The sequence below is a fragment of the Diadema antillarum genome, unplaced genomic scaffold, assembly GCF_040938485.1.
Source record: "Diadema antillarum isolate AM-2024a unplaced genomic scaffold, OU_Dant_1.0 seq00001013_RagTag, whole genome shotgun sequence".
In the NCBI taxonomy this organism is placed as follows: domain Eukaryota; kingdom Metazoa; phylum Echinodermata; class Echinoidea; order Diadematoida; family Diadematidae; genus Diadema; species Diadema antillarum.
The window spans coordinates 381,312-453,400 of record NW_027271849.1 but is presented as its reverse complement, the minus strand read 5'-3'; the positions used below and the strand labels follow the sequence as shown (position 1 = coordinate 453,400).

Here is a 72,089-nt window from a genome sequence, read left to right as displayed (position 1 = left end):
ATGTGGACATTTGTTTAAAGACTTTGGAGGGAATAGACCCTATATTTGTCATGGCAAAGGGCTTAACTGCAGAATTATACCCCGTCAGTCACTTTCTGAATGTGTGAGTGTTTGTGCATTGGTTTGTAGTATGCTAACAAGGGTAGGGTAGTGAAGAGTGGTAATTAGGTATGATAATTGGTATTGTGACCTGCACAAATGTGTGCAATGATGTGATGGGGTATTCTGCATTTGTTCCTGGAAAAGTCTGCAATTTGCTGTTGAAAATAAGCAATTTTCTGTTACAAAAATTATTCTGCATCATGTAAAAAGATGATTATGAAGAAACCTATGCAGCTATGGTAAAGTGTAACAAAACGGGTGTATAATTGGAGACTTCTGTCCTGTCAAGATGAACCAGAAATCTCTTTAGAAGTAAAAGTGTAGCCAATATGAAGTTGATTCTATGTAAAGTAAGTCCCTCGTAGGCAACTTATAAATTGTACTGGTGTACACTGCTGTATTTTATTTTTTCTTTCAGGAGACTGAACCTGTTTGTTTTTTGAATGGGCGGAACCTGGTCCTGCCAATGAGCGTATCCCTGGGAGACCTACCAGATGTGGGTGGAGCCTTCAACCACATAGCAACCATCAGCGTGGACATCACCAAACCCAGGCACATCTTGGACAAGGATGAAAGTGACCGTCTGGACATGCTTCTGAGATGTCCACTCGAAGAGGTCATTCAATCAGAGGAGAAACATCACATCATCCACAATGGTCAGTCTTGTGCATACAGTCTCTTCATTTTCATGGTCTATAGGGCCCATTGCAAAATGGTTTATGTCAAGAAGAATGCTGTTTTGAGTTAAAATAGGAAAATTAATCTAAAAAGGAATGGTGCACTGATGATTTAATTGTAAAGACAAATGATTTGAATATTAGATATGTACTTTTAAAAATCAATAGCAAATGCATTCTTTCTACTCCTTATTATTTTTAGTAGATGCTGATATCACATGATTGAAAGGTTGTTTCTGTGATGATCCTTGTTTATTTTGTTTGAGGATGTTGCTGATTTTCCGTTTTATTGAAAAAAAAAAAATCTGTCGATCTACTTTGAAACGTGTGTTGGTACCTTATTCTTGCACATATCCAAGATTCTGCTGACAATGATTTTTTTTTTTTTGTGGCTAGAAGTATTAAGGGGGACCATACCACCAGGCAAAGAAAGGCTTTTATTTATGAACTCAATTTTTGCTCTGAAGACTCATGCCAAAGGGCACTGCTATGAGATATCTGTGAATAAAAACCAAACTGGTTATGAGATATCAAGTGTGTACATTCAGTAATGTGTGACTTTCATCTGTGTGTATGTTCAGTGTTTATACAAGTATTGATAGCATCTAAAGCATCCGCAGCATGCATATAGAGTAGGCATACAGTAGGTATAGACTAACTACAACGAGTACATTTTGTTATCATGCATGCACCATAATGGCTGCGACTGGGTGTATGCAAGGCCGGCAATATATCAATAATATATATCGGTCTACATTACATTGATTGCATCAACCATGATCAGTTTAATAGAGAGAGTCAATCAAACAAAAGATTGCACAAATTTTGCCCATTCATGGAGTCAGTAGGAATTTTTTAAATAAAGATAGTTGTGATATACATGGATGTGTATGAGTTTTTAATATTTTAAAGCTTTTCTATGCCCGAAGATGTTAAGTACTTGATATTGATAGTATTGATATTTTCAGGAGGTATGTTACAAGATTGCTGTTGCTACAAGGAATGAACAATGACATTTAACAAACTTTTCTTATTTGCTTATTTTCAGTTTCAGCAGATTTCCCTGTGCTTCCACCACCTCAGGTTACTTGTCAACATTTCAGTGTATCTGGAAAACATTACCTAGTAACAAAAGGTGAGAATTGTTGTTTTAAGTGCCATATGCCGTGGAATAAAATGTGCATGTGGCTGTCCAAGCTATTGTATTGACCTTTAAAGTCTAGTTACAATTATCCAGGAAAATTGACCAAGAATGCTGTTTTTATTGATTTGTCATTCAGATGCAATTAAAATGACTGATACTTGCATTGATGGTATGGAAAGGTTAAGGCATTATAAATTTATATGAATGATTAAGCAATCAGATGATTGAATATTATCATGTCAGACCAGTATTTAGGTACTATAGATAACTTTTAGGGAACAGGACATATGCAGTGTTTTGTATGAAAGCTCATTCTTCTACCAAAAATTCTTTTTGTATGTCAAATGGAAATTCATGCTATTACTAATATTGTGTATTCAGCAAGTTATTGTCAGGGTGCCACAGACTCGTAAACCTGAATCTTCACTAAGTCACTGAAATTGTATTTGATTGTTAAGACTATGCATATATAAAATGTCATGCCAAAACTTTGTTGAGTGCAATTCTCAAGGAAAGTCTGCTCTGTTACAACCCCACCAGTGTGCAATACTTACCCAGAAGAGCTGCTGATTTGCAACATCCAAGTGTTTGTCAACAAAAATAGCAACCTTGAGGCAACATGCCCATCATCAGTATTATCAAGGTAAGTAAGCTTTCCACTTGGTCATGAGATGATTCAGTAAACCTCCCTTTGATATGAAACGATATGAAAATGATATGACTACCTATGTTTGATTTGTGGATGCAGCATACTGTAAAGCAAGAACGACTTGCAGCATAAAACTTTCGCGAATTTGAGTCGTCGGCCTTTTTCGCAGCATGAAATTTTGCAAATTGCCAGTGGCATTCAATGCATATACCGGGTAATGTAAACAAGAACTTTTGCACTTATGTTGATTTTGCGAAATGAAATTTGTGAAATTAAAATGCATGTGAACATTTCTCGTTTTACAGAACAGAAACTTCCAATCAACAAAAATTGTATCCTGCATTTTGAATTCATGAATATCATAGTATTTTAATATAACTTGGAGATATGGAAAATCACATCAATGATAGTCAGCTAAATTCAAAATAATCCTGATATGCACAGCACCTTTCACTTAACTCTTAACGTGCCATGGTCGCCGAACGGCGACCTTAGTGCTGACGTGCCATGGTCGCCGATCGGCGACAAAGAAGAGCGCGAAAAACATTGATTATTTAAGTTCTTATGGTACCATAATGTGTTACACCAAGAAACTGACAATGATATGTACTGGTAGCTGACTAGCATAGCCATCGTTTTCACCAAAAATATGAGTATGCTTACATTGGAAAATTTTGAGTAAATACGTGATTTTTCGGCTAGATGTATTTTTTTCGCGTCGGGAAAATCCGCAGCGAGCGCACCCTCTGCGAGATGTGTATAGATCAAAAGTCTCATTGGTAAACCACGCGTGTGTATGCTATTTAATCTGCGTGTATTGCCTATGCGGTTCCAGTTGTATTGTTCCGCTTGGATGCTGTCCGGCGGGAAGCTGCTTTGATTTTGTCCCTCAAAGACGGTAAGCTTGCGTTCGTCGGTCAAGTCTTTCATCCTTTTATTTTGGTGAACTTCACTAATCGTCCCCACGCTAGCATACAAAAGAAGAAGACGCTTTTGTTCTTGTCTTATGCACGTGTGCAGTGAACGGAAAGTAGACCTGTAAACTATGCCGCTTGGTACCACACGTAGTTCGTAGTTTGTTTTGGCGTGATTACTTTCTCCTAGTTCGAAGCGAAATGAAATTCAAAGTAGAAATCTAGTGTTTCGGAATTTCAGACAAAATATAGATCGCAAAAGATGAACATTATTTTGCTTAGTTCAGTTTAAAAATTGTAGGCAGCGTTCGCAAAGAGCGAATAGAGCTGTTGTTTTGAGCGACGACATGCAAATAGTACAAATACTAATCAACACTGGTTTTGACCCAAAACCGATTTTTTTTTTCTCAAACTTACGAAAGTGACTGGAACTGTAATTTTAGCGCAAACTGGCTGTATTGGTTTTACTCCACCGATATGAAAGTACATTATAGAGCCTGATTTTCTATATGTATGTGACGATGTGCACATGAAAATCAGTCAAACTATGTTGTTTTCCATGTACTGGTTTTTGTTTTTGTGCTTGCGTCCACGGTTGCATTTTTTTTTTCTTTGAGGGTTTCTCTTCAATTGGTCTTCATACTGTACCTCTTTCGGCATGCCTTCTCTCTTATTATGTTGCTTCTTCTTTTCTCTATACATTTTGAAGAAAACTAGTTTTCACGCATTGAGCGTATCTCCGTATCCGTAAAATTTGTCATTGTCCTGCCGTATTTTGGAGGATGTTTTGGTTCTTGTAGCTTTCCGGCTATAAATAGCGTGTAAATAACATTGGCTATGGGAACAGTAAATGTCTCTAACTACGTACTCTCGAATTAGCGACCAGAATCGTTGCGAACGTCAAGAATATTTATCTTATTTCTTTTGGCCAAAAACAAAAACAAAATCAAAACAAACAAAAAAGAACCATCGACAGTCGATTGGTGTATTATAGAAATTGTTTACTCAACCACGCAAAATGATCAATAATTATTTATCATTTCATGATAACAAAAATCGAAGCTGTATCGTTTATCGCCAAGCAATGATGCAGACACAATCCCTACAGCACAGTCTCGATAAAGTAGAACAGAATTCGATCAGTAATTCGTAGACAGCCAATATCAAATTCGCAAACGGGTTTTCTTGTTTGATTTTGATTTCAACTGTTTAGGAAGCTCGAAACCTATAATTTGATAGGTTTCCAAATATTCATCGCTCAGTGAGACACAGAATTAAAGTATATTTACGCATTTATGTTATTTGTTGAGCTTTGCTTATCGTTTATCCTACCTCTTATAGAAACGTGTTATTTTCCCCGAGTCGCAGGTGAAGAGGAAAATGTTCAAACTCAAGCAAATCCATCAAAGTTATTATTACGTAGGACTTTAGATAAGAGAGAGAGGGAGAGAGAGAGAGAGAGAGAGGATGCAAAGTAACATCAAACTATTTGTTAGCATGCAGATTTTGAAAACTTCAAACTCAGATCCCGCTGTTCAGTCCTTGGAGTAAAACAGTGTTGGAGATCACACAAAAAAAGAAAGAAAGAAATGTCGGATGATGCTGCTTCATGAAAACTGTGTCACAACGCAATGAAGGTACGAATTCAAGTACGGAACTAACATCCATCGGCTATTATAAACCAATGAAGGAACTTCAACAGTAGAGTGATCGATGTTATGATTTCCATGAACGTTCAAAATAATTCTGATGGTTACAAATCGCTCGGTATGAAACCTATATTGGCAGGCGCTATAGAGAATTCTGACGCCATGTGAAAGTATGGAATGTGCCGTTGAATAATGTCATATTCAGATAATCAAATGTTTCACGGCGAATGAGACTAAAGACAATCAAAGACAGCAAACATTGAAAAAGCATACCAGCAATGTAAAACGTGATTTTATACTTGTCGGCACCTACAGTTTTGTCTTCTTGTCACCAATTTTGCTATGCAGATCAGGCCTACTGTCAGGGGGCTTTTGATTCTTTTTAAGTGTTATTTGTACCGTAATGATTTTGTTGAATGTAATTGCATTGTTCGCTCCTTCATCATGATATGTGTAAAGCTGCCTTTCCTTTCACTGTTTATCTGTGTCATGTTTTAGTGTCTTGTCTCAATTCGTTGTTATTTTCGCTGTTCTGATCGGGCTTTTGGAAATTTCAAATCTGACTGAATTCATTCGTTTGCAAGATTCAATTACTTCACAACTCTGGCCGCATAGTTCACAAGTACAGCGCTATTGAACTTTACTATTTCAAAGTGAGATGATCGTTTCGAGAATGAGAGGGCTCCTCCCAACGTAGCGCTATTTTACCGAATCATGAAATGAATGGTGAGCTTTTCAGTTGCACGCACATGGCTTCAAACACCAGCGCTGGGCTTACAAGCACGTGGTGTGCTGCTCCGAGCGACTGACCTCGTGGTGCTGAGATTGAACTGGTTTTCTAGCCAAACCCACTTTACTTTGATTTCTCTGGATTGGCAATAAACACAAAAGTGGTATACTACCGTGAATTAACTTTGTTATAACATTTTGGTAATGTTGTGATCGGATGGACAGTGGCTGGCAATAGGTTGATCGGATCAACATTCTTGATTGATACAGCGTTAGACAAATAAAAACCGGAAGGCGTGTGCACTTTTATCGGTCAGATCACGGCAGCATCTTCGCTTTCGATCAGGAGTCATGTTCATCCTTCAAGCTGCCCCTAGCAACCGCTAGTGTGTATTGTACTCAATCAGTACTCGGATGATCTCCGCCGTTACCAAGGAATTGCGCGCGCACAAATCCTCGCTGACAAAGGCCTGCCGATTTCAATAGAGTGCGCCCGCCCGTAGTCCGCATAGACAAAAGAAGGATTAGAGGGTGCTTCCTTCTCAAGTGGACAAAAGACACTTTCCAGGGCCCGGGACAATTAGTTTAGTTTCAAATACAGGATCTGGGACTAAAGGACTCAGATTTGGGAATGAATTACTGAGGCAGAAAGAGAAATTGCTAAGACAAAATAAACCGCTTGTATCTTTGGAATCATACAATTCTAGAAGACAATTTTGCTATCATTTGAAACGGGAGATGTAGCTCTAAAACTTTCTCACAGAGTCAAGGGAGCGTTCTATTGAAGAAAAACCACGACTGACTCTTTCTTTTCATACTACACAAAAAATTCCAATAATTTTTTGATGATATTATTCATTTCTGCAATATTTCAAGTTCAGATAGATATTACGGAAAACTGACTACATGGCACGAAAGAACAATCATTTCTTGATATTTGTTGTGTAGAACTCAATTCAAAACAGTCGATAGTTTGAAAGATATGGCAGTTTTAAATTACATTGTCAGTCCAGTTTCGATACATTCTGGCCTTAAGTAAAAACCTCTGGCACGTTAGGGGTTTTGGGCCTGGCACATTAAGAGTTAACTAGTACATGGGATTAAGTTTCTTTTAAGTTTTAAAGCAGAAAGGTAAATGCAACTTGCATGTCTCTAGATGTGATATTGCAGGTCCGACATGTGTCAATTATATTTGTGATGAGAAAAACGATTTCCCCTATTTGTAAAATTGTGTTAAGTCCAAGAACAATTTGCCAGATATTGTAGTTATCTATCATGTTCAAATAGTAATTGAGATGTGGTTATTTCAACAATTGTACAGTTTGTCCCAAAAAAAATTACAAACGGATTTTCGCATTGATAACACCCAACATGATTAAACTGTCCAAATGCTACTTCATGGTCTTAAAATATAACATCTTAGCTCTATTTTGCAGAAAACCCCATTCGGTTTGGTTTTGCAGTTACAGAGAAATGTGAATTATTGTAAAGCATGTCATGAGTCTGATTCTTCCAAGTTTAACACTTGGACCCCGTTTACAGTGCGGGGCTGGGTCGAGCCCAGCCTCAATTGCGGGGCCGAGCCCTGCAATTTTGTCCGTTTACGCTGCCGGGCTCGGCCGCGTTTTTAATTCAAACCTTTCAATATTTTGTCGTAGTGGCACTCTGCTTGTAAACAAACGCAATTTGGTATAGTCTGGTTTTCAGACCCTTTGCCAACTGGATTCCGTGGCGACGAAGTCGCCGTTCGGGCAAAGGCCTTTGCCCAAGGAAAAATCCTTTGCAGGACAAAACCACCTTAAACTATACTAGTTTTCGACGTTGAGGGGGTTAATATCCTGAATAGCGAAATAGTACGGGCAGAGGGTTTGGAAGCCAGACTAAATTTGGCCGCGCATTTGGCCCAGTTTGCGTTTACACTGAGAAAAGGCCGGGCTCGGCCGCGGCTCCGCCGCAGCCGAGACCACCTCCAGAGCGTGGCCAAATGCGCGGCCAATTTTTGCCCCGCATTTGGCCTTTTGCGTGTATACACTGAAATGAAGGCGGGCTCGGCAGCGGCTCGGCCGCGGCTTGGCCGTGGCCGAGCCTCGCACTGTAAACGGGGTCTTGGATGCTCTTGGAACTGCATATCAATGTGCAAACACAATAGACAGAGCTTGGAGGGAAGAGATTCCTGACATGCTCTACAAAATTCCTCATTTCTCTTTGACCACTGAAGCAAATCGAACGGGGTTTTCTGTGGGATGTGGGCAATGAGTTATAGTTTCATACCCTGAAATTGTATTTTGATTGATTCACTATTTTAAAAGTTATTGCAGAGGGTCCCATTGTAATTTTTGGGGGGACATACTGTACGGTTTACCCACCACCTTTCACTTGCCATCATTTCCAGTGGAGATCTGCAAATATTTTTAGCATTGACAGTGATGCATTAAAGATTAAAGGATTGTACTGTTTAATGTATTTATTAAAATCTACCTTGCACCCAACAAACCTATTCATGATCATGTAGAGCATTCTGGAGAAAGAGCATGTAACCAACCTCAAAAGGAATATTTGATTTGGATCTAGACCTGCTAGAGGCAGACAGAGCCCTGTTTCAGCAACTTTTTGATTTCAATTATCTTTTGGAGACAGTTGCATTCCCTTCTATCACCACACTCAGTTGAAGGTGATATTGTAAACGGCATACACATTTCATAGTGAATCTAATTTTATGTGAATAAGTACTTTTTAACAATTTCATGAGTGGTATGAAATTTGTGATTGTGGAGTACAGCAATGAAAGGGAGAAATGTGCATGAATTTTTGTCTGGATCAGAGTAAATATCTTTTTGTGTTATATTCGTGAGGGGGAGCTTCTCTCAAGAGATTCGTGAAATATAAGATGAATACAGTTCACAATGCCTTGTAAAGTAAAGCATTTACCACAATGAGGAGAATGTGAAGAGAATGCATTGTCGATTTCTTCTCATTGCAGTGATGGAGGAGATTGGTCGTCATTTCTCGCCATCGAGCTCATACCAAGCCAGCGAGACCAGCTGTCCACCAGTCTCCACCCCGAAGAACAGCATACGTTTGTCTTCCAGGTCACCTGGGACTGCTCGCTGCCGTCAAACAGACCGGACGAGGTACACTCTCGATGTAGCGCTGGATTATTTGGATTGAAATTTGAGTAGGAATGTCTCGAGGCCTTTCCAAACCCGGTTTTAAGAAGCTTCTTTTCTGCAGCAGCTGCATCTCCCAGGACACAAATAGAAACGGCTATGACGGAAAGAAGCTTAGAGCATGTTACTATTTAACGGGGGTATTTAAATGGTATCTGTATGCTGAGGAATGGCTGTGGCCTCTATTGACAAATGTCATCAATGAACAGGTTTTGGTTTGAACAAGTTTGCTCTTTGTTTAAATGTGAATTTTTCTACAAAGAAAAGGAACATTTTTACAGGATAAGTATTTATTATGCCATATCTTTTGCACTTTGCACAAAGTATTGTTGTCCATCCAAAATTTATCTAGGTAAATGTATAAAGTGTTAATGTTTGAGTTTTCAAACGTGTCCATCCATATTTCATTTCTTCACAAGTGGAGAAATAGGTTTCAAAGTATTGTATTTTAGAGTATTTGGTGTATAAGAGAAATCATGCATGCACATGGTGTGTCCCCTTCTGAGGTGAATGGGTAAATTTCAGTTCTTGATCACAGAACAGAAAATAATCAGATATTCAGTTGATACCAGATTATATGATTTTCATGATTGAATGTTGCATATATGTAATGCATTGTTACTTGATAGATCACAGCATTTTACATTTATAATACATGTAAGCTTTGATATATCCCCTTATTGTTACCTCTATTACTTTGTACAGCCTGTTCAGTTCCCTCTTTTCCTCGTCATCAAATGGCACACCCCTTCAATGGCAGTGGAACAGTCCATCCAAACGCACTACCATCTCCCAACAGTCACCATGGACTTCCCAGCATTCATTGTGCTCGCACAGTGCCAGTCGCCTGTCAGCACAGGTCAAAGGTCAGTTCATGTAAATCTTTATTTTCTAAAATTTGGTGTGAAAGCAGTAGCCTTTTGATGCTGTTAAGTTGTGCAAGTAGTTATTCTGTGAAAGGATGAAGTGTATGTCGTACCTTTTCCATTTAATATTGGTGCACTTATCTGCATTTGGGCAGGGGAGGTACGGGGAGGGGTATTTGGGGAAAGTAACTTTAATGAATTGTACGTGACATCACATTTCAACTTTGAAACAGTAATGTCCAATGTATCTTTAATCTTAGATAAGAGCTTTTGAGATATTGTTTGGACCAAACAGTTTGCTCTCAATTTACTTAACCTTTAGATTCAAAGATTTATGTTTTACTGCATCAGCGCATTTGAATCTTTGGAGTGAAATCATTAGGGTTGAAACAAAGGAATGCTGAAACAGTGACTGCGTTACACCTTGATAATTTGCTCCAGGCACCAAAGAAACTGTAATGTCAAAAAATTGGTGAGCTTTTTCGTTGCTCACAGAATAAACTTGAAAACAGTGTATTTGTGTCTTTCAAAAATGAAGACAAAGATACGGTATTAGCATTTACCCGACATCTTTATGCTGACCATATCAGTTCAGAAATGACGGCACTGGAAGTTCATGTGATGTCATATGCAGATAATTGCGCGTCTTTGTCTAAAAATCATACCTCTAACATTAATGCTGCATCTCATGCAAATTGCCCTAGTTTTAGGTACAGATGATAGGCCAGTAGAATGCTTCATGCCTTCATTTCATTTTCCATGCTGACCATTGTAATTGGCAGTAGTGTAGAGACATTTGATTGTATGCCGCTTTCGTACAGATGTAGTTTGAGGTCATCCATCCTACAGTAGGTCATTGGATGTAGTTGCCTTTGGTACTGTCAAATTGGTTCACCTCAGTTGGGTGCAGAAAACAGTGTATGAACAAGGCAAGTAATACAGTCAATTCTTATAGATTCTATTTGCCAAAAGTGAACATGACAGGCCATTTAAAAATGTATATCAGGGTAACATTTGTCGTTTTTTAGATTTTTTTTTAATAGTGCAAACCCTTGTTTATGTGCATTTCATTTCACGTGCAATATTGTCTTGATGCCAAAATCTGGAAGCAGAATTTTGCTACAAACTTGTGTTAATGTGTAGTGGGTATGTTGTTGAATTCTACGTACTGCCTCCACGCCTTTTTATAGTTCATACAAGTTTGTAGATGTTGGTTGTGAATATATATATTTTCTTTATAGATCTATACAGTATTGAGGCTGGAGTTATACTCAGTAATATCTGGAAAGAGAAGGGCAGAAATATCATTTTTTCCCCCCAAAGTATGTGCTTGTACATCAGTAATTTACAAGGCAAGTCTGTTACTGACATTGTAATTTTCAGATTCAATTATTGGTCTAAAAGAGAAAATTTGCTGTGGATACTGTAGTCATCAAACTGCATACTTCAGTCATCAAACTGCATACTTCAGTGTGTGTATGACTGATGCATTGCTAATATCTTTCATTTACTTCCCAAATGAAAACATGATGAAGAGTTTGCCAGGCATATCAATATGCTCATGAGATTTGTGATTTGTGTGAACACCATTCCTAGCACACTCTTACCACCACTAAAAATGACGTGTACCTGCTAGGGTGGATCTAGGGCTAGACTTACTGCATGCCTTCACCGGCCAATAATACCCTATTCAGTCTCTTTTGTTTGTAGTTGAATTTCACTGAAAGATGAAATACGTGTGATAATGAAGTTTAAAGTCAGTGTATATGATCAGCATTTTATATTCAAGACATGTTCTACCGTGTTTTGAAAATTATAGTCATTGAATACCTGAAAACTATATTGAAGTATTAGTTATAAAACATCAATCAGATGTGGCAAAATGCGTCAGTGCAGTTGTCTCACTTTTGAAGTTTTACTACATGTTTGTCTTCCTGTGAAATCAAACTGTGTCACATTGTATATATAACCCAAGCATACATAGAAATATGGAAATATGTAAAATTCATGGAATATAAAAACTCTTGAATATACAATTGCTTCACCTAATTGATCAGTGGAAAACAGTAACACAGAATGATTGGCAGAGGATGGATATAACACACATACTGTACAAAGAAAAGTATTCAAAAAGTAAAAACTGGTTTATTATTTTTGGGAATCATCTTGAACCAGTCACATTACAGTCATTGCCTTTCTTTAGTTTTAGTAGTGGCTGTCAATATGAATTATAATCCCATGTGAGCATTTTCCCCTGTGTTGTTTTATTCTGTTGCTTATGTGACCCTGTGTTTATGTGATATATTATGTAAAACTTAAATTTGCTGTAGATATATGTTCTTTTAGTGTGTATACATCATGTAAAGCCTACAACTGTATGGCAGATCAATATTTATTGCAATGTAACTGCCTGTGGTGGCTGAGGTGTGGCTTTGTGTAAGAATTTTATTATTTTTACAATCATTTTTTTTTCTCCTTGGTGTTTAATGTCCGTGCTGTGTGACATGTCTTTTGGCCCTCCCATCGTTTCTGGCTTTAGTTTTACCGTCACCTACACTCTCCTGAACAACCTGCAAGATTTCCTGGGGGTAACCCTAATTTGGCTGCCCGACAAGGACCGTAAAGGTATATTAACCCGAAGGCTGCCAAAAAAAAATTGCATGAAATGTGTCATTGATTGGGATTGCTCAGCAAAGCATGCATGCTTGGATGTTAAATGACACGGTGCTGAATGGGTTAAACTTGTGTAGCTCACCAGATCCATTTACTCTCCTGCATGTCAGTCACACAAGAAATTCAATAACTTATTCACAGCCTTCATGATGGTGATGGTATTTTCACTGGCTAATTGTGAGAGGGGGGTAATGACCCAATCTGTCTATTATATTTCCATAGCTTTACTATGCAACCATCCTTTATTCATGAGACCCCACCCCATTCTCCGCAGGATGCTACACACAATGTAATTACACATTCTGACCTGATTTGATAAAATGGAAATATATCACAGTCTTACCATGTGATTTGTCACAACCTAATTAAGTTCTAGTTCCATCTCCAGTTTTTCACAACAAGCTAGATTTAATTATCCCCTCATTTGCACAATTTCTATGCTTTATACTACAAATTGCTGCCTGATTCACCAGTTTATTGCAGTGGCGGATCCAGAGGGGGGCACACCGGGTGCGGGCCCCTCTTCATTTTTTGTTAAAACAAAAGAAAAAAATGGGGGGTGCGTGCACCCCCCTTTAATTTTGTAAAGGCGCCTCCCCTTTACAGAATTCATGGATCCGCCCCTGTATCATACTAGATATTATTTCTGAAAACTCCCCTCCCTCCCCCCGCCACCCCCCCCCCCCAAAAAAAAGGAAAAAAGCCACGGTATTTTCAAGATTGCCACAATTGATTTGCAAACTAGATTTGGTCTGCCTTATTTATGAAGTCAGATGTCATAATATCAAAGTATAATTTTCTCTACTGAATGCAAAGCATTTGCCCCTGAAAAACACAGAGGGTATCACTGTCAATATTTGCAGTAAATGCCATGATGCAGCACATACATGCAAACTGTATGTTACTGCCCAGCTCAAATCCCACAAAAAGTCCCAGATTAGAGTTCTCTGTAATGAACCAAAATATGTCCTTTGGGTAGACCGACTCAAATTATTAAAGTTTGTCTTACCTGGGAGAGCAATCTTTTCTCTACCACTTAAAGTAGTAGAATTTGACGGCTTAAAACAAAACAGACAGCCAGGTATTAGCTCGGTATTTTGGATCGTATTTCTTCGAATAGGCACTGCATTTGCTGGAAAATGACTAAAGTTTTCATTGATACGTGTACTTCTGCAGAGCACCCCTAAGTGACCCTACTTACTCCCTTTTTTATGAAACTGCACCTCCTAACGCCATCTTATTTTAATCTATTTTTGATGAATGGGTGTGGATGGTCCCATTTTAACAAGTGATACGTCTTTAAAGCTGAGAACTTTAATATTCTGAAACTGTGTAGAAAGGTGGAAATTCATTTTGGCATACTTTTTTTGTGCGTTTAAGCTGGGCAATCACTTGTTGCTGTTAGGATGACAAAACCTTGTATCTCAAAATTGTCAAATGTTCAGGAGAGTGAAAAACACATGGCAGCCAAAGTGCTATAACAAATGGGATTGCCTGTCCTTTGACATGCCATGGTGGCTTCATTTTGGGGATACGACAGCCCGGATTTGTACTGACCATTATTAGGGTGTGTACAGTTCTGGTCGCGGTGAGGATTTAGCTTTTAACGTTTTGCAAGATATTCAGAAACCACTCTATAGGGCTTTTTACACTTGTGTTTCTTAACCCCGGACTTTCTCTGACCCAGGACTATCGTTAGTCTCGTACCAATTTTTTCAGCTTTTTACACTCGCCAATTAGTCCCGTACTATCTCTTGTCCGGGGCTAAGGAGAAAACTGACCTTTTTACACTCGTATTTCTTAGCCCTGGACTTTCCAAACCACATGAATATTCATAATTACGCTGTGTACTGTACACGTACACGCACGCACCGGCAGCACTTGATTACCTCGTTTCTGATTGGTCAGTGAGAGTCGGACTTCGTCTCCGTCGCTTAGCCCAGGATTATTTTTTCGTTCTGTTTACACTCACTTGCTTGGCACCGCAATTGCGGTGCTAACCCCTGCTATTTTGCAGGGCCAGATAGTACCGTACTATCGGTGGGGCTAGCCCACTTTGGCAAAAACGAGTGTAAACAGAAAGTGGGCTAAGGATAGTCCCGTACCAACGGTGGGGCTAAGGCCCCCCCTTAGCCCCACTGTTGGTCTGGGGCTAAGCAAAATTTTACAAGTGTAAAAAGCCCTTATGAGATGTCAAAGAGCGTGCAATTCTAAGGGGTATCAAAAGTTTATTTAATGAAAATCGGTTTTGAAATGGCTGAGATATCAAAAAACAAGGTGAAACAAAGAGATCCTAATAAAAGGTGTGGCCTGTCGCCTTTCATTATTATCACTTTTTTGGATATCTTAGCCATTTGAAAACCAATTTTCATCAAATAAAAGTAGAATCCTTAAAATTACATGCTCTTTCATATTTCACTAGAGGTTTCTCATTATCTCACTTTAGAAATGTTCAAAAACATGAATCCCCACCTCAACCAGTACTGTACAGTCCCTTTAATTTAAGTGATCATCAAAATTCATCCAAAGAAATGACTTTTACCAAAATCTGAGATACAAAGTCTTGTCACCCCACAGACTATGTGTCGTTTATCAAATGTAACCAGTTAAGTATGAAGTATTGATTTATATTGGTACATTGTATGAACCAAATCTGACAACTATAGTTATGTACAAACTGTCTGCTGAGCACTTAATAATCATTACACATTCACCTGATGTACATACACTTGTACATGCACTTTGTTCGCCAAGAACTATGCACCCATCTCCCTGTATATACTACATATTATTATATGTGTATCTTATCACTGTGCTTGTGTCTCTGTTGATATCACGAAAGTTACACCAATATCATAATCAATACGTCATCAGTCACTTATAATATGACAGATACTACCATTGGTATGTGTGTTCCACCACAGTGTCACAGTGCAAACAATATACAATGTATTGATCACTTTCCATTTAAAATTACTGTTTGTACAGTATGTCTTCAGTTACTCTTTGTAACCCACTGCTGCATTGTTAGATACTAATCAGAACAAAGCCTGCAGGTTAAGCGAGAAAATTATAATTGAAGTTGAGATCACTTCATTTTTTTTTGAAAGGCACATGCATGCCAGAGAGAGAGAGAGAGAGAGGGGGGGGGGGGGGTGGACTTCAAGGGGTATTTCATTAAGCAGTTTGGTCAGATATTTTTCTGACAAATTGTTACAAGCTACGGAAATCCTTGCATCCAATTTGCTGAGAGCAAATTTGTCTGACAACTTTGTCGGACAAAATGCTTCATGAAATCCCCCCCCCCCCCCCCCCCCCCCCCCCGGTGTATTCACATAAACAGCTTAGGGTCTTATACCTCAAGTGTGCTTAGCTTCTTACCAGTAGAAGGAAGTTTGTATAGAAATTTTTTAAGATTTGAGAAGGACAGACCTATGTGCATGTCCTTGCACTGTTATATTAAAAATCTCACAGTGTGTTTTAGGGTCTTGTTATGACACAACTTGTTTATATGACTGTGCATTTAATATTGAGATGTCAGGCACCACATCAATGGTCAAAGGTCAAAGTCAAGTGTATAATGTCATGCAAGAAATTGACAAGCTTTACAAGGAATCTGACCAAGTAACTTAGTAAAAATTGAGGGATGATAGTGCATTTCAACTGGTTAACTTGGAGATAGATCTTGTTGGGGTATGGCCACTCTCTTTCTTCAATATGACTTTGAATATTGATCAGGCCATTTCAAAGTACTGTTATATTTTCGCAGCATGAAATTTTTGCAAATTGCAGCAGATGGCCTTTGTTGTGGCATAATTTTTTTTTTTGCGAATTGCCAGTGGCATTCAGTGCATACGTACAATGTAGTGTAGACGAAAACTTTCACTTGCATTTTAATTTTGCCAATCTTGGCTCTCTTAGAATTTGCGAAATTAAAATGCATGCAAACATTTCTGGTCTTACAGTATTGGTGGCCCTTCAAGCTGTACTACATAATTGTTGTTTCTATCAAGTTAACATAAACCCAAAATAGAGTGCCTCTGTGGAAGTATTTGTGCCATAGGCCAACATTACATGACAGCATAATATATGCTCAGTCTGTATTTGTTCCACTGCTCAATTTTGAGTAATTCAATATTAGATGTAGATTAAATGTCTGTCTACTTCCGTCTCTACCCCTTCTCTTTCTCTGTCGGTCTTTCTGCCTCTCTTCTGCTGTAGAGATTTTTGTTACACATTTCACTCTTTTTTTCCCCCTCTGCATTTGCATTATGTTTGGCTGTCAAAGAGAGCCTCACCCTGAGAAATATTTACATTGGATCCATTTTGTTCAGGACAACTCAAATTGTGGAGGATCCAAAGTCCTGTTTCACACAAAGGGATTTTTTCTAATTATTTTTTTTCCATTTTTTTTCCATCCCTTCAGGATGAGATGAAGGCCAATCAAAATACCACAATTTGTTGCATTTAGTAAAGGTTCCCATACATTATTGTATATGTACAGTTTTTGGTAACAAAACTGTGTGCTACAAGATGTTAACATGTTCTCAGAAACAAGGTACACATGTTCAAATCCATGAAACTCATCCGTTGAGATGCTACGTCGATGTGGGCAATTTTTCAGTCAGTTGCAGTCAAGGTACACATGTTTCTGAATTAATTACATCATGACTTGAATCACATTCTTAATCTAATATTGAATATTTGAAATGGAAGACAATGTGGAAGTGTTTTGTCTTGAATCCAATACTGTAAAACATGATATATTCGCGGCATGAAATTTTCGCGAATTGGAGCCGACAGCCTTTTTCGTGGCATGAAATTTTCGCGAATTGCCACTGGCGTTCAATGCATGTAGTGTAGACAAAAACTTTCGCGTGCATTTTAATTTGGCAAATTTTGGCGCTCGCGAAATTCGCGAAATTAAAATGCACGCGAAAATTTCTCGTTTTACAGTATCCAGGAAGGAAAGTCTGTACAGGTGTACCTCATTTAGATTTGAGTTTGATTCTGTTAAAATGCAGTATATGAGTTGTAGCCATACACCAAACACCTTCCAAGATACACACAGTGTTAATGTAATAAATTGATGTCTACGAGGAAGATTCCACTGAGGGTAACTGATGTTATTGCCATGACATGCCACTGGCCTCATATTTTCACCCTTTATTGCTTTTTAATTGCCATAGCTTGTGATTTGTTAACAACAGCAATCCCCCCCCCCCCCCCCGAAAAAAAAAAAAAAAATCTATTCCACTTTCGTAATAAACCACATCCACCGCATTATATTCAATCTGGCATTGTGTATAATATTACTCAGTCATTGATTATAATCCCATTAGTGTATTGCATGCATTTAACCAAAATCCACTTAATTCGTCCAATACTGTACCACACCAATTGCTTTCTCTTTATGGTGTGTGTGTGTGTGTGTGTGTGTGTGTGTGTGTGTGTGTGTGTGTGTGTGTGTTGTGAAAAAGAGGAAATTCAAAAGAGTGCATAATGTACATGTGTAGTAACAAGAGAGTGTGCGTACTTGCTGTGCATACTTACACAACGTTCCAGACATCCCTGTTGCAATAACATTGCTTTCTTCAGGTCTGACACGCCTGTCATGCCAGTGAACACAAATGTATATGTGTCGAGGCGTGTCGGGGCAAACATATTCATCTTGCTGTGTAATTTGAGTCTACCCTTCCAGGGCTACAGCCCCCCCCCCCCCCCCTCCCCCCCCCCCAAACCACATCCATCATTTTTAAAGGAACACACAGGAAATATGTCTGCATGTTATATAAGTCCTTTGAAATGTTTATAAAATATGATAATTTCATCTTCTGGTGTTGCCAATTAATATGCAAGAGGCAGAGTCTTGAAGGGCATTAAAAATGCATGTTTTGAGGGACAAGCCGCTGTGAAACTATAAATATTTGAAGCACATTAATTTTTGTAGATTTTGCACTACAAGTACTTCGGACACACAGTAATTCATATTCCTGCTAGACTTGTATCCAGGATTTCCAGCACAAAGTTAAATTAAAATTTGTACTTCAAAAGTGTTGTGCATAGTGTTTATATTTTTTTAAAGTAAAAATCATGCACTGCAGTTGAGAAACCAGTGTGTGTGTGTGTGTGTGTGTGTGTGTGTGTGTGTGTGTATTGCACTTATTGTGGAAAACAAGGACACACCTACGAACTTTACATTTAAAGCGAGGACACACAGAGATCCGAGGACATCCTCGCTTTGCAGACTATTCCAAATGGTCTGCTTTTGCATGTATGAGTACATGTTTGTAGGTCCTCGATTTAATAGCATTGTCCTCGGTTGGATAGTAATATACGAATGAGTCCTCAGTTGACAAGAGTCCTACTTACACACAGGTCCTCGGTTATGTGGTAAAATTCTTGTGGGTAAAACAGGTCCTCGGTTTCCACCATAGAGGCGTAACTACTATGTGTGTGTGTGTGTGTCTGTATGTGTGTGTGAATATTGTGTATATGTGACTGCCCTGCTCAAAACCTACATACATAAAGTAGGCCAAAATGAATGGATCCACTTTTCTACATAGTTTAAAAGAATAGAGTTCTAATCTTTCAAGTAGTATAACTTGTTGAAATTGGACCATCCTAACCCATTCGAAAAGTGATTTAAATAATTGATATAGTTAAAAGTTGCAGTTTCATAGAAAAGGGAGAAAAGAGGAAGCATGCTTTGCAGAAGTATCAAATTCCCAGTGAAGCAGTGCCTGTCCCCCCAAATATTGTCCAGAAAAGCTGCTAATATCTCAATTCAGTTTTGTTTTAAGCCATCAGATCTTGACAGTAGGCAGAGAAAAAATTACTCTCCCAGGTAAGACAAACTTTTAAAAAATGAATGGTCAACCCCAATGCCATATTTTAGTCTATTACAGAAAATACCACCACCAACAACACAGTAATCTGTGATGTTTTGTGTGTTTTGAGCTGGACAGTCACATATGTCTCTTGGATGTTGTACACATCATATTTTTTTGTCTGACCCAATTAATTGCAGATTGGGCTATTTGTCAATATTTTGGCTTGAAATTCTCAGACTTAATTATGTATTGTTTATGTTCACTTCATGTAATTGTATTAGTTTACCTGCTTTTGCCCATAACACTTTTAATTCTTCTGACAAGTATCAAATTGAACATGCTATAAATTAATGTCTGTTGAGAAAGTTGTTGATCTGCTGTGCATTTTTTTTTTACTGTAGATATATATGAAAAGCCATCTTTTTATGTAAGTTTTGTGCACTCCTTTACTAGTAATGCTGCTTATGTGGACGGAAATATTGAAAACAAACGGTAGTACTTATACTTTACAGATTAGTAGGCATGTAATCTTCACATGACCAATTGAACAATGTCCTACTCTTGACATTGAACTATCCAGAGGTTTCCTTTTTTCAGTGCTTTGCTCTCATTGATACTTTTATGTAATATGCACCCATGGGATTAAAGGGGTTGTTGTATAGTTTTGATGGAGACCTAACTTCAGGTTTATGGGCCTAAAGTTTTTTGCTGCGATAATGAGAAACCTCTCATAAGATAAGAAAGAACATGTAATTCCAAGATGAATTCATCATTTATTTAATAAAACTAGTTTTGAAATGGCTGAGATATCCAAAATGGAGTGATCATAATAAAAGGTGGGACCCACTTTTTATTGCAATTGCTTTGCTTTACCTTGTTTTCAGATGTCTTGGTCATTCCAAAACCAATTTTCATCAAATAAGCTTTGAATTTCTCATAAAATGGTGTGTTTTGTAGTATTTCATATGTGGGTTCTTGGTATCTTGCAAAAAAATTAAGAGCTCCATCCTCATCTCCACCAATACTATACTATCCCTTTAAGCTTTACTGGTATTGCATGCATTGTGCAGTCTTGTCTTCTGCTTGTCATGGTCATGTTGAATACATCATCCCTGTTAGATGTGCAACGAATGCATGATTCCTTAATTGCACGTCATACATCTCACATGTCAATAGTAGCCAGCATAAATGCGTGTGATATTGTCTATGAAACTAATGCCAGTAATTTATCTCTTTGTTTATTTTGTCTATGAAACTAATGGCAGTTATTTCTCATTTTGTTTGAACAGAGAATCTTTATTTTATAAAAGCTTGATAGAATGTGCAAAAGGGACTGAAAATGTGGTATATGCAGTCAATAATGTTATTGATGCTCAGCATTGCACTGCTGAATTTGAAAATGTCTCTATTGAATTGATGTGCAGGGATCTCTGGCCTTTGCAGTCTGAATGTTTGGGTGTATGGTTAATATAGTTGCTCTTCTCTTCACAAATATAGGAAGCTACACTGGTTTTATTTTGTCCTGAAATCATCGTCACAAGTTACACATGTCACGTCACATCATTTTAATCTAGGTCATTTACGAATGATCCTGTCGGATATGAAGAGGATATCAAATTCTCACAATTCATCACTAATTCATGCATGATTGCATTTATTTCTCATGTCATATCAGTATTATATGAAATCTTGTCAATTTGTAATACCATCTGCAGTAAATATTGCATTTCCTGCAATGTAACAATTGGCTACTTGTCTCTTTTTTTTTAGTGTCTTCAGAGCAGAAATAAACAGTGCTTGATGATCAGTATACTCTAATATGATTATTCCAATCTTGAATTGCCATGACATCACTCGAGCTCTGTTCAAAAGGGAACAAACCATTCTTTCACCCATATTTCATAAATCATATCCATTGATATTGTCTGTGATTTTGCTTGGAATGTAAATAGCATGTACAACTTGCATGTCTTAGCTATTTTTGCTCTTTAGGTCTACCCCAAAATTTACTTGTGTGTTGTTCATGAGCTGTTGGCGAATGTTTGTTAAAATAAAGCCTACAATGCTTTGATTTTGGTCTGTTTGCAACATTGGCAGAACAAATAGACAAGGCATATTGTTCTTTAATACAGTATTAGTACCGGTAGTCCCCAAAAAGCAGGTTGCCTTGTATCTGCTTGCTTCCTATAAGCACTTAATTTTTTCTTCAGTGACCATGTGGAATTAATCCAAATTCAGATGTACATTATTTATCTGATCAACTATTTTATATGACATAAAATAGTGTATGTGTGATCTATGTGTATACTATTGTGTGATCCTCCTTCTCAGGTGACAGATTAGAAAACTCCAACGTAGCTGGTAGGTTAGTTTGTCAGGAACCGGTCAAGCAGCTCGGTCCGTCTAAGAAGGGGTCAACCATTAAAGTGCCTATCACATTCCAGGCGTTGCAAGCCGGCATACAGGAGGTCAGTGTAACAGCTCCCTTGACATCTGGCTAGTACAGAAAAAGAGGAAAGTCTCAGTGTAGGATGCCATGTTTGAAGGAATTACAGGAGATGTCAACGAGTTCAGACTTTCAGAAAAACAGTCCCTCCATGAAAATAACAGTTGCAAATGACACCCTAGTACCTAAGTTTGTAGTCGTCAACTTGTTATACATCCTATCTTTCAGATCCCTAATACAAAATTATTGATTATTTTTTACAAATCCATCGTCTCTAGTGTCCTTATATTTTGTGTACAAAATGTTTGAAAGGTAATAATTGCTCTTGTCACAACATTGGCATTACGGTGGTGTGGTGATCATTGTACATTGTCTGCGAAGTAATTGCCCAATTGCTATTTATCCTGTTGAGGACGAGTCCTGAGTATACTCGGGCAGGTGTCTATGGGAAATGCATGTTGTAGCAAAATTAGTCCGTCCTCCAGAGGTTAATAGTTACATTGACATAATATTTTCATGAATGAGAAATAAAAAGTGTGATGTTTAGTGTGGAGTGAAATAAACAGCTGCATATCTTTTAAGCTATCTCTCTTATGGAAAGATGATTGATCTGACATTGTTTTGGGGGAATGGACATAACTCTGACGAAAGCAGCATCCCCCCCCCCCCTATTGAGGTGTTAGATTTCATCATACAATTATAGCACATACATCATTTTCTTATGTTTATGCTGTTTTGATCAAATTTAGTAATAAATTGAGCAGAATTAAAAAAAGGAGATCATTTGTAGCTCTTCATGATATTTCAAGCAGCTCAAGTTACAAAAGAATGCAGTCAAATCATTTTTTTTTTTGCCTTTCTTTTGCAAGTCTTGCAGAATCCTAGGGTTGTCCAGTTTGTTCACAAGATGACATCTACACATTGGTTTCCTATGCAGCTTGGAAAGTACATGAAGATGAAGCTCCAGTATGCCGCCCAGCCCTTAGCCAGTAAGATATCATCTGTAGTATCCCAACCTTCGAAGTCAGCTCCTCATTCTTCATCTCCTGTCTCGTCCGTCGCCACGGCAACATCCTCATCCTCTGCCCCCAAATCACTGCCAGAGAATGCAGCCCCCGAGTCTTCCGGTACCCCCACGGCAGAGCAGCCCACCCCCACAGCAGAGCAGCCCAACCCCACAACCACGACAGCCACCTCCAATAGCCCCGTGGCCCTGCGGAAGGTGTTCAGCATCGGACCGAACAGTGTCCTAATCAAGAGAAAAAGTGCGCTGACCAGGCAGATGTCCCTCTCTCCAGCCAGTGCTCACCCCATCAAGTAAGATGGACCTGTATGGTGTTCAAAAAGACAAAAAAACAAAACAAAAACAAAACAACAACAACAACAACAACAACAACAAAGAGACAAAATGAAGGCATACCGGGTACTGAAATGCTGTATGAGAGACATATAAAAAGACATATTTGTAGTTGTTGTTGTTGTTGTTCTTTAACCCATTAACCCGTTGAAGACGAGTCCCAAGTATACTTTGGGCAGGTGTCTATGGGAAGTGCGTGTTGTAGTAAAATCAGCCCGTCCTCAACGGCTTTAACAGAGAACACATTGTGCATGATGCTTTTAATGTTGCCATTTTGTCCCAGCCAGTTCCCTTCTATGCTAGTATCTTTGCCCAGATTGGCCTTTTTATGACACCTAAATCCAGATACCAAATGCCATCTCTGAACATTGTTTTGTTTTGTTTTTTTTTAATAGGAGGACCCTATAAAGAAGATTTCTCCTTTCGGCATGAAGCAAACAAACTTCCACATTAAATAGTCGACATGTCTCCTTAGTAACTGTTGATTTAGCAGTTTTCCTTACCCGTTCTTTTTTGGTACTCCACATGACATTCCCCTGGTTGCAAAGATTATGGCCGAGTGTGACTCATTAAAGTAAACTGTGGAACGTACCGCAGAGGTCATGTCGAGTGACCTGGCATGTAGCAGAGAGGAAATAGGACAGGTTTACAACAGAGGAAGTTGTTGGCAAAAAGTCCTGTAAAAGACTGGAAAATTACTTCAACAGTGTTCACCTGAATTGTATCTAGATCACAGTGGTTGGTTTAGTATGAGTAATTTTTTTTTCAGCAACCATTTGGAGAAAGCTAGTCCCATTACTCTATTCAAGTCAATCATTTATTATCCATATCAGGATATTTGTGTTGTTTACAAGCTTTTTACAAAAAAAATATACAAAACATGAACAACATGACATGTATTAAACAGAAAAATATCGATTTTGTCCATTTGTCACTGCAGTATTTACATTTCAACTGTTTAGAAATCTGATTCCACCTGTCATGTATGAAGATTCCGTATTTCAGATTGTGTATCATAAATGAATAAGTGCTTGGTACTGCAAAATCGGAAAATAGCATTCAACACAGACATACTTGTTGGTAAAGCTTTTCGACATGCACTCATCAGAGTAAAATCGCATGAATGAACAGAAAGCCAGAAACGAAACTATATAAAGGAAGGAAACCATACGGGCGAATGGCGAGCTGTGATTGGCTGTCAAGGTAAACAAAATTAGCCTTGCTGCCAGCCGTTGGTTGATTAATGCTAAAATAATGCAAGCGTTCTTACGAACTCTTTCTGACGGCACAGAATGGGGTCCATGAGCTGAATGTATACTGCTTCGAGCATGCGCAGATGCATGAAACTTCTCGCTTGGCTGAGAACCGTAAAACAAGATGAACAGTATTGTTCCGCGCACTCTTGGTTGTTCATCAAGTGGTGAGCAATGGCCGAATTGCCACCATCCACCGCAGTATGCACACTAGGCTGTCTACATGCACGCGAAGGTAGGGAATGCACGTTAGTTTTGCGATTTTACTCTGATTAGTGCATGTCGAAAAGCTTTAGTATGTCTGTGTTGAATGTATCATAAATGTTACTTCATCCTAAATGTGTGAGAGAGCTTTTTTAATTTGTCCACATATTTTTGTCATGAGTTGACTTGGACACACCTCTCCAAAAATTAATGGAACTTGCCTTCCTTAACCCGTTGAAGACTTGTCCCAAGTGTACATGTACATGTCCCAAGTATACTTGGGCACATGTCTATGGGAAATGCGTGTTATACCGAAATTGACTTGTCCTCAATGGGTTACACATGTGATTAAAAAAAAACTTGGCAGAAAACAAAGAGGATGAACTTCAAAGAAAAATTGTGCTGCCGTTGATCCATCTTGTGCAGGGCCAAAGGTCTCCATGACCAGATAAATGATTTACAAAAATATTTATAATTGCAATTTCTTGGTTGTTACCTAGTGGATTTCATTTAAAGTTTCTTTGTAGACTGTGATATCTATGTATGTCTAGATGCCTTTGTGCCATGCATGTGATATCTATGTATGTCTAGATGCCTTTGTGCCATGCATTACAATACATAAAGTATAAGAGCAAATAAATGTCATGCTGTGTATTTATGCAGCAAACCCCCCTCTGCAGTAAAGTCAATCACAACTAGATCGTCATCTAATCATAAATCAATTTGAATCTACTGGGATGTTCTGAGTGATGTTTACATTACAGTCAAACCTGCCTTAGCGGCCACCTGTCTATAGCGACCACCTGTCTATAGCGGCCACTGAAAAATCCCCCCGAGAGAAAAACCCTGTTAAAGACCCTGTGTATAGCGGCCACCTGTCTAACGCGGCCAGCGGCCACAAATTTTGTTTCCCACGGTAGATTTTAACCTGTCTATAGCGGCCAAAAACCCATTGGAGCCGTAGCCCAGCCGATAATTCAGCGTGTTTTTCTGCTTTGTAACCATGCGGGCAACGTTCAGTGATCGCCACCGCTGCATTCTTCCCTCATTCAGTCATGATCAATTATCAATTTAATTCATTTTTATTCGTCCAATAAAAAACATTACAGGAAACTCATCGCGGGATTTTCACATATAAATGACAAAGCATAACAAATACAGTATATACATAGAGAGAGAACAACATGGAATAGCACGTGACAGATAGATAAATAACCGGACATGATAATGCACTAGTGTTAAGCTTTCTTCACGACAATACACATACTGCTGTGCAACAATTTCATAAACACACGGTGTGTGCATACGTACACACATACATGTACATGTAAGGATACAATGATGATACATGTACTTGTAAGCAATGCACACAAAGTTGGATTACCTGTCTATAACGGCCACCTGTCCATAACGGCCACCTGTCCATAACGGCCACTTTTTCCGTCTCCCTTGGGTGGCCGCTATAGACAGGTTTGACTGTATTTGAAAGAGCAAACAGATTGAAATAGTCAGATGTGAAATGAAACTCTTTGTACATAGAGTGCATGTTCTCCTGTATGTACTTCACCTGTAGGAAGTTCTTGGCCGGGATTCGCTCCCACTCATTCAGCGGTGAGTCCGTAGGGGATGCCGGTCACCACGACAACCAGTCAGGTGACCTCCAAAGGGATGGAAGTGCAGAAAGTGACCCAGAAATCAGGTAAACCCATCTCGTTTCTATTCTTGTGTAGTGAAGGGCATCAACAAGTGAGTGACCATCATCAGCTCTCTTTTGTTTTGTTTCGTTTCTTTCTGTCTACAAATATTGTTGGGGATTGTCTGTCCTGGGATGTTCACATATTCATCTGTATCTCTCATGCTCATCTGTCTATGGACAAGGACTATATATTTTTTCCCCTGTTAAGACCCAGCAAATCCCAGAAACTATGTTTCTTTGGTGACGTGCTGTATTTGTTGCTGTACTGTACCATTTATTGTTAGTATTGCATCAAGTAGAATAAAAGTTTCTCTTTCATTTGTGCTTTGTTTTCAAAGCTGATACTAGCATTATTATTTCATTTGCAGAATTATCCAAAGTGTCTATAAATCACTATATTCGTAACTGGTCCTTAATTTGGCTACTCTGTTGAGAAGATTGAAGATAATACTTCTCTCTCAAATTGGCAAATTTTTGAAATGTTTTTGTTGAATTTTGTGGAGATTCAATGAATTGAAAGTTCTAGCTCCATCCAGCCAGTCTCCAATATAGATTATGCAATGAAATTCAGCTTTGCAAATTTAGTGGAGACAAGATGAAAGTTTCTGCAGCAAAATTATCCTAGGATTTTGTTGCCTGAAAGGTTGACAGTAGAAGTATTACACTTTCTCCTTGTACCGTTATCCTCCTCTTGTGTGCAGGTCATCTCCTACGACCTCCATGCCCCCTGCTGCAGAGGACCAGTCAGCTCCCAGCATAGACCGCATTGTCAAGCACAGATGCCAGGTGTATGTTGCATGATGCCCGAAGGGAGCCCAGTGGAAACGAGCCTTCATTACCGGGAGCATGCAATACACACAGTATTATGTAGTTTCAAGAGTCTGTTCTCACTGGGACAAGTGTGAGCAATTCAAAACTGCAAGTACAAGGTACAGTGCTGCAAGACTTTTAGAACGTGCAGGGACCAAGTGGAACAAACTCAGCCAGTCTTGTGTGTGTCAACTGATGTCTGTGCACCAAGAGAATTTGAAAGACGCCTTTTGGTGTTGAGATATTTTAACTGCTAATCAGGTGTAATGAGCCTTGATGTTAGATGCTGACGGGGCAAGTGCATGCAGTTGTCCAATGTTTTTATGTTTTGATTTCTTGAAGGGATGGGGCCAGATGCAATGAGTGTTTCACTTGCCCTGGAGTTCCTGGGTCAGAAATGCTGCAAACTAGTCAAACATAGCAGGGGGTTGTTGGAACATGATACATTGCCACTGTATCCTCTGACTTTACTTTTACCCCCGGAGAGCAAGTGACAACTCATTTTGTGGACCATTTGGTAACGGCTTTGTTATGACGCAGGCTGAAACTCTTTTAAATACAACCCCCCAAAAAGGATCTATGATGTGTTAAAACCATGACTGTGGCTCAGATGCATGTAAAAAGGACCATCGCTCAGATGTATGCAAATGAACCCCATTCCATGCTTCCTCCTGTTTCATTGCAACTCTGTAACACAACCTGTTGCTGAGGGTGACTGGCTTGTTCTACAGAGGCTTGAGTGACAAAAAACAAAACAAAAAAATATACAGAGGTGTCAGTGGTTTCAGTTCAACAGGGTTGATGAGTTAAGTGCAATCCATTTTTGTTGATGTACTCAAATTTGAATAGACTGGACGAGCCTGTTATCGAAGAATAGTGCATCATGTTTGCCGGAAGAACCAAATCAATGAATTTGAGGATGAGCGATCTGTAAAATTTGTCTCATTGATGGCAATTTTGGGAGTAAAAAAACTGGGAAATGGCAGAGGGGCAATGTTCATACTTTTGTATCTTGATCTACGCAGTTTCGCTGCACTATCCAACCAATTCTCAGCTATGGAGCAAGTCTATATTCCCGACTATCAGATGCATCACTACATTGAGATCATATTAACAAGAATCCATTCAGGAATCAAATTCATAACCACAACTCATATCAACCATGATAGACTGGACATTGCTGTGTGTGGGTGGGAGCTCTCCTTTGGAAGCTCTCTCGCGTCCTACAAATTTTTGTCCGAAAATGACAACTGGCACCAGGACTTTATCACCACTAAATGTTTATACCAGTCCCAGGATTTGTATTGGTTGTATGGTGGCAAGACTGCACGTCCTGTGTGAGCTGCAGAGTGACGTGGCATACCTATGATGGGCATGCTGTAAATTGGTAGGAGGTGTTGGAGGAGGCTGACATTGTTGGAACACTTTATATGTCTGCATCTTCTGCTGTCTGGGGCATACCTTGTTAATGCTGCGTTCCCACTGTAGGATGATCCACTACGGAGGCCATGATTGGCCATTAGTAGTTGATTGCGGAATTTTTGTGTTTATGTCTGTCACGATCTGCACGGCAGTGGGAACCCAGCATAAGACAGTCAAGCATCAATAAGATAGCACTGGTCAATTATTCAGGAGAACAAATGCCATCCAGTTATTCATAGAAGAGTGAAAAGAGTGAAGAGTGGAAGGGGTGTTTGTTGTGTTATTCCATGTATGCTATTTTGATACCCAATGTTATGTATGCATGACATGTTTATGCCATTTCGCCAGGAAGAAAGGGCTTTTGTGTTTAAAAGGAGATGTTGTTGTAGGTAGGCTGTGGCAATTTGCATATTTGTTCTTCCTTCTTTCAGACTGAAATATCAAGAAACTATATTTGGCTACAAGGAAAGTTGTATATACACATGACAAGACTCTCTCTAACAGAGTGTCGCACCTGATTGTAGATGTGTTAGGATTTGCTGATGTAGACCTTAAACTAGTTAAGATTGTTCACTGACATATCAGTTCTCTGGTTTTCAGTATTTCTCTTCCCAAACTGTATATATTGCTAAATGTTTACAATTCTAAATCCAAAGACTGGATGTAAATGTATGATGTTGGCATTGCACTGATTATATGTGTGTCCAGTTCTTGGATTAAAGAATTGCAAATATTGTATCTTGACCGGGTGGATGATAGTAGTTGTATGCGACTATTACAATTTTTATCTTGAGTAAAAGAGACGTAGATGTCAAACATTGTCTGGTGACTCTGCAGATACAAAGAAAAAACAATAACACAAAAAACAAAACAAAAACAAAAAAACTGAAAGAGAAATGGAATTAACTGATGAGTTTGTCACTGGACATTCCGAAGAAAAACCTGCGCTTATATATGTATAAAAAATATAAATAAATAAAAATGTTGAATCAAATGTCATAAGGTATACTTTCAAGTCATCACATCCAAGGTGAATATTATGTTATGTATTGTATGATTGTAAAAACTGATAAGCATGTTCACTGAAGTTAAGCTAAGTGTTCATCTGGATATAAATGATGGCTGATACACTCTATGGTGGCCTGTACACGTACTTTACCAATAGAAGAAGAAAAGAAGATGGCAATTGAATCTGAAGATATATTGATATGTGCTGAATCATTTTCCACACTGGATGGCAGATATACACTGTACCTATACTGTTTACTAAAACATATGATTGATATTTTTGCAACAAATACAACCAAATGTATTTTTTTTCTCTCGTAAATGTAGATACATTGTAATACACTGTATATGATATATGCCTCAGATGTTGAACTACACACATTATAGATATATTCAAAATAACAGATTATACAAATTAACTGCTCTTTATATCATAAATGCAAAATTGAGTGGACTGTGTATGCATTGGCATCATTCAAGTAAAGAACTTAGCTACAGTTATGATTCCTAAAAAGTCTTTTCACAGGTTTGATCAGCATTTGTAAAATGTCTTCAGTGAAAGAAGTGATACCAAGGCAAGTACCGTTAATTACTGAAGTTGTCCTACAAGTCCAACAAAGGTTGAACATGTTAGGGTTTCAATGTCAGTACATGTATACAAATAATACACATTACATAGGAGTCTCAGAATGCAATTAAAAGATATTTCTTTGCTGCATTGCATATTGATATTGATTTTCAATCACATTGGCTTGGCATTTGACACTGAAATGAATGATATCATACTCGTCATTTCTTTTTTACATTCATAGGGCATATTTTGGGTAGTGCTTCAATCATTATGAAGATTTTGATCTGTCAAGATTTTCTTCCAAGTGTACAGTATGTCATGGAGAAAGAAGCATCTTTTACTGTTTACGCGGAATATTTCGTGAGGTTTTTATTTTCGCGAATTTCGTGAGTCAATGTGCTATTCATGAAATTAAAGACATGCAAAAATATTGACTCTGATCCCGATGTAAATGTGACATATGGGTGTACACTTATCTGTCAGTACATGACTCCACGATCGCGAATTTAACCACTCACGAAATTGTCAGGAATTCCTGATTCGCGAAAATTTAGACTTGCAAAATATGGCATATACAGTATGAAGTTGCAGCATGACAAGCAAGAAGGTGGTGTCGTCGTCGTCAATTTGCCGTTCTTACGTCAGTTTTGAATTGCAATAATTTCTGCTGTCGAGAGTTCTAACAAAAATATCAAGGATTCTTTCGAGAGTGACTCATGCACTTTGAATTCTTTGCCTTCCAAAGACTGCGTCTTGTATTTGCTGAAATAAAGGCTGAAGTCCAGTGTTGAATGTTTATTCATGCAATTTTATAGGAAGAAATGTTTCACCATTTTTATATGCATGTGGTTTCAGATGGTCTGTGATGTTACAATCATTACTATGTCATTTAAAGGGGAAATTTAGTCCAAATATATATTTGTCCAATAAGAAAGAGTAAAATATTACGAGTTCAATGGTATAATTTTGATCAAAATTGGATGGAAAGTAAGGAAGTTATGACATTTTGAAGTTTTGTTATTTTTTAGGGAAGCAGTTCTTGAACAGTCAATATGATATGTCATCCCTTCAAAATTTACTATATAGTTTGTACATAAAATTTTTAAATTTCCTGTTCTTCATTCAAATGCAATTATGCCCGGTCTCAAATCCTGGTATGTATATCTAACTGATCACTATTCTGAAGTTATTCAACCAGGAATAACATCATGTTTCAGACTTCAATGACAGAAACGTTGGATTTTCAAAATTGTTTGTACATGATCAGTAGAAAATTGTGAGGTTATGACGTGTTAGCTCACTCATTTGCATATTCATATCCACTGTACAAGAACCGTTTTGCAGAAATTAGCAAAACTTCAAAATGTCCTTATTTTTCATCCGATTTCAGTCAAATTTTTACCATTGAACTCGTAAGATTTTACTCTTTTTTATCAGACTATTTAAACTTAAATTTGGACTGGGTTTCCTCTTTAAAGTCGTGACCCACTTTCGTCATTCCATGTGAGATATCAGCAAGAAGCTGTTGGCACTCATTGGTAAATGTGTCAAGACTTGAAGCATTTTTCTTCTTCTCTGTGTATATCAAGACATGAGCGGGATATGCATGTATGTGAGACAGCAATTTCCTTCCTATGTCATAGAATTTTTTTAATGGTTTATTTACACTCCAAAGTGTGGCATTCTTTCGTTTTATCTACTGGGTATTTATGATTGTATTAATTTGCTGTAAATTCAAGAAAACATGATGTACAACTGAGAATGATATTTTCATTCTCATTATCAGCTTTTTGTGAATGGATTGTCAAAACCAGAAGATTAGCTGAACTTTTACAAATTCATTGTTACTTTTCGGAAGGAAAGGGTAATATGTTTTCTGTGATTTTGGCATGCTACTTAACTTCTAAAGCATTTCTTAACCAGATTAATGATTTGGTTGTCCCTCATGGCAAGTAAAGTCATTCTGTATTAAACTAAACAAATGCTTACTCTTTGAAGATCACCTGAGGTAATCTCTACACTCAGCACTTTACGCAACACACACACACACACACGCACACACACACACACACACACACACACATTCACACACCTTACATTTTTCCTTATCAACATTAATATGTGACTCCAGAAAAGACATACTACGAAGGCATCACTTTCTGAGCCTATGCCATCAGTTATAGTTTTAAATCTGTTGCCAACTGATGCCAAATCTACAATCATTGATGCAAATTATTATACCCCTAGAGTTCGACTTAGCACCCTTTCTATGTGTTTCAGGGACTTCCATGATTTCAACCTTTCTATGCAGTCATCTGGCTGGGTAGGGGAGAGACTATTCTAACCCTTATTGCACAAACACATACTAGTAGCTTTGTATACCATTGTTTTGTCCTGTCCTAACCCCACAAACTCATTTCACATGACTGTTGGATAATATATGATTTCAAGTGCCCACACAATTCACAGACAGGGTAACTACTGGTAAATCACTTTAAAGCAGGGATCCCCCCCCCCCCCCCCGCCCCCATTAACCCATTGAGGACGAGTCCCCAGTATACTCGGGCAAGGGTCTATGGGAAATGCATGTTGTTGCAAAATTAACCCGTCCTCAAGGGGTTAAACAGTTTCATTCATCTTAACCTCTCTGCTCAACTCAAGAAGTGCCTTTCATTGTTCGATATATACCTTGATGTGTTTCACTTCCATACTTTCGTGTGCTGAAGTGTTTCACATGTATAGCATGCTAGCTGTGTGTTAGCCGGGTTGACTCTGTGTTGAATATATACTTGTAGTGTACAATTTGCATTGAATGGGAAAAGTCCATGGTAATACTAACTGATATCTAATTGCTGTCATGGAGCATGTAGTAGGTGCAAAGATTTATAGTGATGACTGCCGCAGAGCCTCTTTCTAATATGGCCCAAAGCTGCAGTGTAGTAGGTTGTGCATTAGGCAGAATGATTTATGCTCCCATATGATGAAGACATGAATTTATATGTAAAAGGTAATTGATAATTTACTGTATGATTAACAAGATATATATGTATCAATTATATACACTGTATGCATACTCAGACGGTGGTATGGGCTAATTAGGATGATGTATGTGAACAAACATTTCTGGTATCGGGACTTGCCTATATTTTCATGCATGGGTGCCCTGGAAGTGTTCAATGTAAGTATGAAATATTAAATGCAATGCAGCACTTAAAAAGCTACATTTATCAAGTAATGAATATTTAATCTCATGGAGTGATGTCAAGTAATATAAAGCATTGGTAAGAGGAAATCCAAGGCAGAAATGTGTAGAAAAATAAATACCAAATGTATGCATACATTGGAATGTAAATCTGCTTATGTTCAATTGAAAAAAAAAAAAAAATCAAGGGTTAGCTTGAAGAAGGTTGTTGAAAATACCTTGTATACCTATGTATTGTTAATTCTATGAAAACATTGAATAGGTCATAACTCCTTGCAGAGTCGAGAGAGCCTTTGAAAATGAGCAAAACAGTGATTATGTCAAAAACAATTGTTGGAGTGAGTTAAAGAAATATTTATTGTTGATGTTTGTTACAGCTAACAATATATTAAATGACCATAGTCTATATATTCTCTTATAGGCAGCAGACATTGATGAATTGAGGTATCAATTTAAGTAGCTCTTAGTGCAATAGTGAAAACATTGGGTGATTTACATCTTGCCAGTGTTTTGTTATGAAACTTTGACTAATATGACAAATTCTTGCAATCTACAATTTAACTTCGTAGGATTCCACCGTAAAATAGCCATGGGCTTTAGTCTTAATAAATATTTGAACTTCAAACTGTCTTCCAGTGCATTTTTTATGGCATGTCCAGTCAAGAAATACAATGGAACCTCGTTCTAACAATGTTGAATATGCAGTGGACTCCCGTTATAAGGAAGTCCTCTAGACTGGTAGTTTTCTTACGTTTTTATCAAAATTTTGTTATAACCTAACAAAAAAAAAAACACCCAAAAAACATAGAGTGGATTATGCTGTGGCCTGAATTTTTACTTCGTTGTAACCAGAATTTTGTTACAACCGTGTTCGTTATAACGGGAGTGCACTGTAGCGATATCCCTGATATAATGAATTAATTTTGCAGGTCTTGTTCCTTTTATATTCCTTTGTTTTTATCACTGATTTAACAAGATACCTGATATAACAAGACCATTTCAGTGGTCCAGCGCAGCTTGTTATAACAATGTTCCCCTGTATAGGCATTGCTCAATCTTGTATTCTGCACCAATCTTTCACTTTCATACCTCTGTTCTTCCATACAATCATAATCAAAATTATGAGGATAAATTATCTGGTGGTACTACTCATACATATCTCTGGAGAAAACAAGACCAAATAGAGACACTTATCTAATTCATTAATGTATGTACATATACAAAATATTTATTTCAAAAAATCAAAACACACAGTGTTTTATAGACATATTTTTTTTTTCACATTTTATAAATGTCCTTGTCAAACTTACTCTCTAGGCAGGAGCTTTATTTTGTGCAGACTTTATACAAAATATGTTATTTCGAAGTTGTTACTTGAGTTATATGTAGTCTGCAAACGAAAACAAAACAACAAATTCAGTGGCACCTAATGGTGTGCTCACATACACTTTACAGCTATCTAGGATATTACACTGCTTCCATTCTACATTAAGAATGTTGACCCTATCGCATGAGACTGCTGTGGGAAAATTTATCTTGATTTCTGCACCCACAACTTGTGAATGAGAACCAACAGTAGTCTACCAATTCACTGAAAAATGGCCATTTGCAATATACCGTATGTCAAAAAAAAATTACAACGGGACCCTCCGCAATGATATCTTTAAAAATAGTGAATCGATCCAAATACAAATACAGGGTATGAAACTATAACTCATTGCCCACATCTTACAGAAAACCCCATTCGATTTGCTTCAGTGGTCAAAGAGAAATGAGGAATTTTGTAGATGATGTCAAGAATCTCTTCCCTCCAAGTTCTGTCTATTGTATTCACACACAAAAGCATCGAAGTGCTAAACTAGGAAGAATCAGACTCATAACATGCTTTCCAACATTCCACATTTCTCTGTGACCGCTTAACCAAATTGAATGGGGTTTTCTGCAAAATAGAGCTAAGATGTTATATTTTAAGACCCTGAAATAGCATTTAGACAGTTTAATCATTTTGGGTGTTATCAATGCGAAAATTTGATCATTGTAATTTTTTTTTGGACATACTGTACATAAAGCAAAGATATCAGGACTGTCACAAGTCATACTGCTGTTTACTGAAATCAATAAAATACATGCGAAGTGACTTCAGCATACGCAAGCATGTTATAATTTCATACAAAAAGTGAAAAATGCCCCTAAAAATGAGATCTTTAGCCTAGCCTATGTTTTAGGAAGGAAGGAACAATGCTCTCTTGAGGCTACAATGTAAAACATTGATGAATCTTACTATAAATGATAAGTAGCGATACATTCCTATATGGAAAAAAAATATCACCTTACAACTCTCGCATGTCTGAGGAAAATTCTGACATATTTCTTGTTTCTCTAGGACATAGCCTCTGGAGGCAACGCCACATGAAATATGTTGTGAAAAAAATTGTCATCACTCCACAGGTACTCTTTATAGTAGAGATACACAATTTGTATAGCACATGAGCTTTGATCAGCAAATGATACCACTCTGTCTTCTTTTTAAGATACATATATTGCTTTACATCCTACATCCTTTACATTGTTCTTTCTTAAAAATAAAACAACCTACAATTGTACAATGGTACAGAAGATTTTTAAAGCAAAGCTTTAAATTGATAAATAAATGTTTCTTTTTAGTGGTTTCCCTTGATTACTTTACGGAAATATTTCCATATAGATTGACGATGACATAAATGCAGGGGCGGATCCAGGAATTCCGTAAAGTGCCTTTACAAAATTAAAGGGGGGGGGGGGGAGGGGGCACGCACCCCTCCCCCATTTTTTCTTATTATTGGGGGGGGGGGGCATGGGCCCGGTGCCCTCCCCCCTGGATCCGCCACTGTAAATGCCTTCATATGACCAGAACACAACAACTGCAATGACTACTGACATCACAGTCAACAATGGAATGTGAGGACCTACTACTACAACATGACAAATTACTAGAGTTGATCACACCATGTCTAGTAGACACCTACATACCTTGGCAACCTTACACCTAACAGGTGGTTCATAGAATCTAGTACAATTGTACATCAACCACTGCAATACATGCATACCTTCATCACTAGTGGTGTCGCACACTACACTTCATTCTTTGTTATTTTTCTCATAACAAAGTTATGGAGGTGTATACCGAGGGCCTCCATTTCTTGTTCTTGCTCAAATGGAAGTACTATGTATTTAAGTATGCACTACTGTTAAGAGATGCTACCAGGGCATGTGTGTATCACAGAATGTTACAAAATTAGGCAATGACAGGCAACAACAACATAAAAATACCAAAAGTAGCATTTACACTGAAATTATTTCCATTTATCATCAAACCTATCAAAGCTCAACTTCACTTTTTCTTCCTTTTTTTTGTGTGCATGTGTGTTTTGTGTGGGATGTCAAGTCCTGCGCATAAAACAGACATGCGTTTAAACACCTAGGCCAAACTATAACATGATGCTATCAACATCAGATGATGAAAAATTGCTACAAGAATTCCATCTGTCTTATAACAAGCTCTTCAATTTAACTGTTCCTATTCAGTACATTTCCATACTTGAAATCTAGTTGGTATACATTATTTGTTGCTATATGGCTGGCATGCCTTGGGCAGGTTTCCCACTTTAGTTATGTATCAGTGGCGGATCCAGGTGGGGGCGCAATGGGTGCCCGCCCCCTTTATTTTTTGTTATTAAAAACAAAAGAAATAAAAGAAAAAATGTAGGGGGCACATGCTCCCCCCCCCCCCCCCCTTTTACGGAATTCCAGGATCCGCCCCTGCGTATAACATGTACATGATCAAGGTATGCATAGATTTGCATATAGTATAACACCAATCTATTGAGTGGAGACTGTGAAGCTGGCCAAGGAGGACTGGCCATCGTTTTAACCCATTCCATACTGAATACTGAAATGCCCATAGACTTAATGCGCAGGCTGCCAGGTTCCTGTACGGAATGGGTTAATGCTTGCCCGAGGCTTGTCTTGACATGGTATCAACTGATGCAGTCAATCTAGATTTAAGAGTATTCATTTCTACACACAACTAAGAATGGCTGTAAATACTACCAGACTACCAGCCTAACTGAAAAAGATTATAGATTTCTACCCAGTACCTGCATAATACCTTCTCACTGAAGTTATATTCCTACACTCGTAGTTCTCAACTTTCTAATGGTAGCAGATGCTTTACATAGTACAAATTCTTCATAAATTCTCCCTCTTTCCTTCTGTCACAATTTCCTTTTTTCTTTTTTTGCTTTTAATATCAAATGTCATCATCTCGATGCACAGTCAAACTCAAATCATGGCCACAAAATGTTTCCACTGTATTTCATGTATGTAATCTGCAAATAAACAGCAGAAATGTATATTCATATGAACTACATGTACAACATACAAAAAAAAAAAATACTAATAATCTGTGATGGTGACACATTTGTAGCGTGACTTTCAATAAACATGCAAATGTTCATAGCACACATACTTCTTGGACTTAAGTCTGATCAAAACTTTCGTACGAAGAGCCATGTCTGAAGAGAACGACATGTACAAATTTATGTCGTCAGTGTGAGCAATTTTCAAGACCGGCCATTGCTATTGTTATGCAAATTACTGTATACGCCGAATATTTTGCGAGGTTTTTATTTTCGCGAATTTTGCAAGTCAGGTGCTATTCGCGAAATTAAAGTCACGCGAAAATATTGACTCTGATCCCCGATGTGAATGTGACGTATGCGTGTACACTTCTCCGTTCAGTACAGGATTCCATGATCGCGAATTTAACCACTCGCAAAATTGTCGGGAAGTCCTGATACGCGAAAATTTAGACTTGCGAAATATATCGTCGCTGGGGTGATAAGACCTTGTATCTGCAATTTTGGTGAAAACGAGTTTTTTGAATTAATGGTCAAATAATGGGTTAAGTGATGTCCTGTCCAAATTCCAACTGTCTTACTCCAAAAATGAAGCCACCACGGCATGTGAAAGGAAAGGCTATCCCATTCGCCACAGTGCTTTGGCCGCCATGTTTTTTGGCTCTCCTGAACATTTGACATTTTGTAGATACGAGGTCTTATCGCCCCAGCGACGATATGGCGTATACAGTATCCCATTGCATGCATGTCATGTCTAAACTTCTCCAGGTGTGAATCTGCTGCATGCTTTGTGTGTCATCATGCCATGACTGGTTCCTGTGTCACGTTTTTCCTCTTGCTGATGTAGACTTTGTCTCCAGAAATTGTTGCGACATAAAGGAAGTCGTCAAAGATGACTGAAAAAGAAAATGAAAGGTGATAAAGACATAGAAATGATATAGTGATATAAATAAACGATTCAATAGACAATCGCAAGCATGTCATCATAAAGCTCCATTTTATGCAGTACTTGTATCAGTACCCTTGGTGATGTACATGCTGTACTGATGTCACAGTCATGGTTTTAATTATATCAACTGTGCATCCAAACCATGTAAAGCTATCAGACCTTTGTCTTGATAATTGTACACAATTGCTGAAACTCAAATACAGACGACCATAGCTATTCACTTTTTCTTACCAGAAAGCCTCTTGAAAGCTTGTGGGTTCTCTGGGTTGATTTGAACCTTGGATGATAACCTGATCATCTTCATGATGATTGCAGCTGTGGCCTCATCATTTTCCAGGTCTCCAGAGGACTACAAAACAACAACAATAACAAAAAAACAACAATACATGCACCATAAATTATATAAAAAGAAGAAAAAACAGGAAGATACCAGTTCACATCCAGTTGCAAAGTGCCTACAGAAGATGTTTCTGATTTTTGATTTAAATAAGTTTAATTTATATTTATAAAAGTAAGCTTTGAGCCAAGATGTGGGGCAAAAAGAGACACGACAAAATAGTCAACCTTGCTAAGTCGACCTTGCATAAGTCAAATAATTGCCTTAGTCAAAGGTCTACTCAATCCCTCTTCTCTTTATGTTCTTTTGATTTTAATCCCTCTTAAGTTCAATAATCTGTAAGTCGAAGCTATTTCTACAGCCAAAGAGATTTGACTTACAGGTACATACTTGTAGGCAAGGTTGACTGTAATTGTGAACAGAAGAGAAAACACAGGGGGAAGAAAGAAGAAGACAGCTAAAGGACACTGGGGGACTGACAGAGTAAATGAATGTGTATTAAGTACAAAATGAAGAAGTAGGCAAGCAGAAAAAGAAACAAACACACAGACAAAAATAGGTCTGTTGCAATTGACTACACCAGTTCAACTTGTACCATGCTAACAAAGTTGTGGGTAGTTGGGACAAAGCAGAGTACTTACTGCCATTACTGCTCCACTCTCATTCAAGATGAGGTATCCCTGCTGGTGTGGAATCTTGTCCAAGTTATGAGGTCCTGGACCACTCTGCATAACATATGAACCAAGCAAGCATGTTTTCAGAATCTTGTAGAGTTGTACTAAATGGATACAGTTTGCTAATCAAGAAAAAATGTATTTTTTACTTTTGTTTTCATTTCTGGTTAACACCTTAATTCTTATTGATGAGGCAGACCATGAGTTGAGGTGCAATCAAAAACACAACGTAAAAATCAAATATTATTTTGTCACTACCACACTATATTTCACATACATGTACACAGGCGGTTGACAAACAGACAGACACACACATTTAAGGCCTTCTCAATAACCAACTTCTTGCCAATTGCAACAGTCGTTGCATAATATGGATTTTTAGCTCCCGCATTGAATCCCTCTCCGCGTTATTTAAACATCAGCCGCCTAACTTCAGTTCTAGATTGATGAGGCAGCATACGTTGCGATTTCTCACGGAGTTTGTTTTGAGTGATGACCTGAAAGTCGAGGTCGATATCGACATTTCCCAATGACTGAATTTGTTTAAAATTACATGAATAATCAGAAATAAGCTATTCTTATCCTGCGCAATTCAGTTCAGTGGAATTTGAGATAAACATGAACATTGATAAAAAAAAACACAGTAAATTTAGTGCCGAAAAGGGTAACAAAGGGAAAACTGACTATCCACGGTAGAGTAAGGTTATTCAGAACCTATCTAGTTATTTAAGGCCTCGTAAAAAAAGAAACCAGTTTCTCGTCCTCGCGCGCATCGATTTTGGCCGCCGCATCGATTTTTTTACTATTTACTATTTTCAAAATGGCGCTGAAAATACCAAGAAATTCATAATTCTCTCCCAGCCCGCTCCCCGCCCGCGTCGATTTTCAGTTGCCACATCGACTTTTTTGATATTTACTATTTTTTCGGCTGCCGAAAAAAGAAAAAAAATTGACAATTCACCTACCAATCGTGATGTCTCATTTCTAATTACGCCTTGCGTCCTCTACTTAGCTGTAGTACAGCTGTACCTTCTGTAGTGCGTATGTAACGCGTGCATTTCACACTGCGAGCTCGGCAAGAAGGAATGACCCACAAAGCAGTCGAACTGTATAGTTGGATGGGCGGGCGGGCCGCGGCTGTAGTACAGCGCACTCGGTACGTCGTGAACGCGATAGCGGCAACATTTTTGCGAACAATCGCTGATATTCCACGCATATTTCGTGCATTGTTCGTATTTTTCCCCGTTTCTCATATTTTAAGCGGATGAATTGTACTGTACAAATGCTTGTGAGGATTGTATCGAGTTTGTATACATACATTTTCATGTCAATGTGACTATGTGCATGTGTGTGCAGTGTCGGAAGGTACGGTGCCAGTGCAGTGGCGTATGGCCGTGCCGCACCGTATATTGGCAAAGTTTGCGTGTCTGTAGCTGTCCAGGGTCCCCATCCCCGCTCTGTCAGCTGTCTGCACGCACGCATGAACACATTCGAATGTGTGGAGGCCTGTACACTCTGCTCTGTAACGTTGCATCTGACAGCGATGTATTGTTCTATTTTGAAGAGAAAATGAATGCGCTTTTCCAGGAAATGTAGAATTATTAAATGGGTGTATTTCCAAAATAAATAACTTTCCACGGATTCTGGTTTGTCTCGTATTACTGTGGGATACTTTTCTTTACGATGTAAATTCACGGACACGGCCGTGAGTCGTATCATCTGTAGTGTGGTATGCAATCATTCATCATCCTAATGATGAGTGATTATCAAATGTCTTTTTAGAACATGAAGAAACATCTTTAAATGTTTAATGCTATAATGCCATATCAGTATAATTTTGACACCCATCTGCAATTGTACAAGCCAGTTTCCAGTTGAATGTGCTACAATTGTACTGTGAAGAAATGCAGATACATACCAGCTGTGTGGACACAAAAAGTCACAAACACCAATGATAAATAAAGCAGTGTTTTGAATATCATGGAAGTTATTTCAGTCGTACATTTGTTGGAAGACATGTTTTATACCTGTTTCAATTAATAGCACAATACATCAGAACTGCAAGTACACTGGTATCAGAAATGCCATTACAACACTAAATACCAGTGTTAAGATGGTCATTTTCCCTTGACATCTGTAGTGGAAAGAAAAAACAAATGTATTTCTGCGTGCATGAAGTTTTTATTTCAAGTATGGTACATATCTATTTGTTTGAAAATGCATAGAGTGCAGGCAAGACATACACTTGGGACCTGGTTTCTCATAACACAGCTACCAGAGTGATATTTCATTTTATGAATTGGATATAGAAAATAGTAAAGCCCTCTCTCGTTACCTTTCTCAGAATTACCGGACGAGAAACACATATTACTTTCATTTTGACAATCCTCGAAAAAATAGTAAGATATCAAATAGTAAGGACCTCCCTCATCGCCTTGCTCAAAAAACCCGGACGAGAAACTACTTTCTTTTTTTACTTGGCCTAATAGGTTTTAGATCTATTCGAGTATCTCTAATCGCTAACCTAAATTTTTTTTCCCCTTATGAACAGATAGAGACCAGCATGACCAGAGCAGGATTCTCGACCTACATTTTAGGTCAATCGTAGGATTAAATAAATTACCACTACGAACTTCTAGTCCATTATTTCAACACATATTTTGGAATTAGCTAGCCAGAAACAGACAAACAGTTACCAGAAAATTATGCGATTACCATTCATTTGCGATTTTCAATCATGTTTCACGCTCTGCTCTGCGATTCGTGATTCTCGAATCTCGCCCTCGCCGATCGCCGCTCGGCCTCGGATCGGTGACATTCAAGTGGGCATATCATCACAGACATGAATAAGAATGTATGGGACTATGATTTTGCTGATCCTGACAAAGAGACTACTTCACTTACCATGTTTTTCTTTCTTATCGGTACAAAATATCTTCAAGATAACTTGTTGAATAGGTCAATGTACTGAAATTCTTCCTAAAGAACTTCTTCGGCTCAATCCGGAGGAGTTGTCAGTCAGATTTCAGCAAAGTTTATTGTGGCAGCAGCAGCACTGGTTCCGAGAGCACATCAAATCCCTCAATCAATCAGGTGACTCTTCATGTCTCTCTGCAGACAGGTTGTTGTAAAAAATATTACTTATGGTATTTCTTTCTGACCTGTAATGGCAATTTAAAATATTTTTTCAGCATATGTATATTTCCTTGGTTTTAATTGAGACATAATACATTTGATTAATGACATAAAATAATACATAAATCTTAATATTATACGCTACAATACTCCACCTCCCGTTGATTTTGTATACAAATGTGCACTTGGCCTATGTAATGATGTCGAGAGGGTTAGTGTGCACGCACGGACGGGTACCCGGTAAGACGTAAATCATATCATCACCCCTCCGTCACTCAGCATATGCATGAAGACACCCATCGAAAATGAGTGAATAAACTGATCTTGTGTCTTCACCCAGAATATCCAGATCGTCTGAATACATGGCAATGTCTTCAGCTGAAACAAGTAGGCGCTTCCGGCATATAGGCCTCATTTCACAGCAGGTACGTACTGACAACAGCTCAGCTTGTTTTCAGTGTTGCGTCTGAAATGGAATGGAACCGAGTCGAGTGTGTGTAGGAGACAGACATGGTCATCGTCTAGAAGGGGATCTAGAATCTAGACTGTTTTGTCGACTGCTGCAGCTAACAGTAACATGTTAGTTACAATTCTAGACATTTGATGCGGTATGAAAGATGAATAACAATAATCAGTCAGTATGGGAAAGCTCAGTAATGTTTTGTTAAGGTGATTTGTTGAATGATATTGAACTTGAACTGAAGGTCATTTCCCAGTGCAGAGTGGGATTATGATTTGTAAATTTAACGTTTACTTATGCACCTGTTTGTCAAAAGATCTCCAAACACGCACAAACTCACCCTTGTTATTCTGTAACCTAAAATACTTGCATCTGAGTCTCCAAAAGTCGAATAAAAGTCAAGTTTTAACACTTCGAGCATTTACAAGTGTCGGAAAATCGTTGGAAAATCTTGATCGCTTGAAGTGCATGCTGCTCTGAGACTGTACACAACTTATCAGAAGCACAGTACCGGTACGAATACCAGCAGGGATGCCAAGTTCAAAAAATTTTTATGAGTGAGATTTTCATGACTCGGCATCTCGGCGTGTGAAAGTGTGCGCGAGGGAGGGTGTGGGAGGGTTTTTTTTCCCCCTCGCACAGTAGGGAACATTTTCAATTTTTAGCTCTTAATCATGGTGCGATCAGGTGCATGTATACTTATAAGTGACTATTTTTTTATTTATTTTGACAGACAAAACGGAAATATACCTTCAATTGCAACTATCACTTTAATAATCCTTTGAGATATGCTCATTATTATAGGCCCAAGTGTCAGACTTCGCCCGATGCGTGAAAAAAATGAGTGCCATGCGTGAGATCGTGAGATGGCCCCCAAATGCTTGAGTCTCACGCTGAATGCGTGAGACTTGCAATTGGTAGCTCTGTACCAGTCTTTCAGTGCATGCACTCTGTACTACTGTAGCTAGGCCTAGATCATTTTGGTCTTAATGTAGCGGCACAGCGGCTTTTTCTGTGGTTTCATTGAAAAGCTAAAATTTGTTTTTCTTTTCCTTGGCCAAGTCTTTTTCAATAGCGGTTGTAGCTTCAAAGCGTTGAGCGCGTGCGCTAGTGTTGTGCTGCCACTTACAATGTATCTTTCTCTTTCTTTTCTATCTTTTTTCTTCTTTCATTTTCAGGTAGAATTTATATACCTAAATTTCCTTCCTATCAATCATTTCTTTGTTGGTTTCCTCTTGTCTTTAAACTTTCTAAATTTCCTATTTAGATATTTAACTGTACTCTCTGCCTAATTGTTCTTTGTTTCCTTCATGGGTTGTTTTTCCCCTCCAATTACAATGTACTGTACAAGGGTATCCTTTCTGTCCTCTCCAATTATTTCTGGCTTATGTATCCCCCTGATGGATCCTTTTCTTTATTTCCTTTTCAACCTGTATAATTTTTATCTTTCATTCATATTCATCTTTGTTTTCATCCAGTTTTGATTCTTTTCTCATTCTACCTACAAACCAGAAGTTCTGTTTTCAATCTACAGCTGTATATTTTTCTCTTTGCTTTCCTCTTTTCTTTTCAAACATATCCATCTCTCCCTTGCTTTCCTTTGATATAATGCAAGTTTCTCTTCTTTCTTTCCTTCCATTTTCTTTTAGTGAACTCTCTATTTTGTTTCATTTTGTGAGGTTTTTTTATATCTATTCTGTCCTTTCCTTTTCTCCCTTTATATTATCATCCTTGCACGTTTTTCATGCAATCCTTCTTGTGTAGAATTCCTCCGCAAGTGGCTACGTAGCTGCTTAATGCTAGTTCAAAAGATTCAGCCTGTTTCTTTGACTTTGAGCAATGTTTCACAGACAAATCTTGCTCCATGAGACAACTCAAACGCACTTGTTTATTTCACTCTTTTGATATCATGAAAATCTAATTCACTCAATCTCGCAATGGTTGATAATTGCATGTAAAGATGAAGTAGGGTCCAGACATCTATGACTGTACTCTAGAATGAATATTACATGCAAAGTACAGTATGCTGCATGGATCCAGAACAGGATCAAACTTAAATCTCATATTTTGACAGATATCTGTTATCAGAAAAAGGAATGTAAAAGAATAAAAAAGATGGCAGCATATGTGTCAAAATTTTATGGCGATGCAACACTGCCTCTATGATTTATTCCTGTTGGTGAACACCATTGTCCTCCTTACAATCAATATGACTACGAGACTGTGCGGTCAGCTACAAAATTTGTACCATTGTCTGCTTGTGATATTCTACCTGTACACACCAGATTCTTTCAGACTATCACTCGTGGCTTTATCAATCTGTTCGGCAATTTCTGTCATTTGGTTCTTCTGTCTTAAGATTTGTCTATAGAGTTTGAGTGAGAAGCATCAAAAGTGTGCATTCTTCCACCACTTTTCACGTACAACAGGCCTGTATATGTATGATTATTAGAGACTGATCATGAGGGCCGAACCTACAGTTTTGTGTTCAAGTCTTTCTGTGAAATTCTCTTTCCACTGTGCAAGTCTGTAGGCTGTTCACCCTGCCATAACCCCAATGGGGTGAGTCTGTATGCATGCCTCTAGCAATTGGTAGACTTTTTGGCTATTGAATTTCACATTTGACACATTGTGATGGCCCTATTAAATGTACTTGTCCCTCAAATTTAGAATTAGTATTGATAGTTGAATAGGTTAGGAATAATCAGCAATTTCCAGAGCTGTGGTTTATATGTACTGTACGTGTAGGAATGCTTTCTAGAGCAGGCTAAAACTATAGGTACATGTACTTTAAATGCCTCATGATACAGAGTATTTGTGCGACCCCTGTAGTGATAGATTTCCCAGTCTTAATAAGATATAGTATTTCACACATTGTATGTACAATGTTGTATAATAATGATTTTAAAAAAAGAAATCTCTTCCATGGTTCATAAACCATAAAATCACAAACTTTCAAGTGCTATCTAAGCAATCAGATTTAAAAAAAAATAGAAAAAAACATAAAAACTTGTCATCTTCAAACTTTTGTAATGACTTACTTTCCTCGTATCAATGCAATCAGGAATCACAAGTTGTCATTGAGGTTCTCCAATTGTTTTGTAATGATCATTCAACTTGTCTAAATAGTCTGGAATTATCCAGTTTCATGTGAGTTTGCTGTAGGTGCCTAGATTTTTTTTATTAAATTACACAACTGAAACCTTTTATATCGACTCTAGTATGTACTGTACATGTACCTGGTAATTATCACAACCTATCCCTAATTGATAATTTTATGAACTACTTTCAGCGGAGATTGCGCCATTTATGGAGTCTGTCGGCTAGGAATATCACGAGAGACAGATCACAATGGGGCACAGAGTCTCTCATGGAGACATTCTTCACTCTGCACGTTTCCAGAGGCAGTGAAGGTATTTTAGATTTTAAATCCCCTACACGTACATGTATACCGCCCTCTCAAGTATTGTACATTGTAGCATGCCTGTAATTGTATGATGTGGGGAAACTTTCCATAATAACAATGTTGCCATGTCTTCATGTTGGCAGTACCCTTGAACAGAGTAACCCAAATGACCAAGTGGTACAGTATCTTTTTTTTTCTCTGTTTTTGTTTTTTTTTACTGCTGATCCATATAAAATTTATTTAGGTGTTTATTTGCAAGTTCATATGTAGCAGTTTTGTGAAAGCATGTTTCAGTTTTTATAAAATTCACTGTAAGGAAACAGAATAAACAGATTTTGGATTTGCATTTTGAACAGCTATCTACATGCTGTAGAAGAAAGAGTTAACAAATTCTTGTGAAATCATGCTATTGCATTGTGCTTTGAATGGGCATCCTGTTATTTTGAGTCATTGCCAAGGAATTAATATGTTTTTAAAGTTTTTGATAATGTGTGCCGGTACCAATTAAATCGTAATGAGAACTTTACAAAACATGAACTTTGTTTACAATTTGACTTGAAGGCAGATGAAAGACAATGAATGAAATGAAAATGAGGAGAAGAATTAAATTTGATCTGACACTGATTCTTCTCATTTTCATTATTAATCTTCCGATGAAATTTAATGGTCGAAGTAAAAAACATGTCCCAATATCTATCAGCAACAATCAGAACACATTAGTAGACGTTCTGAATGTGACATGCTCAGTGCATCGTGGAATGTACTGTAGCTACAGTTTTATGACTGCCAAAATAGGTCATGGCCATGATGATTTGTTTTTGTTAGCACATCACTCGAATGTCACAGTTTATTCCTCTCATTTTTGTAAGGGTCACAATACAACTGTAGCAAAGATGTCATTTGAAATATGCTACAATTTTCATGCTCTTGCCAAATAGAGTTTTACATTCAAATCAAACAAGTTATAGGTATACATTGTAAAAAGAATGTGCAGTACATATTTCATATTGGCATTTAAAATTTACTCAGATGTTTTGTGGAAATTTGTGCAGAACTGTTGAAACTTTGAAATATGTTAATAATCTTATTGATGAATTCAAAAGTAAATCTAAATTCCAGATTCAGAAATGGGATGTAAACCATTTGGCAACCTCTCCATTCTTTGAAGCCAGTTTGGATTGAAACCATATTTTATAATTTCCCAATACATGTACAGTATGTTTACAAACATCCATACAGCAGATGATCCTTGAGGTCAAAATGCTATTGAGAAGCATACATGGTACATTTGTATCAGACACCTATGGCATGTTTGAAAATTTACATTCAAGACTGGCTTTCATGTGTAGAACATGCCTTTAATGTAATGTATACATAACAATTTAACTAAGGAAAGTCTTGCACAATATTCAGATCCATATTTGTTGGAAGTTAATGTTTGTGATGTAAATGTGTCTGCAAAATACATGTACATGTAACGTGTAACCCACAGACACCTATAGTGTAAATAGTGCATTATTGTTGTAATATTGTAGATATCACTCTCCTGATCACCTGCAGGTATTTTAAAATCATTGCAGTTACTTAAGATTTGTCTGTTGCCAAAAATAAAACATAGATTTGTGATGCGAGTAATTGAAATAAATTTCATATAATATATTTTTTAAAGGTGAATCTGTGTCATATGACTTCTGTGAAAATGAAGAGTAGCTCTAATTTACTTATTTAAAGGAAATGTGAATTTACAGAGCCAAATGGTACTAAAAACATGCCTTGACGTGCTCAGTTTAGTTTTTGTTTTTTAATTTTCAGTATCTTTTGAGGGTAAAGTTTGATTTTTTTTCCGGGATTCTATTGTGTGACTGATATTATCTTTTGTTCTGTGATGATTGTTAAATTCTTTGATCTCTTTGCAGCATTTTACACCAGTGAAAAGATCCAAGATTCACTTGTAAGTAGTAGTTGATTATGATTTAATAGTCTGTGTATGAATTTAAATAAAGGACGTACATGAAGTCTGTGGAATGGGGGAAACACCATCAGTAAAGATGTTTTTATCGATCGGCAGTTTATTGTAGTGAGGAACTGTGGAAATCAGGAAGACAAAAAGGGATCACAACGCAAAGACATGCACAGAAAAACAGAATATTGTTTGGTTGGTTTTTATGGGGGCGGGGGGAGAAGTTTGCAGATGGTATCTGCTTGACCTGTAAATCAGAATAATTGTAACATGTTGTTGGAATACCAAGTTTATGTAAGGTAAGATTGACATTTCTATGTCATCAATCTTTTATTATAAGGCATCACATTACAAATTGTACCAGTTGCATGTTGACCATTTGCTATGCTGTATGATATGACTCGCAGGTTCAAGGCAATAACAACTTTCTCTCTTGGCTATGTGTGCAAGGCAACTTAAACAAATTTCTTTTAACAGCAATGTGTGCACATGGTCATAAATTATTAATTATCTTCCATGGGACTCACTATGCACTGAGTGATCCTTTGTAGGACAGTCAGACTCATCTTCAATACACTTACGTGTTGAAGACCATTGGGGGAAAAAAAGGAAAGATACAGGTACCCTTAAAGGGGATGGCTAGTAAATGATCAGTGGGAATCAATGGAAATGCTAGGAGATGATTGTTCCAATCCTTATGGGATTCATTCAAGAGTACATTATATATCTATTGTTGTGTGAAAATTATTTGCTTCAGAATGGTCTCATATTCAAGTAATGTGCAGTTTAATGTTTCCAGGTTAGCATGCCTGGTCAGTGACAGGGCATTAAGCTGCACATTACTTGAATATGAGACCGTTCTGAAGCAAATAATTTTCACATAACAATAGATATATAATGTACTCTTAAAGGAATCCCGCAAGAATCGGAACAATCATCCCCCAGCATTCACACTGATTCCCACTGATCAGTTACTAGCCTTCCCCTTTAATGGAAGTGTATGTTGTGGATGCAACAATAGCATTGTACTCTACTGACAAGTTTCCTTTTTACGGTGTGCAGTTACACTGTACGTGTGAAATGTTCAACTTTGTAAAGCAATGAAGACACTGAAGGGATTAGTTTGTACATTGTATAAAAGATGATTGCTATTGGTTATCTCCATGTACACTATACATAACCGTTTATTATGCTTTCTGCTGGCTGTTTGCATAATTAAAACTCTTTAAATTATTTTGCTGTGCATTATTGTTTGTTTTTCCTTGTATTTTTTTACGACAGAATCCGACTTGGCGAAGCTTTGACCTTTGCCGGTCCTGCCCTGATGTCAACACTTCTAAATCCTGTATCCTTATCATCTGTTTATATAGTAATGATAATAATAGGGGTTTTTTATATAGCGCATTTCACACTTGTTAAGTATTTCAATGCGCTTTACAGATTGTTATTTATGTCCCGTTGATGCTGTCTAATTTGTTGAGTCAATGATTTTAAAAAAAAATCATTCAAAAAATCTGATATCATGACATGCGTTACTTGTTTGTCAGCAAATGCAGGTTTTGTCAAAGTTCATCCATTGCTGGCGAGAGTTTATGATAGTTTGTCCTGATGAAAGAGAAATAACTTCATGTTTTAAATCAGGACAGAGTAGAGTCACTGCATCTGTACTGCTAGATGTCTACCTATAGATACATTGTATGGGTCCATGTGGTTATCAAACATCTGAAGAGTGTACACTGTAGCCAGATAAAGAGAACAGAGCCAATTGCAGAGCTGCTAAAAAGTTTTCTCTTCATCAAAATTATGAAAATATATATTTTAAAGACCATATATTTTAAAGAAAATATATGTTTCTTAAAAATTTGATTCATACATGTGCATGTAGTGCGCTTAGTGTGAGCAGTTTTTCCATTTTTATACCAAAATGAAATTTTTGCCTCAGAAATGTGTGTTGTTTTATTTGTTTTGTTAGTTTGTCTTAAAGTTTTGTTTTTGTTTTTGTTTTCTTTTTAAATAATATGCATACCTAGGTTGGCAGCCCTGCATGTACATGTAAATGTATGTAAGTTGATAGAGCTGATGTACAGTAGGTGTACATTGTAGTAAGGTTTCGGTACAGTTTCCAACAAGGAAAACAAGTGCTGTGTATAATACACTGTATGACTCGCCATGACTGTCAATCTTGTATTACAGATTTATAAACACAGTACAGTGTTCAGACAGTTGCTCTGCTGTGTGGAATTCACACTTGTGTGTCTTGCAGCATGCAAAGTACAGAGTACACCCAAATGGGTAAAGGTCAGAAAAGTCCAGTGTCCATATTGATTGTTTTCAGCACAATTTACACAGATTTGCTTTGATTGCCCGAAGATGTGGAATTGTGAACATTGAGATATGACATAGTTAGATTTCAAATCTTTGCCAAAAAGCTGGCTGTCATGCCCTAGTCACGAAGGTCTTTTGATGTACACCGTAGTCTGTACTGTAGCAAAGATTGTCTTGATCATCATCCGGGGTCTGATTTATGAGATAGATAGATACATGTAGATAGATAGATAGATAGATAGATAGATAGATAGATAGATAGATAGATAGATAGATAGATAGATAGATAGATAGATTGTAGATAGATAGATAGATAGATAGATAGATAGATAGATAGATAGATTGTAGATAGATAGATAGATAGATAGATAGATAGGGTGTAGATAGATAAATACATAGTAGGTAAGTCAGTAGGTAGGTAGGATAGATAGATAGATAGATAGATGGATAGATAGATACACTATAGATAGATAGATAGGTAGATAGATAGATAGATAGATAGATAGATAGATAGATATAGGCTTACTTGTGTCCAGAAGACGCCTCTCCATGTTCACAGTGAATTTGCAATCTTAAATGGGTAGAGCAAATTAAGTGAGCATAGCAGAGACATTTTCATAAAGCTCAGATGAGCAGTAAGACAATTTTCAAAAGATACAATGTATGTCAAGTTTGACATGTTTGCTCAAAACAGTGACGTTTATAAAAGTCAAGGTCAGCACGTTGCCAGTGGGAAGGGGTTAGTGATGTCATGGCCTGACAACTTACATTGTAGTTCTTTCTTTTATTTTTTTTTTTAAATGAAGAAAAAGTCACTGAACTTCATTTTTCACATACAATTGTAAATATAAGAAGGAGAAATTATATTTAAAGATGATAAAAAAATGGTGATGAATTTGTTATGGGACAGGGGTTGTACTGTACTAACTGAGTATTTGATATAAAGAAAACTTTTGAATATCTGTATGTACAAAACAGTGACACAGAGCTGTGAGGAGATGATAAATTGTTATTTCAGCATTTTTTAAAGTACTTATGAGTAATATCACTGTCTTGCTAGAAATTCTGAGATTAAATATTCCTAAACTTTGCAATGAGTTTTATGAAAATTTCTACTAATTTGTGAGTTTGACTTTCGTTAATACTCTATCTTAATATCATACTTGAACACGGAAGTGGATTTTTATGTTAAAGCTCTGGAAACTGCTGTTGAGACAGTGGCCTTGAGATGGCATTGTTGCCTACCATGAATACACGTTTGCTGTTGTCCTTAGCAGTGTTTTCCCCCCAAAATAGCATTCTTTGTGAAGGTGTGGGGAGGACAGGATGGGGACAACAAACTCATCATCGAGTGGAAAGTGGACCTCAAGGGGTTGTACTTTGTGGGCAGCAAGGTGAGGAATGGTGTCCTTTCATTCACCTCCGCCAAGGAGGTTCATGCTTTTAGCCGTCGCTAGTTTGTCAGTTTGAAGGTTTGTTTTTGCAACAGATTTGGATGAAATTATTTTCAGGGAAAGTTGATAGTGACACACGGAACTTGATTATATCTTGGGGGTGTTGAGGATCGCCATCTGGATGAAAGATTTTTGTTTTCTAAAGTTTTGAAGGATTCTTTAGCATTAAAAACTTGAGCCATTTTCAGCATATTTGTATATAACTCCACAGTTAATAGCCAGATTAAACTGACAATTGTATCAATGTGATTCCAAATGCCAAGGGTATGTTTTGATGGTCAAGGAATCAAATAATGCATGTGATATGAATGTAGGGCTGTAATGTAAGCTGAAAAACACAATATTGGTGGAAATGAGCAGCTCAGTGGAGGTCTGCCTTCTCCATGTTCTTTTTCTAGTTTTCAATGGTCTCTACAATGTAAGGCACGAGCTTGCAATCTGTTTAAGTACTGGTTAATGGTAACTGTAGTGTATTGGTCCTTGTTTCAGCAGCAAAGAAAAGAAAGAAAATAGAAAGAAAAGGATTGATTAATCAACTTGCCATCTACCCTTTTAATCAATTTCAATACACTATCAAAGAAAGCAATGATTAGGATTTGTAGACTCTGAGTTTATTTAACTAGCATCTCTCTATGGGTGAGACATGATGTTCCTTCATTGTATAACTTTTCAAGGTATTTAGTGGTGCACGAGTTAAGAAGTTTTCCATCATGGAAGGTTCTCATTTCAAGCAGCTATTCCAAGTGAAAGCAATGAAACAAGATTATTGGATCAATGGAAATGGTGAACATCATAATAATGCAAAATGCCAAGAAAATGTTACCATCAGAAAAAAATCACATCAAAAGGAGTAAAGAATTTTTCTTTATACCATGAAAGACTGAAACAATTTAATGGACTCATTCTCAGTTGTGTCCATGTTAATTTCCTTCCTTTCACTTCCTGTTGTGAACATTGTGTGCTTTATCATGTTGTTTATGGAGCCCAGCCAAAGAAATGGCAATGTCCTACATGTATGTTGGCTCCGCCATATTCCCATGTTGTATATTCTCATGTTTTGTGTGTGCCAGTTTCACTTTGTACTTGTTATTACATGTATACTAAACATAATTGTGCGTAACTTGACTGTGTTCTCTACATTGGGATTGGGAAATAAAATGAAATGAAATGAAATGAAATGAAATGAAATGAAATGAGTGAAATTCAGTCATCACTTAAAAAATTATTTTTTCGGGGAGTTGTGCTGTCATAGCGAGTAAGCAGGCAAAAATTTGCCAAGATGAGACAAAAACAATAACTTTGATCCTCAAAACATTATGCTGATGTAAGTGCATTTTTTTGTGGTGCTGGCAGCAGTATTTATTGCAAGTTGTTAATCTTTTGAATACTAGTAGACTCTGGAAATTCACAAAAATATAACAACCATGAAAGATACTGTGTATATGTTACATTGTTCTGACCATATAAGTCTGTGTCTCATTGTGTTTCTTATGTTGTTCCTACCACCTCAGATTCACAAGGATGGGGTAAGATACCAACCAAACTCCATCATATTTGGGATGTTTGACGGCTTCTACAGCTCCGCAGATAATCTTCAGGTTTGTGATTCTAAGGCAGCTCTAAAAAGCACTGGAGTAAACTACTGTGGCAGTTCGATTGTGTAGAGAAACTCCACTCCATGGTCTGATTGACCTTAATGATGAGTCTTAAATAAGACTGACAAACAGTGGAGGATTCTTTCTATGAGACTAAAAGTAAGAAAGTCACAGAATTTCAGAGTAGACATATTTTCACAAATTAATGGTATCAGTCACACTGATGGGACTATAGGTCAAAGAATGGTTCGTGCATAAGTCTTCACAAAATTTCTTTTTAAAAGTATAAAATTCAGAAAGCAGAAAATATGATATTCTGCTTTCGATTATTCTAGAGCTATCATGATTGGTAAAGTAATGATTTTATGTATAACATATCCATTTAATATGGATACATAACATGTCCAATCATGTAACTGGAGGAAGGACATCAGCTCAGATTTTAATCATAGACAGTCTCTCCTTGCAATGCACCTCCCTTGTACATTTCCTTAGGTTATCATAATGTAATGTGAGCTCTTGTTCATGCCATACATGAGAACTTTGAAATCTATCTGTGGACACCCCCCCCCCCCCCATCCAAACAGAAAAAACATATAAACCATTCCAATATCTCACTATCATGCGTATATTTTTAGATTGCTCCCTTATGTCAGTCATACAGTAATCACGTTGCTTGTTCAGTAGTCTTTCTAGAGTGTTACCACTGATTTAAATGCTCTCTCAAACTGATGCTCCCAGGAGTCAACTCGAGGCAAGGCGCGCTTCTGCAGGTCGCTGGAAGTAGAGCAGAATCTTGCAATCCACACGTACAACACCTACTCATTAGCCAGGTGAGTATTTAAACACTTGTGACAAATGTATTAAGCTTTCTCAGTGCTTCCCATTTTTTTCCCAGTGTACAATGTAAGCTGCAATGGTTTCCCTGACTGCTAGCTTGGCACCTGCGTTTAACAAAAGAGAAGCCTTGCAAATATGGTTTTAAATCCTTATTTAACTGTTCATTCACTGCAAGGTCATTTCAATTCATTTGTTTTGCATGTGGGATTAGTGATTGTGTAAGCAGATATGGTATGCAGTATTTTTTATGCAAGTGTCTGTTGTCTTTTTTTTTGGGGGGGGGGGTGGGGGCTTCCTTTGTCTTTCTCTAGGTTGTGGGGATGGGAGCTATAGGCTTGTCAAATGAGTACATCCTTGAAGTAGAATGTTACAGTGTATAGGTTTTTGTTGCAGCTTTCAAAGCATGTAGAATTGTCTGGCTGAGGGAGAACAAAACTGAAATCAAAGCTCACAATGACTGCCACATACTCAAGTTAGTGAGGAAAGTTTTTTGGAGTCTTGTATTTTTCTGCTGTACAGACCAGCAATCAGTTTTGGATCAGAGTAAAACTGCATTTGTTGGGTTTAATACAACTTCATATTTGTGTACATTTCAAAGTGTCAAGAAGTACGACTGTGATAAGAAGTGATTCCAGATTTCTTGCTATAAAGAAAAAAAAAGAACTCAACAGCAAAAAACCTTTAGACTTTGAGCAATAAATTAAATATGATTTGCTGTCCAGAAGGTCATGCCAAAGAATGAAGTGAAAAGAAATGCCATTGTTATCTGCTATAGTGGTAGTACATACAACACATAGCTGTTTGACAGCACACACAATTGTGCATGCATGGCCCCATGCAATCTTACACCTGTCACAGATTAGCAGGGTCAAAGGTTACCGTAGCCCTATCACATGCTCCCATTCTAAAAAGGTGGTTGTTATTTTTTATTTATTAAAGGAAATATAGTCTTGCATGGGAGGGAGACTGTTCGCAATAAAAAGCACAAAGGAAACGCAACAAGTTCGTCAAAGAAGCTTGCTTTGCATCTAAAATAATCATATACCATCTTTCCTCCATTTGTTGCATCTCTTTGCAAAGTAAACAAACAAATAAACAAAAAATTATTGCCCCAGGGAAAATCCTCAAGAAAATGTACTTTTGCCGTTATCACACTGGTTGAGAGATGTAACTGCCATGCTGAATTAGAATTACGATTACAACTATGATTACAGTTGTGATAGGAATCATAATCCATACACATGATTAGGGAAGGCTTTGCATATTCTGCAGTTTTGAATTTCAGAGTGAGGAGAGGAGAAGTGAATTCTTTTCAAGTGCTCATCAATTTCTCTTGAGCAGTATGTAGCTCATGCTTTGACTGTAGTGCATACATTTGAGGAATGTGTTTTTTTTTTGTTTTTTTTTTTTGTTTTTTTTTTGTGAGTGGTTGGAAGGTCACCACAAGCCTATTCCCCAAAACATGCTTTTGAGGTCAATCCATAAACACAACTGTTTTGTTCTGTAATTCTGGAATATTGTGATGGGAAAATACCTCAGGACTGTCATTTGCAGACCTCCCAGCCATTCTGAATTTGGAGGAAAGAATCTAAATTTGACCATTCCCAACTCTTGTTTCAAAAGGATTTTCTTATTTTTCTTGATAATTTTACCACAAACTCCAGTAAGAACTGCTCTTGCCCACTGTTGAACCGAATCATTCCTATTTTTCAGTCAGAAAGGTTGGGAGGTCTGCATTTAAGTAACAACTATAATTACGGTTCAAATCACCCTCTGCGATTCCAGTTGCATACGCTCATCCAAAATGATTCCATTAATACATCATTAGAATCGTGATTCAAAGTACGCACTCGGTACGTGTGAAAGCAGCCTTTGACTCAACACTATTTGTCTGCCTTGAATGATCCCATTGAAAGAGGAAAGGTCTTGAAGATGCAGTCAGTTTTGATTGGCTCTTTGGTTTATGAGAAACTGAAACTAAATTTGTTTATAAATGACAGGAAGGGCACACTACCAGTTCGAGTTTGACAATGAAATTTACAAGTGTATATCAGTTGTTACAATGCTTTATTATAATGATTAAGAGCATTCGAGCTAGAGAACCAGATGACAGAATAAGGGAACTCAGAAAATATGTCTGTCTGTCGGTATGTAAGTATGTATGCATGTGTGTATGTATACATGCATGTATGGATCTATTCACCGACAAAATTATATATAAAAGCTGAATAGAAGAGATTACAATGCATTACTAGCATCCAAACTTGTAGTGGATGCTACAAATTGTCTCATAATGGGTGACATGTCTTCTTTAGGGTTTCAGATACTAGTAATGATTTTATAGTAACATGAAGGCTCTATTCCTTGTGTTGCTTTAGTTATGGAAGCATGATTCCTTGGGGACTGTGTATGGAGGGATGTGTTCTCCTAGGATACTATGTGCAGATGATCATGGCATAGTTTCTAGGATATCATGCATATGTAGAGATGTTTGGGGTGCATAAATTTTGAGGCTAAGCACAACAAATGTTGTTGGATGCTTTGTAAATGCCAATCTCTTCTGTTATTATAATCTATTGTGTACTGGAACCAACACATGGCCTAAAATCCTCATGTTTATTCATTATATATGTATAACATGTATATATGAGAATTTGCTGTATGTTGTAATTTGAAAAGTGTGCAAATGAAAGCCTGCATCTATTAGGATGATCCCCTATTCTCGTTGCCAGGCTACACACCACACAACGTGCAATAAGGCAGACTGAAGTCACTGTCAGCAAAGTGAGAGCCTCCATCATCCAGAAACTCGGTGACACCAGCAATAAGACCAATTTGGTGAGTGATGCTGGTCAGGGCTGCAGCAGCTCAGACTCTGCTTCAATAGCTGCATTTACTCTGGTCCGTTTTAAAAGGATGGTATAGTTTTTGGTCGAGATAGGGATTCGAGTTTTAACATTTTGCAAGATGATTAGAAACCACGTATATGAAATACTGGTATGTCAATCTTTGCATGTGTTGTTAAATTTGCGAATAGCACCTGACTCACAAAATACTAATATGTGAAAATAAAAACTCTGCAAAACATATGACATATTCAGTAGTCAACTCAGGGGCAAATCTTTTTGGTAGATTGTCTCTGTAATAAGAATTAAAACATAGTTTCCATACCCTGCAGCAGCTGTCAAATTTTGCTCTAAAATCGGATTGTGTGCATGTTAACAAATGTGTGAAGTAGTGCTTTGATAACACAATTTTTTTTTTTCAGTTTGCGTATACAACAAAAATATGAAATATTAGCCACAGAGGTAAGCTGATGGTATTACACTTGGAGAATCTTTCTGATCGTGGTTGCTTCGTAAAGTTTCATACATTGATTGCAAATCGGGCCGTAGCAGTGTCCCTCAATTTTTCGTGTGAGAGTGAATCGCATCCAGCTTGTTGGGAAATACTACTGCTAGAGCATGATTGATCATCAAGTAACATTCTGTTCTACATAACCACTTCAGGATGAGGAGGGTGCTTCAGGAATAAGAGTCAGGTACTTTGACCAAAACTTTGTTACACTTTGATCTCAGAGTACTACAAAACAACTTAAATATTATCCTGCCTTGAAAATTGTGTCAGCCAGACCAGTTTTGTGGGAAACCCTTTCGATCTATTGCAAGCAAAATCTAAATGGTGGAAGGTCAGTTTTGATCCCTTGTATAAACTGTGTCTTACCTTCAAGGGCTGTAGCATGCCAGGCCAAAGGAGGGAGAGTGACATATGAGATGGTGACAGGTTTAATCTGGTGTAATTAGTTCTTTCAACTGGTTTGGTCGTGTGATAATTAATATGTTGTTTCGCTTTCTTCATCAATAGTAAGAAAATGTGTTTGTCAAAATAGAGGCACATCAATCTTTTTCTAAAAGTTGATATTAACCCGTTCCTTCCGCAATTCTCTGAGTGCCTATAATGCCCCCAAACGAGATTCTTTTCGCCCGTCGACAGAGAGGCACACAGGTTGGTAATCCAGCTGTGTGAAGGCAGTCAAGCGGTTCATTGTGTCCCTCTTTCTACGGTCAATTACATGTGCCCGTGAACAATGGAAATATCGATCGGGTGCGAGGTATGAATAGAGCGTGCGCTGATGAGCTCTCAGAATCTTTTGTTCTACACAAAACCAGGTACCTGAATGAGGTGACTGGGGTCAGCGAACCCGCATTTCTAACTGATCTCAGCCTTGATCATTATGTACATGTTCGTACGAGTTTACAGCAGAACAAGCAAAAAACTAAATCAGGAAAAGGTACATAATACTGTAAAAACCCCCTTTTTTTTAACAGCAGGAGAACAAATCCTGATAGAATAAACTCTGATCTTTTTATCAAACCCACTTTTCTGAGCATTTTAACACAAAGAAACATGAATTTAGGCCACTGAAGCAGGCACCCTTGTCTCCATTTTGGGAACCTGGTAAACCAGGTTCCCGTATATCAGTTGCTCCCACGGGAACCTGGTAAACCAGGTTCCCGTAAGGAACGGGTTAAAAGTATGCTCAATATGTGTATGTAAGTTTCTATTTTTTTAGTGAAAATGTGGTTGGTTTTCCTATTCATTAGTAAAACCATGACTTTTGCCATCAAACATTTTTTTTCTTTTTTTGCTGTGTATCTACGGTGTACATGTTTGTTAGATTGGTGTAGCCCTTTATTGTGCTGTCAGTTGACAGTCAAAAGGTTGTTGATGTTTGTATACAGTGTTTATTTGTTCAATGTATTGTGCTTGTCAAGAAATGATATGACTGGTAGGTTACACATCACAGCATTTGGTTACATGACATATGACAAACTACAATCACTGTACATCTGTTACAAAAAGAAAAACAATACAAACTGCATAACTTAACAGATAACTGGAGCTCAGTTCATTAATTGAAACAAAATGCGAAAATTATTTATTTGAACTGCTGACAATATAAATCAGTTCTCTCTCAGAAGAGAGAAGAAAACACACTTGGAGAAATTACGCCGTTCTCATGGCATTTGCCACCCAAAGTGAAAGTTTTGTCATTTCACCAGGACACCTTTACATTGTTTTGTAAAGTTAACAGGAAAGAGGTGGAAAAAATAAAGCTGTCAGTCAATAAATAGAAAGAAAAACAAATTTTCTAGCCAACTTGGCTCTGCAGTTTAATTTGCTGCAAGAAGGGATAAAGACAAATTTGGTGTACATAGCAGCAGAGAGAATAAGAAAGAAACAAACACAAACAATCAGACTTTGTATCATGTGATAGGCTTGTTTTTTGTTTCGTTTTTTCCCTCTTCAGCAGTTTATTTCAGTACTACCATGCATTGTCATCTTTTCATGTTTATGTAGAAATTAAATACGTGATTGAAAGAAACTTCTGAACTTGTCATATGTTGAATTGGTAGCCCTGAGCATAACTTTTGATATACTCAGTGCCACTAGTGTAGTGTCTCATTACTTGTCTTTTTATACCTTAATCAATGCAGTAGACATTATTACAAAGCAAACTGGAGGCTGTTGATTTATGGCAAAATGTTATCATATTTTATAATATTCCTTTGGATTATTGCTCCTTGTAGAGTCCCGTGAGCCAAGTTGAGATCATCCTGCACAAAGCTATTGAACCCTGCCATGTATTAAGATACAATGTACACCTCTGTAAAGAATAAATCAGGGAAGATTGAAATGTGTCATGAATGGATCAAAGTGTTCTGGTCCGATCTGCAAATGGACTATGACATCTGCCTTACCAAGTAGCACACTTAAACCCCATCTTATAAAGAGTTGTGATTGATTTGAATCAGTCATACAACTGTAAGTCCCCAAGTCACTCACAACATTTCAAATATATGTCTTTTTAAAAAGTTATTGTTGATACTCATACCAATTGCAGCTTTTTTGACGCAATTGATTACAAATCTGTCAAAAGTTGCAATTGATTCCAGATCATTTGCAGGAAGAAAAATCAATAGCCAAATTTATAATGCCATGGAATTTGTAATAAACTGTAACTGTAGTAGGTTGTTCTTGACATTATTATGAACAGGGTATCATGCCATCGAGGATATAATGACTCTATCATGAAAATGATTTCAAGGTAGCTTGGAATGCTATTTGGTATTACAATGATACCAGATTTAGGTGTACATTTTGTTTCAATGTTTGAAATTAATACTATTCATATGGATTGATCATACACTGTAATTTGAGTTTAATCTTTATATCAAGGCAGATTATAGATATTTTGGATCAGTAACAGATTCCTAGGGACCTGGAGATTTCTTTTGTTATGTGAATTGAAATTTCATTATATTCAAACCAAATGAGTATATTTTAGATGTATTGATGATAATTTGGAGACTTGAATATGTACTGTGTTGTAACAAAATTTCTTTATGACTTTGTTCAGTATAAGAGGAGCACACTGCATTTAAATTATATGTATTTGTTTTTCTTTATGGTACTCCCTCAATTGATTAAGAATAGCAATTCTGTTGCAGTATTCAAAAAAAAGTAACCTCAAGTAGTATTTGTTTAACCAGGGAGGTGGGAGGAGATCTCACCTCCTTGGTTTAACTTGTTCTACAATAATTGATGTACCATTAATTATCTAAATATTTGTACTTTACTGTTTCACTTTGTCTGTTTCTTTTGTGCATGTTATTGTAAAACATATTTTGCATACGTTGTGCCTTGAGAGCATTTAATTACATGTATGAGATAGATTTGGCACCTTATAATTTCATATATTATTGTTATTATCATCATTATGATAATAATAATAATAATAATAATAATAATAATAATAATAATAATAATAGTAATAATGATAATAATAATAGTAATAATAATAATTATAATAATAATAATAATAATAATCATAATAATAATAATTATAATGATAGTTGTTGTTGTTGTTGTTGTCATCATCATCATCATCACCATCATCATTATTATTTATTATTACTATTTAGCTACATTATATTATTATTATTTTGCTTGCAAGTTAGTAAGACTGGGCTCTGGGTACAGCATGTATTTGTGTGTGTGGTGTAACACTCTCTCTCTCTCTCTCTCTCACATGTGCATCATTCTCTGCCCTGGCAGTGCTCCCAGAAGGAAGCCCTGGAGCTGAGGTTGGCCCTCCTCCGGGAAGAGGTGGAGATGCAGAGGAAGAAGCTGGAGAAAGAGAGGGCGGAGTCACAGCGGAAGAGACAAGGCATAGATGAGAAGAGTAAGTATCATTCTCTAGCGCGGAAAGAAGGCCAGATAATGTAAAAGTGGAAATTTTTGTGGTGTTGAAATTTTTGTGCATTTCGCGCAACCAGAAACTAGCATGAAAATAAGATCACACGAATATTTTTGCTTGCCATATGGTCCAGTGGTTGATATCTTGATTTCGCGATATTAAAAGCACACGAAACTCATCTTACCCGGCCGTGTGTGAAAACGCGAACATAACCACTTGTACAGTATGCATGTGACTTGAGGAGATAGAGGAGTTTTAGTAGAAGACATCACCAAAAGTTTGAGGAAGATCGGACGACATCATTAACTAGGAATTTTTTAAAAGTTTTTGTGCAGCCATTGCTGGATTAGAGGACTACAACACTTTGTGAGGCCACGTACAGACAGTGATCTGAAGAAAATATAATGATAATTCAACGTATTTTAACCGTAAGGTTTCAGTTTAAAGGGACTGTACAGTACTGGTTGAGATAGGGATTCATGTTTTGAACATTCCTAAGTGAGATAATGAAAAGCCTCTTATGAAATATGAAAGAGCACGTAATTTTAAGAAGGATTCAACGTTTATTTGATGAAAATTGGTTTTCAAATGGCTGAGATATCCAAAATAGTGCTAATAATAAAAGGCGACATGCCCCAACTTTATTAGTATCTCTTTGTTTCACCTTGTTTTTGGGTATCTCAGCCATTTCAAAACCGATTTTCATCGAATAAACTTATGATACCCCTTAGAACTGCACTCTCTTTGACATCTCATAGAGTGGTTTCTGAATATCTCACAAAACGGTAAAAGCTAAATCTTCACCTCGACCAGAACTGTACACACCCTTTAAGTTCTATATTATTTCTGGGGGTTTTTTTTCATGAAAATCATACATAATGGTACAAGTAGGGTGTATTGTGAGCAAAAGTGTTGATATCAATTTCACAGTATAATATTCGCTATAGTCTATAACATATTTTAACAAATACAATACAATAAAAAAAGTAAGCAGTGCACTTAATTGCAATTGTATAGAGAGAGAGAAAAAAAAGCAGGAGTCTTCCGTCTCAAGCAAGTGATTGATAGTGATGGCAGCCTTAGAAACAAGACAAAATGAACATACTCTAACTTTACTATTCTAGCATAATGAAAGAGCACTTCACTTCATTCAGAAAGTAGGGGGAATGATATTACCCTGAATGTATATCGTTGCTGTGGTGACAAGACCTCGTATCTACAAAATGTCAAATGTTCAGGAGAGCCAAAAAACATGGCGGCCAAAGCACTATAGCGAATGGGATAGCCTTTCCTTTGGTATGCCGTGGTGGCTTCACTTTTGGAGTAAGACAATTGGGATTTGGACAGGACATCACTTAACCTATTATTTGACCATTAATACAAAAAAGTCATTTTCACCAAAATTTCAGATACAAGGTCTTGTCACCCAAGTGACGATATATGTCAATAAAAAGTCAAGGTAGTGTGAACTTTTCACTAACAAAAAATAACTTATTTATTTTTTACAGAAGACGAGACAAGATTGAGATGGGAAAGACTTGAAACCAACAGAACTGAACTGGAGGAAGTGAGGAGGCTTGTTGGAGAACAAAAGTGAGAAAAAGATAAAGATTCGTGTGCCAGATTCTTTTTCGTTCATGCATTCATTAGTAGTTCAGTAGTAGTAGTAGTAGTAGTAGTAGTAGTAGTAGTAGTAGTAGTAGTAGTAGTAGTAGTAGTAGTAGTAGTAGTAGTAGTAGTAGTTGTAGTAGTAGTAGATCTAGTAGTAGTAGTAGCAGTAGTAGTAGTAACAGTACAGTAGTAGGAGTTGTAGTAGTACGTAGTAGGAGTTGTAGTGGTAGTAGTAATAGTAGTAGGAGTACTAGTCTTAGTTGTGGTAGTAGAAGTAAGAATAATATTTACTGTTTTTATTTACCTCAGGCTTTGATGCAGGCTGTGTAGACTAACATTTGCTAAAAAAATCATTGAGAAATCATGTAAGATCAAGAATACTATTTAGTTCTCAACTTAAAGATAGTTAAAGGGACAGGTCAATTTCTCAGTCACCCAACGATCTCTCAACAGTCGTGCATATCTGTAGAAAGGAGAGAGATAATGACTATAATAGACAGGGGCATATTCAACAATTCTTGTTTCTAAACTTGTTTCACCTTATACTTTTTTTGCAATCATCAGAGAAGCGGAGAAGCAGATCGTTTTGCAGTACACGGGGAGGAAGGCGACGCTGGTGAACGAACTTTCGTACATCTATCCCATCGTGCCGCGCCCGAACAATGTCGTCGTCATCTGCAACGCGCACCTCCCCAACGCAGAAAGCAACATGCCGTCTAGTGAGTTTGTTCTGTCATTTGTGGTAGAAAAAATAGTGTGTCTTGTGCAGGCAAGGTATATTGTGACCGTCCATCACAAAACAAACAAAAAGTTGCACACACTGACTTTGTGTGAGGACTGAAATTAGGTGAAATGGGTTAACCTAGCCAATATTGAGTTTTTCGTATTTTCTGAAAGAGCAGGTCTTCCTCTACATTATGCTAAAATTTGGGATTATAAAACGGGCAGGAAACTGTGTTTTTAAGCAGTTTATCTTGAACATTTTTTTTTGTAGAATAATGTGATTAGGTGTTTCTTTAGAGTCCCCTTTTCATTTCTTAAAGACCTCGTACACACTCTTCACTTTAAACTCTCATAACTTTTGACAAGATGGTGCTACTGCTTTGAAAGTTGGCATTGATTATGGACAGAACGTGCTCATAAGGCACGCTCAATTTCAGTTCAATCTGATAATCCCTTCATTGTTGTTACTCTAGTGGTTTACATCCTGTTTATTGTCCCATTTATCGAACAGCCAGCACGGCTTGGTAAATATTAAGTGCTTGAATAGACATTGTACTTCAGAGCCTCTTTTCTCAGTTCACACCTTTCCTGGGTGTGTGTTTTCTTTCCGATATTTAGATAGGTTAGGAGAGTCCATTTGATATGAGTTATACACTGTACATCATTTTAAAGTTTAAAGTCCACTCTTTCAGAATATGCTCTTAAGTAAAATTTCATGTCTGGCAACTTTTTGTTTGTTTTGTGATGCAGGGTCACAAATAGTCTCATACATTAGCCTTTTGTTGGCAAGAGATATGCAAAAAGCATACATCACACATTTATTTTGCGGTGCGGAAATGTTCACACATTTTGCACTACCAGAAACAAGTACTAGAAAAAAAGCACACAACAATTTTTTGGGCTTGTTTTATGTAACAATATTGATGTATTTGATTCTGCAGAATTAAAAATGCAAGAAATTCATCCTATTCAGCCATGCATGAAAAATTTAGTGCTAAAGATGTCGTTCAGTTTAAAGTCAGCCATATATTAACCCTAACTAGGCCGGGCTATTTAGGTAGTTGATAGAGCCGGGGGGGGGGGGGGGGGCCTCCCATCTCGGCCGTTGACCGCGCGATCGCGACGAAAATTGGCACACATATTGCCTATGATGTAATCTAAAATACCATGAAGTTAATTTTTCAAAAAATCATCATTTATGCTAAATTATGCTAATTTATGCATGATGATGCACAAAATCAGACTATTTGGTATAAATCACACAAAAAAAGCTCAAAACAGGCACATTCTTTGTGTAAATATTCTTTTTAGTGTCCTTAGCAAATGTAATAAAAAAAATAGTGATATCAGAAAAAATTCTTAAGTATTTTATTGTTTTTTTGAATTTCTTATGTATTTCTTTGTTTTTTCGACTTTATATTTTTTATTGTTTTTTTGATGAAATTTGTCCGCGACATCGCTCCGAACAAGAAAATATGATATTCATTGATTTTAATCATTAAAACACCAAAATAATCATGCTTTTATGAAATTTGCCAGTAAGCACAGTTTGCATTGAAATTGTACACGAATTAATGTTTTTGAGCAATTTTTGGTCTGACATGCATGTACATATTTATGCGTAACTTCGGAACTGCGCGCCCGGGCATCGCAAATTTGGTGTCAAAAGATGCGGGAGACTTGAATGAAAAAAGTCATGAAACGTCGCGGCAATAGCTTTTTGCGATTGCGATACATCGCGCGGAACGTCGAGGGGGGGCCTCGGAGGCCCCCCCCCCCGGCCTAGTTAGGGTTAAGTATTTTATGCTCCTGTGTATGAACATTTCACTTCCCCTGAACACTGGTTCTCTTCTTTTTTGGTTGTATATACATGTCTTGGCAGCAAATGCACCTGTAACTTGATTACTTCTTGAGTGTTGCCTTTTAGAGATTTTAGATCTTTGAATGTGTACACTATAATTTCATGATCTCGACTTAGTAAATGTTTTGTGATTAGCTCTATGACTACAGCAAATGCATGCAAAGATGGTGCTAGCCATCATTTATCAGTGTACTGTAAAAGTGGAATATTTTGATCAGTGGGGTAAAGTGAACTTCGTAGGTGTTTAATTTGGTGGAATCAAATAGGTACATTATTACATACTTCGAGCAGAAATATTTGTGCACTTTTATTTTCGTGCCAGTTTTTGTGCTGCTAGAAGTGTGTGAAAATTTCCACAAGGCGAAAATTTCCACTTTTGCGGTATCAAGGATTTACTGCCTGCATCTGCCAAGTGACTTATAGAGATACTTCTTGACAAATCTGACTTGATGTGATACTGACATCATCTGCCTCCATTGTTCTGATCATTGATTTGTCAGGCAAAGATGACCCCACTGTGCCGACGGCCCTGGGACACACCAGTCATCTCGTCCTCATGATATCAAAGTTCCTACAGATACCTCTCCGCTACCCCATCAACTACAACGGATCACGGTCAACCATCCACGATCACATCACTGACTCGCTCGCAGACAAGGACAGAGAGTGAGTGTAGTTTACAGTCTTAAAAGCATAATTTACCATTTGCACATGAAACAAAAACCCTGCATAAATGCTTTAAAATAGTTCTAGAATATGAGTTAGGGATAGTAACAGCCACTGTAAAAATTTGAATCCGCATAATCGATATTGAGTATTGTTAAATACACAAAATGTGAACAATAATTATAATAAAAATGTTTCTAGACTAAACTGTCTACAGATATGGTTTACTGAGAAAAATACTGATATCTCCTTATAGTTTATAAACTATAGGCTTGATTGCAAAAATTTCATATGGTAGGATGTTTTGTGATACAACAGACCTACACATATGCATCAAATGTGATATCTTGAGAATTTTTTAAATCACTGCTCCCAAAGGTAAACAGGACCTTTAAGTAAATTTTTTCATCTCTTCATTCATTTTGAAAGGTTTTAATTTTTTTACTTCATTTTTTGCAGTAAGAATTGAATTGATACTTTGTGTCTGCTGCTATGCTAACTGTTTTTAGTGTTCTCTTTTAATATTATCTAATGTTGAAACCTTGGTGAGAATGGCAATTGCTTGAAAAAGAAAAACATGGTGGAGTTAGAGAAAGAAGACACTTATTTGCATTTTCACTTCTGCAGCTTTCCACTGTACACCCGCGGCAAGGAAAAGTTCCACTTTAACTACGCCGTGTACCTCCTGAATCGCAACATTGCGCAGCTGAGATTCGTTCTGGGGCTGCCCACCACCGACCTCCGAGCCACGCTGCCGAACTTGCAGAGCTTGCTGGAGCTCAAGTGGGGCATCAAAGTGTGAGTCTGCCGTGTTTACCAAGACTCTCGGTCTCAAGATATTTGCTTTATTAGTGCATAGCTATGATTCAAGCAAAGCGTGGATTGAAATGATCAAAATGCATTTTTGGGGTTTTCCTGTGTTAGATTGGAGCAGAGGAGTGGTTTGCTTAATCTTGGTAGTCATATCTCTGCCCAGTTGAAATGAAAATTTAGTAAAATTTTGGGTGCAAAGCAAAACCCACTTCCCACAGAGTTGCCAATTTTGTCCTACTCTCTGGACTTGTCAGTTCATAACTTTTTTTTTGCGTGTCTGATTTTTTCCCAAAATCTTTACTGATGTACTTCCCTGATTTTATTGTTTTTATACAAAGCAACATGAGATGAGGATGGACTTTCCCTTTAAAATGAAGAGTTGTTTTCTTTCAACATGTTTGTTTTTTATAACCCTTTCTGAGTATGAGAAGTTGCAAGACGGCTCAACCTGTTGAGGATGAGCTGATTTTGCTGCAATACGCATTTCCTATAGACACCTACCCGAGTATACTCGGGACTAGTCCTCAAGATGACAATATATAAACAATTTGAGCATAGGAAAATGTAAAACAAAGACATACAGATGTACACTTTGGTACGGCATGACAACATTCACAAGCACAAATAGAGTGTTTAAAAATCACTCATGTTCGTCACAAGTTGAGCTTAAACACGGAGATAATGATGAGGATGGTGAGAATAATGACTAGTATTAATGGTCATGGTTGTAATCATTACAGTTATCAGTTTTATCATTATCATCATCAGGAGAAAAGACATACCAATTGACATTAATTTTTGTCCCTCTCATGTTCCTTTAGTAATCTTGCAGCAGCTGCTGGACCAGGAGCTCAGGCAGAAAAGACCGGTTCCCCAAAGAGTCGTTCCAGCGTCGGGGTCCAGGCCTCGATAGCCGGTCCATACATGTCACCGAATCCGCCAAATTACACCTCTTCACCGGGAGTGGATGCGGGGATGCTGGGAGAGAACATACCCAATAGCCCTCCCCCTCCCTACCACATTTCACAGGCAGCACAGGGTAGGAACGTCAACGCAGCAGCCCCTCCCTCCAGGGGGAGGGAACAGGAGACGGGGCAGGAGTCTCCCATCCAAGGTCGCCATGGCAACAGCATCCAGGGGAATGGCAGCTTGAGAGATAGAGTGGTGGTAGTTGAAAGCAATGAGGGACCCCTCGCCAGCAGTGTTCATCCTGTTGCTAATGGCAACCTTGTAGAACGGGACGCAGGACACAAGGATGCGGCAAATCACCAACGGACTGCTAGGAGAAATTCCTTGCCAAATGAGATACATGTAGATAGTGGTGAAGAGGATAGCAGTGAGGTGAGAGAAGTGGCGGACATTGGGATCAGTCAACCCAACTATAACTCTGGTGACGCACTCTCGCAGGACAGCCTCGACTTGGACTCCACCCATATAGGTAAAGGCTTGCCTCAGAATTCGAGCGTAACGCAAGGGGTGCAGAGTGAACAGAGTTCGCCAGGGCGTGGCAGCGAGAGGGGGACAAGTGACACCCCACGCAGTGAGGGGGCGGAGCCTTCAGTGGGTGTGCCTCACAACCAGTCCAACTCCAATTCGTCTCTCCGGCACGGCGAGAGGTCTGCAGCAGGAAGACATTCCAACCGACCTGCAGCTTCCGCTCGCAGCGACCCTGCCGGTGCCCAGGTCTGTGCAGATCCTCTAGGGGTCGTGGATATCGAAGTGCCCTTCATGGCCGTGGATCGCATCTTCCATTTTGACGACATCAGCACACGGGCCGAGGCTCTCACCAATCCGGGCAGCTTCTCCAGTTTCAAGTCGGGCGGCAACTCCATGTCTGTGAGCAAAACAAGAAGTGTCTCCAAGAGCTAACCCTCTCTGTTTTGGTTGAGCTTTCCACTCTTGAGTATTTTCATGTCGTTTTCCAATGTTATTCATGTTGAACAAATGCGCTATTGAACTCAACCTCAAACTTTTATTGAGAATGTGCTTCTTTATAAACTTTTTATGAATATGTAATCACTGAATTAGCCATCTCCCAGGCTAACTTCCAGAGACAGGCTTGTATTCTACCTGCTTGATTTTTTCTCACAGCTCATTGGATTTATATTCTCCTGACGGAATTAAAACATGTGGTCATGTATTTGATGAATGAACCAAATCATTCTTGCTGCACAGTCCCTCTTACAAAGTGCAAAAGAAATGAGTTGTTGAGTATCTGTATGTGAATTTAGTGTATTCACAACTACAGTATGTGTAATGCTAGCAGGAAGCCAAAAATGGGATAGGTATGGAATTGCACTGTGGATTTACAGTTGCCATCTTAGACGTGGCATTCTAATAAACACAGTGTTCGACCATTTGTCACAAAATAGTATAAGATACCAAGAAGCATCATTATTCTGTGAGCTTTATACCCCTTTCATGAACTCAATAATGCGGATATTAATATCCACATCATTTGGTCGTAAAATCGGAGCGGGGGAAGAATTATCCGCTTTCTTTCGACCCTTCTATTATCCGCATAATAGCAGCATCGAGACCAGATTTGGAGTTTGTGAACGAAAATCCAAAGTTATGCGGATAATTGCCGGGATGCGGTCAAAACGTCACCTGTCTTTCCCGCAGGAGAGATGTGTGCAGTCACCATGACGATTATCCGCCTTTTTGATGGGCGCTCGTAAAAATAATGCGGATAATTTTCAGAGTTTGTGAACGCATTTTTTATTGAAATGTCCGCATAATTCTTAGGCGGATAATTGGAGGATGAGTTTATGAAAGGGGTATAAGAGAGATCATGTTCCCTATCACTCGAAATGTTGGGTTGTCTTTGCAATATTTTTGGAAATGATTGTGATGCAGACGTACATAGTTCTCTGTCACATGAGTTATCAGATACCAGTCAGCAATTTGACAAGCATGATCACACGATAACGGGGTTGGTTGTATTGTTCTCCCCTTGGCAGAACAGCTTTGCAGTTTTCCTGGTAGTGTTTGTTGTGCATAGCTATGGGTTTGTTTATGATGCTGCAAAAATAGTGAGAGGCATGCATTTCTCTCAAAGTACTCTAGCTAATTTGCAAAATAGTACAAATGATGACTTCTCTGTTGTCAGAAATCAGTATGGAATGTTCTGAACCCACGGTCTGAAAAGCTATGGGGAGGGGGATAGCCTCCCCAATAGCATTGTAAGCCTTCAGAGGGAACATTTTGTGTGGTCTCCATCATAACAGTCAACATCTGTATTATAGTGCATTCCTTCTTGGCAGAGAAGTAGCATAACCCACGCTCTCCATCCAGCAGTGAATCTTACGGTGATATCATCCTGAAATTCCTTTTTAAGATACTGAGAAATTTCAAAACTTTGGGCCACAAACTTTCCTCTTTTGATGATCTCTGCAGGGATTACATATATATATCCACATTTGACTTGGAGGCACAACAACATCATCAACAACAACAAGAACAACAACAACAACAACAACAACAACAACAACAACAACTACAACAACAACAACCATCATCATCATCAACAACAACAACCAACAACAATAACAAAAACAACAACCAACAACTAACAACCTACAAACAGGAAAAAAAAAATGGAGGGCATTATGGCATAGTAGATAAGATCACAGACTCTCACATGGAGGTTCAGAGGTCAAGTGCTTGGCCATGCCCTTGGACAAGATGTTCCTCTCGATTCAGTCGTACAAAATGTATACGGTACTCTAAAAGTGGAAATTTTCGCGGTGTTCAAATTTTCGCGCATTTCGCGCAACCAGAAACTAGCGCGAAAATAAAAGCACGCGAATATTTTTGCTTGCCATATGTGCCTGTGCGTGATGTCTTGATCCGCGGAATTAAAAACATGCGAAACTCTTCCGACCCGGCCAAGCGCGAAAAATTAGTCACGCGAAAATATCCACTTTTACAGTATGTAACTTGGTAACTGGTGATGCTGGAGTGATGAAGATTGCAGGTCCCTCTGGAAGAACATTGGTAACACTGCAGAGGCTACCTTGGGGAAATAAGACCATACTATTGTCATCATAATCAACCCAACCCAGTGTACCCTGCTATTGCACAAAGTTGTGAATACATTGAATCATATCTTTTGTATCGACCCTTTTACAATGTAATGTGCCTAGGATGCTTACTAATATACCGTGATGTAGTTGTCGAGCACCTTGTAGTCTTACCTCACAAATTCATATGATACATCACTTAGGCTTTCATATACAAAGTGTGAG

At 37.8% G+C, this 72,089-nt stretch overlaps 3 protein-coding genes across 3 annotated transcripts in view; 2 read left to right on the top strand and 1 right to left on the bottom strand.

Annotated features, from left to right (window-relative positions):
- Positions 1-27,182, top strand: part of LOC139742680 (trafficking protein particle complex subunit 14-like) — a 28,680-nt gene extending 1,498 nt beyond the window's left edge. The window contains exons 2-11 of the mRNA XM_071653209.1: positions 524-758; positions 1,828-1,914; positions 2,464-2,566; positions 8,845-8,995; positions 9,737-9,897; positions 12,437-12,522; positions 21,735-21,871; positions 22,787-23,166; positions 26,237-26,362; positions 27,061-27,182. Coding sequence (XP_071509310.1) covers positions 524-758; positions 1,828-1,914; positions 2,464-2,566; positions 8,845-8,995; positions 9,737-9,897; positions 12,437-12,522; positions 21,735-21,871; positions 22,787-23,166; positions 26,237-26,362; positions 27,061-27,160 — 1,566 coding nt within the window. The 3' untranslated portion in view covers positions 27,161-27,182. The remainder of the gene's footprint in view (positions 1-523; positions 759-1,827; positions 1,915-2,463; positions 2,567-8,844; positions 8,996-9,736; positions 9,898-12,436; positions 12,523-21,734; positions 21,872-22,786; positions 23,167-26,236; positions 26,363-27,060) is intronic.
- A 10,784-nt stretch (positions 27,183-37,966) lies between these two features.
- Positions 37,967-42,726, bottom strand: LOC139742678 (ragulator complex protein LAMTOR4-like). Its single transcript, XM_071653208.1, has 4 exons — positions 42,634-42,726; positions 39,697-39,780; positions 38,950-39,067; positions 37,967-38,665 (listed from the first exon to the last, which is right to left on the bottom strand). The coding sequence occupies exons 1-4, from the start codon at positions 42,634-42,636 to the stop codon at positions 38,568-38,570; spliced, it is 303 nt and encodes a 100-aa protein (XP_071509309.1). The 5' UTR covers positions 42,637-42,726; the 3' UTR covers positions 37,967-38,567.
- A 431-nt stretch (positions 42,727-43,157) lies between these two features.
- LOC139742677 (UV radiation resistance-associated gene protein-like) lies at positions 43,158-70,074 on the top strand. Its single transcript, XM_071653207.1, has 14 exons — positions 43,158-43,289; positions 46,617-46,737; positions 48,647-48,681; positions 49,972-50,035; positions 52,312-52,409; positions 53,981-54,067; positions 54,806-54,897; positions 57,637-57,742; positions 62,024-62,150; positions 63,674-63,758; positions 64,341-64,495; positions 66,861-67,026; positions 67,654-67,824; positions 68,661-70,074. The coding sequence occupies exons 1-14, from the start codon at positions 43,227-43,229 to the stop codon at positions 69,706-69,708; spliced, it is 2,418 nt and encodes an 805-aa protein (XP_071509308.1). The 5' UTR covers positions 43,158-43,226; the 3' UTR covers positions 69,709-70,074.
- Positions 70,075-72,089: the final 2,015 nt, after the last annotated feature.

What these genes read in the sequence shown, in the direction of transcription:
- LOC139742678 (XM_071653208.1), bottom strand. An exon ending in AGAGTGGAGCAGTAATGGCA is followed by an intron (nt 39,068 to 39,696) that starts GTAAGTACTCTG and finishes GTTGTTTTGTAG; the next exon opens with TCCTCTGGAGACCTGGAAAA. An exon ending in AGCTTTCAAGAGGCTTTCTG is followed by an intron (nt 38,666 to 38,949) that starts GTAAGAAAAAGT and finishes TTTCTTTTTCAG; the next exon opens with TCATCTTTGACGACTTCCTT.
- LOC139742677 (XM_071653207.1), top strand. Translation starts at nt 43,227, where the DNA reads ATGGCAATGTCTTCAGCTGAAACAAGTAGGCGCTTCCGGCATATAGGC. An exon ending in GCTCCGCAGATAATCTTCAG is followed by an intron (nt 54,068 to 54,805) that starts GTTTGTGATTCT and finishes TGATGCTCCCAG; the next exon opens with GAGTCAACTCGAGGCAAGGC. An exon ending in CCAGCAATAAGACCAATTTG is followed by an intron (nt 57,743 to 62,023) that starts GTGAGTGATGCT and finishes CTGCCCTGGCAG; the next exon opens with TGCTCCCAGAAGGAAGCCCT.